A 60,948-nucleotide genomic window follows, 5' to 3' on the forward strand; every position below is an offset into this window, starting at 1 on the left:
ATCCATCCCAGCCCCTCACCACCTTCCAGGGAAGGATTCCTTCCCAATATCCCACCTAACCCTGCCCTCTGGCAGTGGGAAACCATTCCCCCTTGTCCTGCTCTCCTGTGCTTCCCGTGGATGTGAGGGTGCAATGGGAACTCCTTTGGTTACATCCCACTGGGAGTTCAGTGCTTTTGCCAAGGAGCTCAAACCTGGGCAACCCTGGCACTGGGAACACCCTGGGAATCCAGACCCTGTCCCAGAGAGCTCCCTGGGGTGGTTGAACACAGGTTAATGCCCGTGGTGTCTCTCCAGGGCCCTCGAGCCCCATCTCAGCCCTTCCCGTGGTCCCTCAGCTCCCAACTGCAGGAACAAGCCCAAAGTGCCTCCCAGGCCTTGCAGAGGCAGCCCGGGGTCAGTGCTCTGCTAGGGTGGAATGAGGAGCATTCCCTGGCCAGGACAGTGTTCCTTGGCTGTCGGGAAACGTGATTCCTGAACACAGTTGGAGGCTCAGAGCAGGGCCGGGAGGAACAGGAGCAGTGGCCGAGCTCTGATCCCAAACCCTGTCCAAACCCAGCCCTGGAACGCTGCCTCTTCCTCAGGAGGAGAGCAGTACTTGCTTGGGATGAGAGAGCTGGAAAGCCGGGAATTCCTGTGCTTCCCTGAGCAGCAGAGGAGGGGAGGTGTGGGGGGTCCCTGTGTGGGCAGTGACTCCATCGCTCCGGGTGAGGTGGGTTTGGGCTCTCCCAGCCTCATCCCGCTGCGAGATGGAGCCTGCAGCGTGGGATCAGTGCCTGGAAAGCATCTTTTTCCAGGGCTGAGGGCTTTGAAGAGCTCCAGGGCTGGGGCAGAGGGACCCAGCCCTGACCCCACACACCGGACTTTGTTCCCGAGGAACCTGCAGCTCCTTTGAAGTCCCCTGAAATAGGGAGGCTTTTCTGGGCAGGACAATGGCTCTCCAGGAGGAGGAATCAAAGGCAAACAGCCTCGGAGCATCTCTCCTGCAGGCAGGAGCAGTGTTGTGTCTGGCTCCCGTCACCTCCCGGTTCCCAAAGCATCCCCTCCTTTCCCATCGGGACAGGGAGCCACGAGAAGCAAATCAAAGCCCGAGGCTGCTCCAAACACCGATTCCTCTGGAAGGCTGAGCCAGCTGAGGCCGGGAGCCTTTGGATAACAAGAGCAGGAGAAAGTGCTTTTTAATTTCCCGAGTCGCCCGAATTTTGGCACGACTCACACGTGGCTCCCACGGCTCCCACGGGCTCCATGTCGGGGCTTTGACCCCTCCTTTGAAGGTTTTCCTGCCAGGAATGGTTTCAGCCTCCACCCCCCAGGTGCTGCTGTGATTCCCAGACCTCCCTCACCACCGGTCACATCCCAAAAACTCGAACGCCTGGATTGCATCCCCCAGGATGTGGGAGTGGCTCCCACGAGTCCAGCGGAGCAAGAACCCAAGGTGGGGCTTCCAAATCCCTCCCCAGCTCCTGGTCCTGTGTCCTGGCAGAGCTGCTGGCCCGGGAATGGCAGGGAAAGCACCACACTTTGGCTCTGAGGTGCTGGCTGGGAAGAGACACAGCTGAGGATCAGACACCCCTGGGAATCCTGCCATTCCCGGGGAATCCTGCCATTCCCGAGGAATCCTGCCATTCCTGAGGAATCCTGCCATTCCCGAGGAATCCTGCTATTCCCAAGGAATCCTGCCATTCCCGGAATCCTGCCATTCCCAAGGAATCCTGCCATTCCCAGGGAATCCTGCTATTCCCAAGGAATCCTGCCATTCCCGAGGAATCCTGCCATTCCCAAGGAATCCTACCATTCCCAGGGAATCCTGGAGAATCCTGCCATTCCTGGGGAATCCTGCCATTCCTGGGGAATCCTGCCATTCCCGAGGATCCTGCTATTCCCAAGGAATCCTGCCATTCCCAGGGAATCCTGCTATTCCAAGGAATCCTGCCATTCCTGGGGAATCCTGCCATTCCTGGGGAATCCTGCCATTCCCGGGATCCTGCCATTCCCACTCCCCCGTGCCCCTGGCAGGGCTGTCCCTGTGTCCCAGTGGCCCCTGGAATGGCACTGGGCTGAGCAGGGCTCTGCCTGGCAGGGCTGCCTGGGAGCTGCTCCAGCTCCAGAATCCAGGCAGGATTTTGGCCGGGACAATCGGGACACGGAGCCGCAGTCGGGCAGTCCGGGGTGGTGGCAGCTGTGGGTGCATCCTGATGCCAAGGTATGGGGGTGAAGCCTCATCCCGGATGGAACCTCAGCTGGGAAACAGCAGGAACAAACAAGAACCAGGGAGGAATTTCCTGTTTGTGCTGCCAGGAGCTGGCACTGGGCTCGGATCCCCCCAGGGTGTGAGGAGGAGGAGGGACATTGCAGGTGGTCCCTCCCCACCAGAGCCCCAGACCCCACTGCCAGGATGGCTTTGTGCCCCAGAGACACTCGGGATTGTCCCAAGGGATGCTCCCCCGAGCCCTGGAGCCAGGGGGGGAGGCAGGAGCCCGTGCAGCACATCTGGCTGTGGCCAAACATCTGTCCCCCCTCCCCATGGAGCTGTTCCAGGAACCACAACCCTCCCCTTTGGGAAGCGCCTCTGATCCAGCACGGGATTAACAGCCAACATTTCCACAGGATTCCCAGCGGGAGGGGAGGGGAGGAAATGGGATCCCCCCCGGCCACGGGAATGTCGGAAACGTTCCCTTTCCCCTTCCCTTTCCCAGCTATTCCGTGAGAGCCAGCGGGTGTAAAACACTCCTGTCACATTATAAACCCTCAGACTCGGGGCTGGGATTCAGGGTTTGGGATTTAGGGTTATTATTGGGGTTTAGGCAGGGCAGGAGAGCCCAAACCCCGTCTGTGTGTGAGGAAAGGCACCGTCACCCTGGGAACACGTGGGAGCCTTTTGTTCCCTCACTGGGGACGAAAAATGCATTAAAGGATATTATTATTAGGCAGGGGAATGACAAAAAAATCCACCTTGAGGAATGCCTAGTGAGAAACAGCTGTGGAGAGGGAATGTTTCCGTTGAGGAGCAGCAGCTGGCCGGGACAGACCGGCCCTGGGAGCCTCCGGGAGCAAAACAAGGGGAAAAAGTGTCTTATCAGGGAAATATTTCATCCACAGGTGATCAGTTCTGCTCTTGGGATGATGAAAGGCCCCAACAAAAAAAAATGGAAGACAAATTCAAAGAGGGAATAAATAGAGGAGGGACTTTTGGGGTCTGGCTCCTGCATAGAGGGCGGCGTCGGGTCCCGGCGGATGCTCCGAGTTTTGTGCTCCCAACAAAGCCCAAACCACGAACTCACAGGGGTGGGTTTCTGCCTCGGCCACAAAAGCTGCAAAAAAAACGACCCAGGTTTTCTCGGTGGGGGGATTCGTCCCAGGCCCCTCTGACTCATCCCAGGGGATGGGAGGGAGCGAGGTGGGTGCGGACCGCGGGACGCAGCCGGACACGTTCCCAAGTGGAATTCTGCTCCAGAGCCTGCTCTGCCATCCTGTGCCACCCCCGAGCTTTCCTTCTCCTCCAGCCCCCATTCCCAGCCCCTCTGTCCCTGCCCAGGGGCCATGGGATCTGCTGGGAAGAGCTCTGGGATCTCAGGAATCCCGGGAGCTTCCCGGAGCAACCACAAAGGTCGTTTTTCCCAGGGACAATTCCCCCCAAATGCCATCTTCTCCCACCCCTCCCACACTCAGTTAAACCAAAGGAGGCTCTGCTCCACTGCAGCCCGGGGGAGGGGCGAACTCTGGGAATGATACAGGAGAGCGGGGTCGGGATCGGGATCCTCGACCTTCAGGTGCTGCAGGGACGGTTGCCAGAGGCTCCCAGTTCCCATGGAATCCTCGGGGATCTGCAGAACACCCCCCTGGCTGGGCCGTGTGGGGTCAGACTGTGGGAATCCGGGCTCAGCACGGTGTTTTTTTGGGAAAGGAGGAGCTGAGGAGCCAGGAGGGCTCTGCTGCTGGGCTGGGATGGGATTTTCCCGGAAGGAAAGGTGATGTCTCCGAGCTTTCCTGCAGGAAAAGAACCCAAAGTGGTTGATGAAGACAAGGCTGCTCAGTTTTAGTGCTCCATAAATCCCCATGGCCCAGGGATCCACCCGGGTAAATCATCACCTCTTCCCAAACAAAGTCCAGCCCCGGCACGAGTGGGAGCGGGAGGAAACCTTATCCGCTTTCCATCCCCGCTTCCCCCCGGGAGGAGGTTTAGGTTTTCAGTGAAAGTCCCTGCAAATACTCTAATGCAGATTTAGCAGCGGACCTTCCCTGCTTCCTGCCCGCTCCAAAACCTCCATTCCCAACGAGAGGAAGAACACATAAATAAAAAACTGCTCCAAACCCAGCCCCGTTGGGAAGCAGATCGGGTGAAATGGGATCCCAGCGTCCTGTTTACCCAAAAAATAGATGAGGGAGGGGTGTGTTTGAGGGCCTTCGAGCCAGAGCACCCCAACCCATCCCTGTGCACCCTTGGCCTTGGATGGGCTTCCCAAACACGCTCTGCTGCCCAGAGAGGGAGAATGGAGCAAGGGATGGGAGGAGAAACTGGCGGGGGACGAATGGTGCTGCCAGTCTGGATTCAGAGCAGGCAATTCCATGCATCTTTTGGGTGAGCCCTGCATGGATGAGGAGGTTGTGCTCCCTGGGGATCCCTCACACAGGCTGGGAATGCAGGGATGGGACAGGGATGCCCTGACCCCTCCCCAGCTCGGCCCCCCTGGGAATGAGCTGGGGTAGGTGGAGGGGGATTTTGGGACAGAAACGGGATCACTCCTGTTCCCAGGGGAAGGGCCCAGGAGGCAGCAGCAGGAGCTGTGGCTTGCCCCATCCCTGGGAGTGTTTTGGACAGGGTTTGGAGCACCCGGGATAGTGGAGGTGTCCCTGCCCAGTGGAAGGAGATGGTTTGTAATGTCCCTTCCACCCAAACCCATTCCATGATCCCGGGATATCCCCGAGGAGGTGCCGACCCCATTTGGCCCAGCAGCTCCGTGGCTCCCAGAGAACAGCCTGGAGCTGATCTGCTCCTTCCATCTGCACCCCTGGAGCAGCACCCACGGATATCCCTTCCTCCTGGAGGATCCCAGCCCGGGGGTGACAGGGAAATCCAGGGAATGGGCTGCTGGGAATGGATGATGGGTAAAGCAAACCCTGCGTGCTGTAGGTCGAGGAGGAGGAGGAGAGGTTCTCCTGCCAGGACACGGAATTCCAGTCCCTCCTGCCGGACATGGACACCCCACCCGGCACCAGGGGTGGGGAAAAACGCTCATCCCCGCTCCTGAGCTCCATCCAGGAGCGGAGGAGCTTCCTGCCATTCCCAGGGCAGAGGTAACACGGATGTCAGGAGGCAAGAGCAGGAGCTGCAGTAAATCCTCCTGCTCCAGGGGGGAGCAGAGCAGTGGGAAGGGTCAAAGGAAGAGGCCCCAGAGCTCTGCCCCATCCATGGGCAGGAGAACAGCGCGGGAAAACGGCTCCAGGATGAGCTTGGAAGAGGGAAAAGGGCCCGAGGGGATGAGGCCACACGTGCTTTGGGATGTGCCCTTGTTGGGATACAACAACCAGCAGCATCCCTGCATCCACACAGCCCCTGGAAAAACGAGAGTCCCTTTGGGATCATCAGCTGCCTCCAGCCATCCGAAAATCCTTCGGAGATGTGAGGAATAAATCCATATTCTGCCCCCCCTTCCTCTCTGCCCGCTGGGATCTGGTTTCCTCCATTTGTTTGTTTGTTTGTTGTGTTGGATAAAGATCCCTGTGGGGAAAGGGGTGTGAAACCCGGCCCCTCCACAGATCCAGTGTCTCCTTGGAACTGCAAGGGAATGGGAATAAACCTTGGGAATAACTTGGAACGCACAAAGTTTGTTCTTAGGGGATCAAAGGGGATAAAAAGGATAAAATCTGACTGAGAAGAGTTAACGAGAGATAATTTAATAAAAACAAGGCAAACATGACCCGGATCAGGGTGGGATCTTTTCACATCCTATCCTGGATAAATCCAGGGATGTTAAAGGGGCTTTTGGCACCTGGATCCCAAAAGCTTCCAGGAGCAGAGTGGATTTCCCAGGCACTTTAGGGAGCACTGAACGAGCCGAGCTCAGCCCCAGCAGGACCAGTTGTACTGGGAGGGCAGCACTTCTCACCATCAGCAGCAGCTCCCTGCTCCAGATCCCAGGAAATGAAGGTCACCTGCAGGGAGGGAGCAGCTCCCAGCACCTGTTTTCCCACCGGTTTTAATTCCCGTGGGGAATTCCCGGAGCTGGAGAGGAGGAGAGGGCTGGAGGAGGGGCTGCTCTTCCCGACCTGTCCCAGGTGGAGCCAAAGGGATCCTGTCCCTGTGCCGTGGCTTGGCTCCCCCAGCACGGGGACAGCTGGATTTGGGACAGGGCTGGGATCCTGGCTGGGATCCAGGGCTGCTCCAGCCGGGAGCTGCTCCCACCTGCCCGCGTGGCATCGGAATTACCCGCCCCGGTCCCGCCGGGAGGGCAGAGCGGGAGGATTCCGACTTCAAAAGGAAGGATCAGCAGGAGGAACAACTGGCACCTTCTCCCAGCTCCAGGGATGCCCGACCTGTGGATAATGCTGCCAATTTGGGATGCTGGCAGCGCTCCCGGGGCCGCGGTCTGGGGGGCTGAGCTCACCCCAAAGCAGCTCTGGGCGAGGACCACCCAGTGCCACCTCCCTGGGGGTGCCCAGACGGCCTCCAGGAACGACTTCCCAGCCAGAGCCAACCACCAGCACTCCCACGGGGCGTCTGGAAGCGGAGAGCATCCAAGGAACGGGATAAAGTCCCCCTGGAGCAGCTGGTCCCGAGCCTGCTCTGACAACAACCAGAGTGTGTGTGGGGGGAACATCCCACCCCAGAGCCAGGGACAGCCAAGGAAAGCCAATGAAAGCCAAGGAAAGCCAGGCCTCCCAGACATCCTAATCCCCATCACCCGGGCTCAGCCCCAACTCCAGGAACCTTCCCGGGCGGGAAGCGCGCCAAGGCTCCGAGTGCTCCATGAACCCTCCGAGCAGCCCCTGTCCCGGGGATGCTCCCTGTTTGTTTCTGCAGCCCCTGTCCCGTGGGATGCTCCCTGTTGTTTTTGTGAGGCCGTTCCTCCTGCCCTGGCACAGCAGATTCCCCTTGGATTGGACCCTGTTTTCTCTTGGAGACCCGGAATGAACCCGGAGTGTTGACTCCTGGTCCCTGTGTGGGCTGGGAATCCTGGGAATGCCCTGGATTGTTCCCTACCCCCCTTGCGGCCTCTTCCCAACATCCCTGCTCCTGCCTGCCTCGCTGGCTGCGCTCCTTCCCATTCCTGCCCTCCCAAAGGGCCCCTGGGGCTCCATCCTCCCCCATCCTGAACCGGGGGATCCGGGGGATCTGGAGCAGCCCCGGGCACTTCCCACCTCCAGGGGTTGTTCTTGGCCCCTCTGGAAAAGGCATTAGAGGGGATCTGCCACCCATGGAGAGCGGGTCTGGGCCTGGCGATGGCAGGAGCAGGTTCTGTGGAACCATGGAGGCTGAAATTCCAGAGGATCTGGCCGGGAGCAGCCGCAGCCACCCGGGCACGGTGGCCCAGAGCCAGCCCCGAGCACCGGAGTGTTCCTGCAGCTCCTTTCCTCGCTCCAGACCCCTCCTGCCTCTCCCGTCTCCCTGGCTGTGATTCCCACCATCCCATGGATCAGCTCAGCACCAGCCCCAGGCTGCAGCCAGTTCTCCCTCTCCCATCGCTCTCCCAGCAGGCACCGCTGGGGATGAATTGGATGAGCCTCCTCTCCATCCACCCTTTTCCTGGAAACACTCAGCTCCCACCAGGAATCATTCAGCAAAGGGGCAGGGCTGTCCCTGGACACCTCCCCTGTCCCACGATGCCAGCAGGAACCTCGGAGCAGAGACTCCAATGAAAGGGTAAAGCCCTGGATTGAGGTGCACGGCTCATCCCAGCCCTCAACCCCATTCCCAGCCAGCCCTGGACTCACATCCCCAGAGCCTTCCAAGGGCTCTTTGTCTCCCACAAGGCACCAGCCAGGAGCAGGGAGAGGCACTGGAATTCTGGGAGCCCCAGGGAAGGATCCAAGGGTGCTCTGAGCACCCAGGGGTGCTCTGCTGGTCCCCTCTCCAGGGGTGGGGAAGGCCCAGGGCAGCTCAGCTGGAATCCCTCTGGAATGAGCTGCATCCAGGGCTCCATTCCCTGGGCACAGGAGGAACAGAATCTCTTCCCAGGAATTCTCCCAGGATTGAGCTGACAGCAGGGATTTTTGGGGTGCTGACTGTGCAGCCCAGACCCCCCCAGGCTGAGCCCAGCCAGGATTTGGGATCCAATCCCTGCAAAGGAACCCTCTGCTCTGCTCCCACAGCCCCAGCCTGGGATTTACAGAATCAACCCTTGGATGAATTCCTGCAGATACTTCCACTTTCCCTGGGAGGTTTGGGGTTGTTCTCCCCCTTTTCTCCACGGCTCTGGCATCAGCTGTGCTCTCCCAACAGGGACGGGAGGGGGGAGCCGGGACAGCAGCCGGCTCGGGTTGCAGCCTCCACACGTTCCAGGCTCTTGGAGCCCTGGTTCCCACCGAGAAAGCTGGAAAACTCAATCTGTCGGGCCACCTACCAGAAACACATGGATGCAGCCCCGAGGAACCCGAGAGGGGATATCAGGGGGATCAAAGGGAGGGATAAATGACCGGAATGACCCGCGGGAGAGGGTTGGGAAGAGCCAGCGCCGGGTGGGGACACGGGAGATGTCCCAGCAAGGGGAGAGGGAAGATGTTCAGAGCTGGAAAAGAGGATTTGGAACCTCGGGGCAGAGGGGATGTGGATGCAGAGGGAATTGGAACCCGAGGGCAGAGGGGATGTGGAATCCAGGACAGGGAAGGGGCTGAGTTACACCCGGGGGGGGAATCCACGGAAATTCCCATGGAACAGGAGCTCCTGCTCACGTGTGGAGTGAGCAGCTGAACACTCCGACCCAGGGCAAGGAAAAGTCCCCAGAAGCACTTAAATCCTTGCCTGGAATCCCCCCCAGCCTGGCAGGATTAGGGGCATTACAGTGAATTCCAGTCAAATTCATCCCTGTTGGGGCAGCCCAGGAAAGGCTCCCGGAGCTGCCTGAGCCTCCTGGAATCATCCCACCGGCTCTATCCAACCCCCTCTTCCCAATCCAAGAGCTCCTTTTGCCTCTGGAGCCTCCTGATACCCATGAAACCACCCTGTGGCAGCACCACGTGCTGGCCCCTCGTGTCCCCCCAGCCCGAGGGGGAAGAGTCTCCCTCTGAAAAGCCACCAGGGCTCCAAAAACAGGTTAAATGGCACATTTTGGGTTGATTTAGAGTGTTTATTTCCATCCAAACCCACCAGGGTAAAAGGGTTCGGGGAGCTCTTCCTTTTTCCTCCCCCTTCCTTTTTCCCCCTTCCTTTTTCCACCTCTCTTTCCCCCCTTCTTTTTTCCTCTTCCTTTCTTTCCCTCCCTTTTTCCCCCTTTTCCAGGACACGTTTCCCCTGCTCCCCCTGCCCAGCCCAACACACAACCACTGGCCCCATTATTCCCCCTTACACCCCCCCACTGCCCTCTGGGCCAGAAACCCTCAGGGCTTTTCCAGCCTCATCCCAAACTTCTTCCCCCCTTGCTCCGGGGGGACGGACAAACCCGCCGGGATAACGACCCCCGACCCCAAAATTCCCTATAATCCCTAAAACCGGAATGTTTTCAGCAGGAGGGGAGCGTGGCCGTGATCCAGAGGGGGCAGGGCAGGTATTCCAGGGTGTTCCCACAGTATTCCAGGCTCACACTCCATCAGCAGCCTGGGAAGGCTCCAAGCCGGGGGCGGCCGAGGGAGCGGAGCCGCTTCCGTCCCAGGGATCGGATTATCCCGGAAAAACCACCTGGTTTGGGCTTGTTTTGGGGGATCTGGGCAGGAGGGGAGGGGGGATGTGCAGGATTAAGGGGGGGGGGGCAGCCAGGTGGGGTTGGATCCGTGTGTCCCACCTGGATCCACATCCCGAGGGGTCACCCGGGGCTGGGCTTGGCTTTGGAGCAGCTCTGGAGCAACGAGGGAAAGAAAAGGGAGAGGGGGGGAAAGAAGGAGGGGAAAAAGGGAAGGGGAAACAGGAAGAGAGAAAAAAGGAAAGGGGGGAAGAAAGGAAATAAAAGGAAAGGAGATAAAAGGGGGGAAAAAGGGAAGGGGGAAGAAAAAGAAGGGGGGGGAAAGGAAGGCAAATAAAAAGGAGGGGGGAAAAAAGGAAGGGAAAAGGAGGAAGGAAAAAAAAAGAAAGGAGAAAAAGGAAGGAGAGGAAGATCCTACAGCAATTGCAGGTGCCCCAGCACCCCCTGGCTCTGCTCACCCCTGACCCCCCAGCTGCCTCAGCCCTGCCAAAAAACACCAAATCCAGACAAAAGCACCAAATGCAGCCCCAAAGCCCAAAGCCCCAAAGCCCAGGCAGCAGCTCCCGGGGTGCTCAGGGCTCAGCAGCAGCTCTGGGGTTGCTGCAGCCCAGCTTTGCTCGTTCCAGGATTTGGGGCAATTCCTGCCTTTCCCGAGGCTCTGCCTTTCCCTGGGCTGTGTTTTCCCACCCTGCTCTGCCCGAGCACCTGGAGGGTGGGCAGGAGGGGGAGCAGCTCCAGGAGCTGCCGGGCTGCTCTTTTCCTGGTGGATAATTCCCATTTTCCCTGGGAACCGAGCGGGTTCTGTCTCTCCAGCCCTGTCAGGAGGAGGCAGAGCGTGGAGAGCTGACAGGCTCAGACTCCCCAGGGATCCCCCAGATGGATTCGCTCTTGGAAAACCTCGCCTGGGATAACGATGTGGCTCCTCCTGATTGCTCCAGTGGCCTCATCCTAGGCAGTGGAGATCCTGTGGATCCCTCCCAGCCCAGGACATTCCATGATCCCGTGGAATCTGGAAGCCCCGAGGAAGAGTTGTTGGTGGTCCCAACCCTCCCCGTGCCCCCCAGCCTGGCTCAGGCCCATGGGGGGGATTTTGGGGTGTCCAAAGGGTTGAGGGTTGGGCTGGATGATCCCGTGGATCCCTCCCAGGTCCAGGGATTCCATGATTCCTCCGGGAATTGCCTCTGGGGTCAGTTTATCCTTCTCCAGGCTGGGAGGGGGGGGATCACATCCCACTCCTCCTCCGTGCTGGGGGTCCTTCCCCCTCAGTGTCTGGGGGTCAGGGTGACCCCCAGGGACCCCCCAGGGACCCCCAGTGAGCCCCAGTGATCCCCCAGTGACCCCCAGGGACCTCTCAGGGACCCCTCAGGGACCCCCCAGTGACCCCCCAGTGACCCCCAGGGACCTCTCAGGGACCCCCAGGGACCTCTCAGGGACCCCTCAGGGACCCCCCAGTGATCCCCCAGTGACCCCCAGTGACCCCCCAGTGACCCCCAGGGATCCCCAGTGACTCCCAGTGACCCCCAGTGACCCCCAGTGAGCCCCAGTGACCCTCAGTGACCCCCAGGGACCCCCCCAGTGACCCCTCATGTTGGGGGGGTTAAGCCCAGGATTCCTCCCCCTGCCAGTGCCTGTTTTTGTGTTTTATCCCGTTCCTGCCTGATGCAGAATCCATCAGGAGCCCCTGGAGCAGGGACAGAGCTTTGCTCCCCCCCCAAGACCATTCCCAGCCTCTCCTCCATGGGAAGATTTCCCTGTATTTTTATTTTTAATTATTACTTTACTATCCTTATCTTTTTATTCCACTCCAACCAGTTGCTGCCTCAGTTGTTTTATTTTGCTCTGATTTAGGGACAACCCCCCCCCGTCCGGGGGCTGGATCTGCTTCCCTGCCCATCCCACTCCCAGAGGATCCAAAGCTCTGGCACCAGGGAATGGACTGGGAGGTTCTTCCCCCGGAATTCCAGGGGGTCCCTGAAGGGCAGGAGAGCAGCAGCTCCCTCAGCCTTGGGGTGGCTTTTGAGGTTTTAGCAAGTTAAGGCAACAAATTGTCCATTTAAGTGGAAGCTGCTCTGCCCCTTCCCAGGGGACATCCCGGGCCAGAATCCGGGAGAGCAGCAGCAGAAAAATCAATTATTATTATTATTGGAGAAAGCCAAGCACACTCCAGAGCTCTCCCCTCCTCCTGGCAGCTCCCTTCAGTTTATTTTTATTTTTTTTTTTTGCCGTGTTCTTTGGCTCGGATTTTCCCATCCCGGTTTTTTGAAGTGGAGATGAGACAAGGATTCAGGGAGACAGGGATGGGGCTGTGCCTCCAGGCCCCTTCCCGGGTGGGTTTTGCCCAAAGAAAAGCTGAATCAGGGCTGAAAAATCTCCATTATTTGGCTGTAAATGTGCCCTGTGAGATGATTAACCCCAGACCTGGGCAAGAATTTCTCCAGCCTAATTGGATTTTGCTTTCCCTGTTTCTGCAGCTTTTTTTGTGCTCCCGAGTTTGTTATTTATAGAAAACATCTGTCAGAGGGTTGGCCGGGCTGGAGGTGGGAAATTTGGGTGATTTCTGGGCTTTACAAATCCGGGAAAAACCACCAGTTCCGCCAAAATAGTGGTGATCCCCCTAAATCCCTTCAGGGGGAAGGATGCCAGGAGTGAGGGGATGTCCCAGGGGCCTCCCCGTCATCAGCAGTTGCAGGAAAAAAACCCACAATTCCCTGAAAAAAATAGATTTCCTGGGAAGAAAAAATAGATTTACAATTCCCTGTAAAAAAAAAAAAAAAAAAAAACAGATTTAGGAAAAAATAGATTTACGATTCCCTGAAAAAAAAAATAGATTTTCTGGAAAAAAGATAGATTTGCAATTCCCTGAAAAAAAACAGATTCAGAAAAAAAAAATAGATTTTTTTTTTTCTCTCCTGGCTGGAAAAAAAAAAAAAAAGCCTTGCAGGAAGGCAGGAAATTTCCAGTCCTGCTGGGAGAAGCCAGGGATGGTTTTTCCAGGTAAAATTTTCCTGCTGCTGACTAAGGCAATTATTCCAGCTGTGATTAAGCCGGGTAATTAATCCCAGGGATGGAATAGGGGAGAGGTCAAGGGTTGGGAGATGCTCATTCTCCCCGTCCCTGCCCAGCCCCGGGAAGCTTTTCCTCGGCTTTTCTCCTCCCGGGGAGCCCGGGCTGGAGGGGTTCGGATCCCCGACAGATTCCAATGGGAATTCCTGCCTTTCCAAGGAGTCTGAGGTGGGTCTGGGACAACCCGGCTGCAAATCCCTGGATCCAAACCCGCTCTCCTGGGAGGGGGAGTGTCCCCCCGAGTTTTCCCGGGATAAACAGGGGTTTGCCTGCCTGGGGCTGGCGGGCGGGTTTGGGGCTCCCGGCCCGGCGGGATTTGGGGTTTTCCTCCCGCAGCCCGGGCCGGGGGTGCCCGGAGCGGCTCCCTGCCTCCCTCTGCAGTCGCTCGGCAGAAGCTCCCGGGATCGGCCTCTTCCACCTCCCCCGGCCTCTTCCCAGGGCAGGATTCGCTCCCGGTCCTTCCCCAGCCCACATCCCGCTCCCCCTCCCAAACCCCTCCGGCCCCACATCCCACAGCACATCCCAAACCCCTCCAGCCCCACATCCCAAACCCCTCCAGCCCCACATCCCAAACCCCTCCAGCCCCACATCCCAAACCCCTCCAGCCCCACATCCCAAACCCCTCCAGCCCCACATCCCAAACCCCTCCAGCCCCACATCCCAAACCCCTCCGGCCCCACATCCCAAACCCCTCCGGCCCCACATCCCAAACCCCTCCGGCCCCACATCCCAAACCCCTCCGGCCCCACATCCCAAACCCCTCCGGCCCCACATCCCAAACCCCTCCGGCCCCACATCCCAAACCCCTCCGGCCCCACATCCCAAACCCTCCGGCCCCACATCCCAAACCCCTCCGGCCCCACATCCCAAACCCCTTCGGCCCCACACCCCAAACCCCTTCAGCCCCACATCCCAAACCCCTCCGGCCCCACATCCCAAACCCCTCCGGCCCCACATCCCAAACCCCTTCAGCCCCACATCCCAAACCCCTCCGGCCCCACATCCCAAACCCCTCCGGCCCCACATCCCAAACCCCTCCGGCCCCACATCCCACAGCACATCCCAAACCACATCCAGGTTCTTCAGCTCCCCCCAGGCCCCCAAATTCACCCTATTTTCAGTCTCCCTCCCAGTTCTCCAGGAAAATCCCATCACCTGGGGGTGCCCACGAGAGGAAAAGGGAACGGGGAGTAACCTTTGGGTTTGTTTCCCCCCTTAAAAATCCGATCAAGCTTTGGCTGAGAGGCCTCAGCACTCGGGGAAGGGGCTGCAGGGAGGGGTCACCTCTGGGAAATGATTATTCCCCATTCCCGGAAAAGGGAAGGGAGAGAACCCCGGGCATGGCTGGGAGCAGGCAGGGAGTTGGGACTGTGCAAGAGGAGGATTTAGAGGCAATTCCCCCAGGAGCAACATATTTTATGTTTTAGGGTCCCACAAAATGCCCCAGTGGGTTCCAAAGGCAGAACCAGACTGGTTTTGGAGGCCCCTGGTTTGTGAATCCCAGGAAGGTGGATCTGACCTGGCTGGATCCAGCTGGATTCAGGGAAGGGCTGAGCACAGCCAGGGGTGGGTCCTTCACTCCAAACCTCCCATCTGGCAGCTCAGTATGAACGAGGATTTTAGGACAACATCCCTTTTGTGTAAATTAACACAAAATCTGGAGCTGCTTTATGTGCAGGAGCAGCAGGAGATGCACAGGCACACGCAGGGATATTTTGGGATGAAATCCCTTTGTTTTGCTGCCTGGCACTCCCAGGAACCTGCCTCTCCCCCCCAGCTTTGCTCCTGAGCCCCTGAACTCAAATCAGCCTGGAAAAAAACCCCTTTTGCTGCCCAAGGAAGGGCTCTGGGAGAGCCAGGGCTGAGTTCTCCGTGTTTTCCCGTGTTCCTGGGGGCCAACAGCTCCCACCTGCTCCCCGTGTGCCGGGAGCTCATCCCTCCAGCCCAGCCCAGCCTGGGAAGGCCGAGCACATCCAGCAGCTCCTGGAAAAGAGGCAGGAGCCGGAGCAGGGAACTGCAGCTCGGTGGAGCCGGGGACAGAATCACCTCGGGCCCTTGGGCTGCAAAATGCAAATAAGGATGGCAGCCTCCTCCTCCTCCTCCTCCTCCTCCTCCTCCTCCTCCTCCTGCGGCTCCACCGGGGCCCACAGGGCAGCTGGGGCTGGATATCCCTCTCAATCAACCCCGGAATTCCTTCCCTGCCTGCCCTTCCAGCTGGCAGAGGTGAGGGCTGGGCTTCCCCCTCTCCCTCTAAACCTCTACCCGAGCCTCTCCCTGCCCTCCCCAGCTCGGCTTCTCTCCCAGAGCATCGTCACTCTCAGGGATGGTGGGGTTTTTTTGGGGGGATTTTGGGTTTTTTGGGGGGATTTGGGCACTCAGAGCCTGCTTCCCCTGGAGCTGAGGGGGTTTGTGGGGTCTCAGATGCACCAGGTGCCTCCTCCAGGCTACTTTTCTCCTCCCCCGCAGCACCAGGGGATCATCCTTGTGGTGATGACCCTTCAAGGGACCTGCCTGACATCCCACAGAAGCCACCAGGACCCCCGGCCTTGGCTCATCTTCCCAGCGCAGGGTCCCACTAGAGGGCAACAGAAAACCAGGAAAGAAACGCAGGAAAGGGCCTGGCAGCACCACCGGGGCTCCTTTCGGTTCAGCTTCCAGAGAAATGACTCCTGAAAAACCAGCTCCGGTGCTTCCCGGTGTCCCGGGGGGGGATCTGTGTCTGCCCCGGGAGTGGGGCTGAGCCCTCACCCCAAAACCAACCTGGGCCAGGGGACGTGTCCCTGCCCATGGAATGGGATGAGCTTTAAGGTCCCTTCCAACCCAAACCACTCCAGGATTCCATGAAAACCAGCCCCTGCTCGCTGCCCTGGCAGGAACATCCCTCCCAGAGGGCCCAATTCCCTGGAGCTGGGGCAAAGAAAGAGCTTTCCCAAAGCTCCAAAAAGCAGGTGGATGAGCAAAACCGGAGCCAAAGCCAATCCCATCCTCAACAGCCACACAGAGGGAGACCAGGATGACCCTTCCAGTCCCCCTCCATCCCAGCCCGGGCACACCCAGCAGGAGAGGGAGTTTTTGGATGTGTGGGAAGCAGCACCCGGACATTCCATGGCCCCTCCCCCCCCCAACCCACCCGTACAGCACCGGGATCCAATTCCCAGGGTTTCAGAGGAAACCCGTCCCTGGACGCTGGGTTGGGTTTATTTGGAAACTCGGCCTGAGCAGAGCCCCGGGATGGGCCCGGGGGGTGGGACACGGCCCGGGGCGGGGCTGGAGGAGCCCGGGGGATTATCCCACCTCCATCCCGGGAATGGGAAGCGCCAGCCCCGCTCTCCCCGTGCACGGGCTATTCCAGGAGCTCCAGGGGGAGCCGTGGCAGCAGCAGCAGCTCCTAAATCAGCCCTTCCTTGTGCCGCTCCAGCCCCGCTCCCTCCCGGCGGAGGGAGAGCCCCGGAGTCGCGTTAAATCATTTTTATCCCTTGTTCTCCCTCCTCGTCCCGAGCCGTGCTGACCTCAGCTCAGCCCCGGAGTCACGGGGAGCCAAATGGGAGCCGCGGAGCTGCTCCCCAAAATATTTCCCCTCCCGGAGCCCGCCTGGGAATAGGCGGGATGCGCTGGGAGAGGGGGGGGATGCAGACCCGAACACGCGACTCTGGGAGGGCTTCTAAGGAGATCAGAGCCTGGGATGATTGAAAAGCAGGTGATGGCAGAGGCATTTGGAAGTTTTATGGGGATCTTTTATGGAAATCACAGGAGTTCGGGACGTGCAGCCCGTTAAAGGCTCCCGGCGCCGCCGGGGCCGGCCCGGCGTTAGTGCCTCCATATATCCTCCAGCGCCGCGTTCCCGCGGCTTTTAGGAGGCTCCAGGGCCCTTCTAGCGCCTCTCTTGGATGAATATTCTGGAGTTTAACAGCCCTGGCTATCGGGAAGCTCGTTTTTGGGGGATCCATCACTCCTTTGCTCCCCCGGGGGAGGGAACGCGGCTCCCAGGGCTCCGCGCTGGTGTCTCAGAGCTGGGGGATCATAAAGGTGGGAAAAGATCCCCAGGCTCCAGACCCGATAACACCATTCCCACTAAACCACATCGGAAGGGCCGTGTCCACTTGTCTTCCTGTGTCCCCAAATGCCACCGTTCCAGGGCAGCAAGAGCCAACCTCAGCAGGGAGGACATCCTGATTTAACCCTCAGGTGACTCCAGTGGCACCTGGCCAAGAGGTCTTTTCCAGCCTGATCCAGCTTTCCCACAAACCCGGGAGGCACTCACCTTTTTCCCCCCTGTGTCCAGCCCCAGTCCCAGGGGAATCTGGCCCAGTTTGCCCAGTGCTGGGGGGAGCTCTGAGGGCACAGGGGGAGAGGATCCTGCACCACCCAACGGGCCCTTTCCCTGGATTTTGTCCCATCTTCAGCATCACTGGGTGATGTGGCATTTCCAGAGGAGCTCAGGGAAAGGGGGGGCATGAAAAGGACACAGAGAAGAAGGAAAAGGGACGTGAAGAAGAGGAATTGTCCCTCTTATTTCCTTTTTAAGGGCAATGCTCCCTGACATCCCTTTAATTCTGGGATAGACTAGAGGGAATGGGATGGGAAGAGCTGATCTCCGGGGCAGGGGGTGGTGCCGCAGTCCCGGTGGGAGCAGCAGCAGCTCCGCAGGGCAGAGTCCCCGCGGGGTCCCCGCCTGTCCCCCTGTCCCGGTCCCTCCCTCCGCGCCTGTTCTCCTCCCCCGGCCCGGGACGCTCCTCTCCGGGAGCCGCGGGGGTTTCTCCAGCCCACCCCAGAGCCCGCTGAGCCCCCCCGGACCCTCCCCGGGGGATTTCCTGGGCCGCGGGCAGCAAAGGGTTATCCCGGAGGTGCTCCCGGCACCTGGAAGGGGAGGGAGGGAACGAGGAGGGGACGGAGCGAGGAGGGGACGGAGCGGAGTTTCACTGAGACTCCAACGGGGCTGCGAGGAGCAGGCGGAGGAGCAGAGGGGCAGGGAGGGGGCACAAAGAGGGGCACGGAGGGGGCACAAAGAGGGGCGGGGGGCAGTCAGGGGGGCAGTCAGGGGGACAGGAAGGGGAGCAGTAATCGGGGGCGGACGGAGGGGACAGAGGGGCAGGAAAGAGGGGCGGGGAGCAGGCAGGGGAACAGAGAAGCAGGCAGAGGGGCAGAAGGGTAGAGACAGGGGTCGGAAGGGGGTCAAGGAGGCGGAGGGGCAGGAAAGGAGGGCAAGAAGGCAGAGGAGCAATCGGGGAACAGACAGGGAAGCAACAGTCGGGGGGCAGGCAGAGGGGCAGGCAGGGGAACAGGAGAGCAGGCAGGGGAAGGGGGGAGCGGGTAGAGGGGCAGAGGGGCAGGCAGAGGGGTGGGAAGGGGGGCGAGGAGGCAGAAGGACGAGCAGGGGCGGCAGCGGCAGCGGGCGAAGCCGCCTCCCGCCGCCCGGACCCGGCACAACGGGGCGGGAGCTGCCGGAGCCACCATGGGCCGGGGGGGGCCGTAGGAAGCCGCTGGCACAGGGGGACATCCCCCGCCCCTCGCTCGCGTCCCTCGCTTAAAAAAGGGAGGGAAAAAAAAAATTAAAAGCCGAAAAACGCACCCGAACCCTCCGCAAATTCGGAGCCACGGAGAAGGCGGCGGCACCGGCTGGAAAATGCATCTTCCTCGGAGCTGCGTCCTCCTCCTCATCCAGGGGAGCATCTCGCTGCTGGTGAGCGCTGGGGAGGGGAAGGGAAGGGAAAAGGGGGCTGCAGGGGCCGGGGGTCGCGCTGTCAAAGGGACGGGGGTTGCTGACAGCGGGCACCAAATCCCAAATCCATTCGTCCTTCCCTCCCCACCCCCTGATAAAAACAGGGGTCCCAAAAGTTCTGCTGTTTGGCAGCGGGTGCCGGGCAGGGCTGGCGAGAAGGAACCTCCTGATCACCCTAAAAACCTGCACCCCCGGCCCGGCAGTGCTGGCACCGCTGCTGGGGGCAGCTCGACCACCCCGAGGGGTCTGGGCTGGGGCAGAGGGGGGCACAGGCCGGCTCCGACCCCTGCTTCCCGCAGCTTCTCCTGCTTCCGCAGCTTCTCCTGCTTCCCGCAGCTTCCCCTGCTTCCCGCTGCCTCCTCTGCCGGCTCAGCCCGGGGAATCACCCCGGGGGTCTGCTGGGCCCCCCAGCACCGAGCCCAGGGGGTGCAGCACCTCCCTCCTGCCCAGGCCCCCCCGCCCCGGTTGGGGTTATTTTGGGGTCCCAGCCCGTGGCGGGAGCGGAGTTTGCAGAGGAGCCCTCGGAGGCAAAGGGCACCTCCCCGGGGAGGGCTCTCTGCCGTCCCCTGCCCTGTCCCACCCTCCAGCTCCGGGTGTCCCCAGGCCGGGGCAGGTTTGGAGTGGGAAGAGGGTCCGTGGGATGTGCTGCTGTGAAGGTCACAGGGTGGGCACCCTCCCCTTGGCACCCCCCGATTCCCCTCTCCCCGGGGATCCCTGAGGAGCCACGGCCGGGCTGCACCAGCCACGAGCAAACTGGACCCGTTCCAGCTCCTTCCACCCGTTCCTGAGCATCCATGGGAGAACGAGGGCAGGGAAGAGCTGCTGCCAGAAGGGAAATATGGAACGGGGAGAGAACGGAGAGGGAAGGGAAGGCAGGAAAGCCCGGGTGAGGAAGGGGACGGCGGGGAAGGGGGTGGTGACCCGGTGACCCTCCCCTTCTCTCACGCTCCACCGTGGCTGTGTCCAGGTGCTCTGTGCTCCAGAGGATCCAGGGAAAGGTGTGGAGCAGGGGGAAGCCCAGAGCCAGGAGAGAGCCCCAGGGGAGAAGATGAGGGAGCTGCTCTCCCCAGAGCCCCTCCTGGCCCCGACCCTCCTGCAGAACACGACCCTCCTGGAGTTGGCGAGCGGCTCCCGGCAGCTGTGGGATATCCTGGAGAACCTGTCGGAGCGGGAGCAGCCCCCCCAGCCCAGGGCACGGAGGGACTTGGGGCCGGCCCCGGGCAAGCTGAAGAAGATTTTTGGCTGGGGGGATTTCTACTCCAACATCAAGACGGTGAAGCTGAACCTGCTGATCACGGGCAAGGTGGTGGATCACGGCAACGGCACCGTCAACGTCTTCTTCCAGCACAACTCCACCGGGCAGGGCAACATCTCCGTCAGCCTCGTGCCGCCCACCAAGGCCGTGGAGTTCGACCTGGAGCAGCAGATCTTCATCGAGGCCAAGGAGTCCAAGATCTTCAACTGCCGCGTGGAGCACGAGCGGGTGGATCGCGCCAGGAAGACGTCGCTGTGCACCTTCGACCCCGCCAAGACCTGCTCGCAGGAGCACACGCGCAGCCACGTGGCCTGGGCCTGCTCCAAGCCCTTCAAGGTCATCTGCATCTACATCACCTTCTACAGCACGGACTACAGGCTGGTGCAGAAGGTGTGTCCTGACTACAACTACCACAGCGACGTGCCCTACTTCCCCTCGGGGTGACTGCGGGGACAGGAGGGGCTGGGGCGGGGGGAGGGATGGGGGTGGTTTGGTGGGTTTTAAGGATGGGCCCCAGAAAGCAGGAGCGTGGAAGGAAGAGGAGGATTTTCCATCTTTCCCCATGGCAAAGCCTTTCAGGCTGAGCCCAGCCTGGATCCGTGGTCTTTGGAGACACGAAGGCGAGGGCTGGATTTAGGAGGTGGGAAGTGGGACGGGAAGCCACGAGCAGGACTCGAGTTCCTCGGTGCAGTGAGGGGTGGTTTGCCTGGATCTGGGCCAGCGTGGTCCCAAAAGGTCGGTGAGCCCAGGCCACGGGGGCTCCAGAGGGAGGGTCACACCTGGAGCAGAGGGAAGAGGGACCTCAAGGGGGGGAGGAAGGAACCATGGGCAGCCCCCTCATCTCCCCCCGGCCCAGTTCTGCAGCAGCAGGAGCTGGGGATGAGTTTTCCCAGCACCTCGGTGGTTTTCCCAGCACCTTGGGGTGCCGGGGGCTGTTGGGATGGACACGGGGAGCCGGGACCATCCCAGGGTGCCACCCTGGCCCTGCTCACCCCGGGGGGTTCCAGGGACCTGGCATTGGCTCCCTGGGCAGAGGAGCCTGGTGGGGCTGCTGGCACAGGGTGTGATTCATGGGGCTCCCCTGGTGCTCTGATTCATGTGTTTTCCCTCCACCTCACCCTGCTGCCAATCCTGATCCCGATCCCTGCCCGGCTCCCCCCGCCCGGATCCGAGCCCGCAGAGCAGGGGGGGACTGGAGCTCTGGGAGCAAGATGGAATTCACGGGGCAGGAAAAGAAACTCCCCCCCTGCTGACCTGGAGAGAGGGAATAAAATCTTCCTGGTGGCACCGGGGCAGGCCAAGTGTTTTTACTGGGAATGATCCGTGTCCTTGGGGGGCAGGAGAACAAACCTGTGGGGTTGGAAACGAGGCAGCACCGTGATCCCTGTCCAAATCCAGCTCCATCCTGGGCCTTCCAGGAGCTGGGAACTGGGTCCAGCTTTGGGGGCCGCCAGGACCTGGACCTTCACCTGGATATTTGGCTGCTGCTGCTTGTGCAGGGCTCGTTCTGCACCTCTGAGGGCTGTTCCCAACCTCCTCCCCCTCCCAGACATCCAAACTCCAGGCTCCCACCCAGGTGGGTATCTCCAACTGACGGCTGTTCCCAACCTCTTCTCCTTCCCCAGACATCCAAACCTCAGTCTCCCACTTTTTTTGGCACATCCCCTCCTACAGAAAAGACCAAAAAAAAGCTGCTTCCCTTCCCCTTTCCCCCCAGACTCCCCACAGCTGGGAGCAGGGGGCCAACTCCAAAATCCCCCTGGACACCCTCACAGAATTCCAGGACAGGTGTTACCCCAAGAACAGGTTTTATGCTCCAGCCTTCCCAAATTAAATTCCTTCTCCACACCTCGGAGAGGTTTCCTGGCTGCTGGCAGAGCTTCAGGATGTGCAGCTCCTCCAGCAAGACAGGAGCTGCTTCCAGAATCCACAGAGCCTCTTAGTGCCAGAGTCAATGAGAGGATTTTCCTGCAGAAGTTTAAAAGAGCTTTGGGAAGGTGTTTGCAGGAATAACAGGAGCAATGTTTGGATTGGGGAGTTGAGGGGGGGACCCCTCCCGGGAGGCACCTCAGTAAATATGATCCCAATTCCCAAAGGTTCAGACTTGGCTTTAAGGAAGGGAACACAAAAAAAACCCCTTTCTGGCAGCACAAACAAAACCACCACCATCCCCCCCCCCCCACACACACAAAAGTTGCTCGTTTGGAGAAATTCCAGACAATTGCCAGTGGAAGGAACGGGAGCCGGCGGGAACCAGGATACAAAGGATGCTCTGCTGTCAAAAGTGATGTGGCAGCTGCAGTTACTAAGGAGACCAGGACGGGCCATTATTCGGGCTTGGGAGAAGAGGATTCCTGCTAAAAGAGTCATAACCCATGCTCAGAAAAGCAGGATTTCACCGAGCTGGAGGACAGATGAGAAGAGGGAAAAATCCTCACCCTGGAATCTGCTGAACCTTCGTCCTCCCCCTCGCCCTGACCTGCGAGGGAGAGGGGTTGCATCAACTCTTTGGGGACATTGCCTTGGTTGGAGGGGAGGTTGGGGTGTGTTGGAGTGGTTTGGGTTGTACCTGGGGCCTGTTTTTTCCCTGGGCTGTTCCCAGGCTGTGCTGGGAGGTGTCCAAGGAGCTGGTTCTGCTTCCCAAGTGGAATTCAACCCCTTCCCTGCCTCTGCTGCAGGAGCACACCAGGCTCTGAGCCTTCACTGCTTTCCCCATTAGCAGATGGACAGAGGATGGATTTGGGGTGGGAGGGGCTCAGAGTCACCCAAGTGAAGCTCCAGGAGCTGAAATGTCCCCCCAGATGAGGAGGTGTCTGATGAGTGTGGGAGGCAGATCCCACCCCCCCGTGACTCCGGGTTCAGCCACGGGAGGATTCCCAGGCATTTGGGCAATTAGAGCCTCTCTCCATGTCCAAAACACAGCCCCTTCTCCCTCTGACAGCTCGCTGGATGCTGCTCCCTTTGTCTCCACGGCCCTGGTGGGACCTGCTCACCCTGCCATCCACATGGGCTCCTCTGCACTAATTAGCTCTCTCTAGTTCGTTAATACTCCTCCCTCTTCCCCACAAAGCCCTTCCTGATTTAAATTTCATGAGACTCCAGCCCAGCCGACCTGGGCTGCTGCACGTTAGGCCTGGCTTCCCAGCACAGCCCACCCCACCCTCCCATCAGAGCCCATCAGCAGCCCTGGACATTAATTGTGCTCATTAGAGCCGGGGACCAGCCTGGCCAGGATTCCCAGCTCTGGGATGAGTCAGGGAAAAGTCGGGATGGGTTTGCTGCAGGGATACAACCACCCCAACATCTCCCCAGGGCGGTGGATCCCTCCTCTCCTGCCCCTTCCAGATTTGAGGATCACAGGGGTGTCACATCTGCTTGACTCTGCTGACCTTAAAGGTCTTTTCCAACCTAAATGATTCATGATTCCATAAAATGCTGTCTAATGCCTGTGCCATCCTCCTGCAAAGCTTCATTTTCCCAGTCCACGTGCTCCTTTATTAATTTGCCCTATATCCTAAAAAATAATTAGGACTGAGCAGCCCCAGCTCAACCCAAACCCGACTCTCTGTGGTTTCTGGGGCCTCACCTCCCTCTGCAACACTCCAGGCAGGCAGACTCTGGGTTTTCACTTTTCCTGTCTCCTATATCCAAATATCTCCCAAATCCCCAGCCTTTCCCTCGCCCCATGAGCCCCGTGCACAGCTCCAGGTTTGGAGAGCGCAGGACTTCCCAGGAAGGTCCAATTCCCTGCAGGGATGGCCCAGCTGGATCCTCCCCACCTGCTCCAAAACCTTCAAGGCATCCATTTCCCCCAAGTTGTTTTCCCCCCCCCCGCCAAACACAAATATTTTCAGCAGGTTCCAGCCAGGCATCAGATCTTGGACAGGTCTGGCCATGGAAAAAACCCCTGGAGAAACCAAGGAGCACGGACAGGGGATTGTCAGGAGAGGCCTCATCAGGGAGAGGGGCTCAGAGGCATCACCGGCTGCAGGTGCCAATCCCGGAGGTTTCCAGCAGAATTTGGCAGGTTTGGAGGAGCTCCTGGAGCTGGATTGATCCCAGTTGCTTGGACTCCTCAGCTTCCAGAAAAACAACTGGCTCAGTCCCAGGAAAGCCCAAGGAAATGGGATTTTTGGAGGTTTAGATGTCGGTGCACAACTAAAAACCTCAGTTTGTGCTGGATTTCATTTTTTCCTCCTCGCTGCCTCCCTGCTCCCTCCCAGCTTTGCTCTGATGGGGTTTCCAGGCTGGTGGTGCTGAAGTTCCCATGGCTGGGTGGTTGTGGAAGCTCTGGAAGCTCAAATAATTTAAGTTTTTTGTCCCTCCTGGCTCTTGAATCCCCCCAAATCTCCAGTGACGTCACAGCTCCCGGAATATTCCTCGCCAGGACAATCCTGCCCTTTTCAGCTGCTGAGGCTGAGCCTGGATCTGACCTTTCCCAGCACAAACAAACCCGTTTTATGGCTTCGTGCCCAAATTACCAAATGGCCAACGGGGCCTTTGTGGAGCAGAGCTGCTGAGATGCTGCAGCTCCACGGACACATTGGGCTTGGATGAGCTGTGGTGAGTCATCCAAGCCTTTGTCCCTCTAATCCCCCATTCCAGGAGCCACAGGTGGCTCCTGGATGCACCAGCACTGCTGCTTCTGGGGGCACAAAAGCCCCTTTGGATCCGACTGTGCTGTTGTGGCTCCTGCCGAGATCCTGGGATGGATCCAGTGAGGATGTGGGGGGTCCCTCTCCAGCCCACAGCCCCCTGAATTCCAGGGAACCCTTCAAGTCCTCTTAGAGCCTGTGTCATCTTTCTTCTGTGTCATGTTTCTTCTGTGTCATCTTTCTTCTGTGTCATCTTTCTCCTGTGTCATCTCTTCCTCTGCTGAGGGAAGAGTTCCTCCTCCTCCTCGCAGATCATTGGACTCACATCTCCTTCTCCAGGCGCTCCCAGAATCCTAATTCCTGGGGATAAATCCTGATCATGTTACTGGCTTTTCTGATAAACTTAACCAAGTTTCTCCAGGCCTCTGTCTGGGCTGCCTGATCTCTCCTCATGGAGCTCCCGTTCCTTTGCCTCCCGGGGATGGAAGCCCTGGGCTGAGGGGAGGGACGCAGGAATGATTATCCACAAAATTCCCAGTGTTATGGCCTGTTATTACAGCCCCTGGGCTGGAAATGCAAGCGGGCTGGATGCACCACGTATTTGAGGGAAGAATTATTACAGCTTTGCCAATTAGACCCAGAACCCAAACACAAACCCTTCCCTCCTCCTCCTCCTCCTCCTCCTCCTCCTCCTGCCGGAGCCGAGCGGCAGCTGCTGCTCCACAAACACCAACATTCCCCCTCTTCTGCGCTCTCCACCAACTCCAGCAGCAGCTCTGGGACTGTTTTCCCCCCAGTTAATGACAGAGTGTGAGGCTCTCCCAGGGAGGGAGCCGCAGCCTGGAACTGTCACCCTGGAATTGTCACCCCCCGACCCCTGCCTGCCTTTCCTGCCCCGGGTGGGTGAGGAAAAGCCCCCCTTGGCACCTCTGCCAGGGCTCACCTGCCTCCAAGCCTGGGTTTTCTCTGGAGCGCTGGGCTCAGGGGTGGAGCAGCCAGGCTGGTTTTCCGTGGCTGGTTTTCCATGGCTGGTTTTCCGTGGCTGGTTTTCCGTGGCTGGTTTTCCGTGGCTGGTTTTCCATGGATAGCCCTGGATGGCAGCGGGCCCAGCACAGGGACCGGTCGCTCCAACCCGGAGCTGCAGGAGCAGGGCCCGAACCTGTGGTGGGAAGGAAGGAATTCCTTCTGCCTGAGGAGCTTCCCAGACCTCCCAGAGCACCCACCTGCTCCCACAGGGCTGCTGCTCCTCCAGGCTCCTGCCCGGGGACCAGGACCAGGAGGAGGAGGAGGAGGAGGAAGGATGCCGTGACTCCTTCCCCGCTGTTCCCACCTGGATCTGGGGAAGGGTCCCCTCGTGGATCGTGGGGAGGGGTCCCCTCACTGGATCCCAGATGGACACAACCAGGAATAGCGACTCTTGTTAAAAATAGGAATGTTCCCATCTTGGTAAAAATAGGAATATTCCCTTTTAAGCTCTGCAGGGATAACTCCCTCACAGACTCATCCAGGAGCTCCCAGCTCTGTTAATTAGTGTGAAATTAGTGTGAAATTAGTGTTCATCAGTGTTTGTCGCCCCCAGAAAGCCCCTCCCGGTGTCCCCAGCAAGGCTGGGCTGGCTGGAGCCGGGATTAACCCCCCGCGGGCAAAATCCTCAGTGCTCAGAGGGATTTGGGAAACACCCCCAGCTCCTAAAACCAGGAAAACAAATCAAATCCAAGCATGGAATCACATGGAATCACATGGAATGTCTGGGTTGGGAAGGACCTTGAAGATCATCTCCTTCCAAGCCCCTTCCACCGGATAATGTTCCATTAAAATAAAATGAGATCAAACCAAACCAAATCAAATCGTGGAATCTCATGGAATCACAGGATGGTTTGGGTTGAAAGGGACATTAAAGATCATTTAGTTCCAACCCCCCCTCTGCCACGGGCAGGGACACCTCCCACTAGATAATGTTCCATTAAAATAAAAGATAAAATAATAAAATAATAAAGGAATAAATGCTTTAAAAAAAAAAAAAACACACAAAAAAATTAATAAAATTTAACGTGAAATAAAAAATTAAAAATATATTGAAGCGAAATGAAAAAAACCCTAAAATTAAACTGATTTTAAAAAAATTTAAAAAAATAAAAAATTAAAGACATTAAAAATAAAAATAAAATTAACAATAAAATAAATAAATAAAATAAAATAAAAATAAAATTAAGTACAATGAAATAAAGTAAAATAAAATACAAATAAAATAAAGTAAAATAAAATAAAATTCAAATCAAATAAAATAAATACAATAAATAAAATAAAGTAAAATAAAATAAAGTAAAATAAAATAAAGTAAAATAAAAGAAACCAAATAAAATAAAATAAAAATAGACAGACCACAGCACAAAGCAGCCCCCCTCCCCCAGCCCACATCCAACCCCTCCAGAGCCAGCCCTCCCTCCTGCCAAGCTCTCTCTTTTTCCAGCTGAAGTGGCAGCTGGTTCCTCGGAGGGCTGAGCTCTCTGTCAGCGTGGGCGGATTTTTCCGGTCCCCCGGGAGGAGGGAGCACATCCCGCTGGTCCCTGCGCTGAGCACCCTGCCCCTGCTCCAGGGACCCCTCGGCATCCAGGGAAAGGTGGAGCAGCGGGACGAGGGCACAGGGGATCTCACAGCGGGTGGGAAGCACAGGGAACGAGGATTCCTGGACAAACCAGGCAAAGCTTCAGAAGGCAGCTGGAGAACGACGGGAGTGGAAAACTCGTCCGCTCAAATCCCAGCAGAGGCCCGGTTCCTGTGCAGAGAATTCCCAGCTCGCCCCCCACAGCTGCTCAGGCTAAAAAATCTCCTGAATTATTCAGTCCCCCTCCGTGCTCGGGAGCTGCAGAATCCTCCCGGCTCTGGAGCTGGGGGGATGGTTTAGGGGGAAGGGACAATCCCGGCGGGATTGAGTGTCCCCCGTCCCGCCCTGGGATCCGGGAGCTGCGCAGGGAGTGGAGCTGCAGAGGGTGGAGAGAGGAGGGAGGGAGGGAGGGAGGGCTGCTGTGCTCCCACCTGCCGGGATTCCTGATGTGTCCCTGCTTCCTGGATTCCCGAGCCGGAGCAGGTGTGTCCATGTGTCCCTGGATTCCTGGATTGTGTGTCCGTGTGTCCCTGGATTGTGTGTCCATGTGTCCCTGCTTCCAACCGGCACCAAGGACATCCACGCTCAGCCACGATCCTCCCTGGGAAGCTTTCCCACAAGAGGAATAAAATTCCCTTCTGCTCTCACCTCAGAGCATCCCACTGCCAGGACACACGTCCGGGGGACTTTATCCGGAACTTTTATCCCGGCCAATCCTTCTGGAGGACCAACATCCCGCCCTGGTCCCCCCCCAGGGCACCGGGAAGAGCTCAGGGTGTGATCCCAGGCAGCTCCTCCTGGGAGCTCCCCACACTCCACAATCCCTGATCTGCCTCCCAAAACCCTCCAGCAAGGAAAATCCCAGGATTCTGTGACTGTGATTCCGTGATCCTATGATTCCATGATCACTATGATCCCATGGTCCTTGCCCCCAGTATCACCCTCCATCCCCGGGATCCCCGCCCAGGATTCCCAGTTCTCTGTCAGCCTCCAAGTGTTCCCAATGTTTTCCCCCTGGGATCCCTCCCCTCTGAGCTGTTCCTGGGTTTCTCCCATCCCAGGGATCCCTCCCCTCTGAGCTGTTCCTGGTTTCTCCCATCCCAGGATCCCTCCCCTCTGAGCTGTTCCTGGGTTTCTCCCATCCTGGGATCCCATCCTGGCCGGGCAGGTCCATTGGGATCCCAGGCCCTGGAATTCTCCTCTCCCAGGCCGTTTCAGCCCCTGCTGTGGAAACAGGAGCTCTGAGCTCAGGACTCGTTGGCTCCTGGGCTCTCGTCAGTCAGGGCACTTTAATTACCTGGTGGAGCAGACACTTCCCAAACATGGACACAAGCGAAAGGTTTTGGGAGCAGCACCCCAATCCTCTCGAGGACCTGCCAGGGGGAAGCAGGAAAAGTTGGGCAGTGGTTTTTCCCAATCCCAAAAATGGCTGAATTTTATCTATATTTCATTTCATTTTTTATATATTTTATATTTGTAGTGGTTTGACAATATTATATTTATTTTTGCATTATATTCACTTTTACATTATATGCATTTTTACATTATATTTTTACATTATATTTAGTTTATATTTCTTTTAATATAAACTAAATATAATGTAAAATAAATATAATATTCTTTTAATATTATATTTGTTTTTATATTATTTATTTTTACAATTTATTTATTTTGACATTATATTTATTTTTACGTTATACCTATTTTGATATTCTATTTGCTTTTATACTTTTATCTGTCTTTAAATTTTCCACGATCTCCTCAAATAGGTCTTGAAAGACAGCAGCAAGCTCCCAAACAGATCAGCTGGAAAGCTGTGAACTCACATCCCCCCCACACCCCAACCCACAGCGAGTGTTCAGTGCTGATCTTGGAGGGAGATCTTGGAAAAGCAGCCACGTTTTTTCAGCTTTAGAGATCAAACCTGCCAGTTGAGGCCAGCAAAGAGCTCTGACCCCGCTGTAAAAATAAGCCTGTCTTGGGACACGGGGATTTGCCAGGTTGTTTCTTCTGCTCCCTCTCGAATTTCTGCTCTAAGACAGGACTTAGTTAAATAAACCAGGATTGGGGGCTGAGACAAGCCCTACACAAATAAACCAGAGCTGGGGTCTAAGACCAGCCCACTCAAGTAAATCAGAATTGAGGGCTAAGACAAGCCCTATTTAAACCAGAATTGAGGTCCAAGACAAGCCCTATTTAAAGCAGAGCTGGGGTCCAAGACAAGCCCTATTTAAAGCAGAGCTGGGGTCTAAGACAAGCCCTATTTAAAGCAGAGCTGGGGTCCAAGACAAGCCCTATTTAAACCAGAGTTGGGGTCCAAGACAAGCCCTATTTAAACCAGAATTGAGGTCTAAGACAAGCCCTATTTAAACCAGAGTTGGGGTCCAAGACAAGCCCTATTTAAACCAGAGCTGGGGTCCAAGACAAGCCCTATTTAAACCAGAGCTGGGGTCCAAGACAAGCCCTATTTAAACCAGAGCTGGGGTCCAAGACAAGCCCTATTTAAAGCAGAGCTGGGGTCCAAGACAAGCCCTATTTAAAGCAGAGCTGGGGTCCAAGACAAGCCCTATTTAAACCAGAGCTGGGGTCCAAGACAAGCCCTATTTAAAGCAGAGCTGGGGTCCAAGACAAGCCCTACCCAAATAACCCCGAGTCTGGGCCCATCCTAAGGAGTTTCTCTCTGAGACCACAAGGACACACTCACGGGGAAGGTGCCGATGGCACAAATGTCCCCATGGCCACCCCTGGGTGCCAACTCCTCCTTTCTGAGCTCTGCTCATGCCCCACGGGGTTGTTTGTGTCCAGGGAAGGGAATTTCGGACAAACATCCCTCTCCATCCCATTGGGAGAGGGCTCTTCCAGCCCCAGGGCACCACAGGAGGGCTCGGGAGGTGCAGCTCCCCGTTTTTATGAGCAAAAGGGCAGGTTTGGCACTCCTGGGATTATTTTTTCTTTTAGATTTTATTCCTATTTTGGGAATGAAGCTTGGAAAAGAAGTGGAAGCAGCTCTTGGAGTGGCTCAGAACTCTCTGACCACAAGATGTGACTCTGCAGTGTCCAACAAGCCTCTGCAAACAAGGTACTGGCCCAATTTTCTCTGGCAGTTCCCCTACCTGATCCGTGCCAAGCACAGCAGGAGCAGGGGAAGTGCAGAGCAAATGTCCCCAAATATCCCATCATAACAAACTGGGAATGAAAATGAAGCCCCAGCCTGGGAATGGCTTCCCATGGGCCTGTGAGCAGCCAAACTGCTCCAACCCCCCTGTCCCCAGCAAACCTCTGAGCAGGATTCCTGGCGAGGACACGAGAGCTGGGAGAGGGTTGGGATTTTGGGCTGATTTGTGGGTTTTGAAAATAAACACAGAGCTCTGAAAAACTCAAGTGTTACGACTGTATTATCTGTCCTTGGAATCCCAGAATCCATCCAGTTTCACCCTTAGAAATACCTTCCATTGTTTATCCATCTTAGTTCTGTTCTATTCCATCTTAGTTCTGTTCTATTCCATCTTAATTCTATTCTATCCATCTTAATTCTATTCCATTCTAATTCTATTCGGTTTTATTCTTTCTATCCTATTCTATCTTATTCCGCCTGTTCTCTTCCACCTTCATTCTCTTAATCTGCTTTGGTTCTATCTGTCATAATTCTATTCCATTCTTTCTCATTCCTCCCATTCTCCTGCCCCGCCTGTTGCGCCTCTGGCCCCTTCCAGGCTCAGCTGGGGACAAACCCCGGAGGTTCCTGGCCTCAGCTCTGCTCCCAGGGCAGATCCAACGGTTTCCCTCCAATCCCTGCCCGGTTTCCCGGTGGCAGAGCCCCGAGTCCCATCCCTGCCCCAGGACTGGGCACTCCAGGGAAGCAGGCCGTTGTTCCTGCTCCAGAGGGAGCATTCCAGCTCCCACCCAGCTCATCCTGCACCGGCTCCGTCAAACCTCCACTTTCCCTCTCTGCCCTCCGTGGTGTTCCATTATTCCAAAGAGGGGCCCTACATTTATCCTCTCCTGCCTGTGATTTTTCATAATTTGATGGAATAATTGCAATCCTCTCTCCCATCCCTTCCCAATTTACCCCGTCAATTAACACGTTTCCTCAAGTGATTTTAATAATTCAGTCCACAGACAAAGTCTAATGTATCGAGCAGGAACGAGATGCAAATCCGAATTCAAACCAACCCAAAACTCAGCTGAATTTTCCTGCCCACGCTTCGCCCAACAACTTCAAAAGGCTAAATCCTACTGAACCACTCCTGCCTTATTTATCATATTTATCTTCCAAAAGCTTTCCAGGCCACTGCAATTTATTTCCCCAATTTAATGTGCTTTTTTCTTATTTTTCCCTGCCCTCTCCCACTTTCTTTTGCCTGTTGTCTTCCTGTCCCTTTTCTGCGCATCCAGCGCGGTTTTAAATCAAATTTAAACATAACACACACGAGAAGGTGGAATTGCCACGGCCAAATTTCCTGCAGCATGTGTTTGGAATGGCAGCCAAAGAGCCAAGTGGGCAGCAGGTCAGGAAATAAAAAAAAAAAAAAAAAAAAACCCCAACAAAAAACCACCCTCTATAATTAAATGTCTTCAGATTAGATTAACTAAAAAAAAAATAAATCATTAGAAATTAATGAGTTAAGTGATTCTGTGACACAAGTGAGAGGCAGGAGAGGAGGAAAAACTGCCTGGGTGAGCAGGAGAATTATTTCAGCAAAAAAAGAATAAATTGCAGGAAGTCGAGAAACCTCCTGAAGTGAAGTGGGGAAAAAAAAATAAAATAACAAAAAATCTTCAGCTCCTTCAAGGAAGTGTGTGTGTGGGGGGGGGGGGGGGGGGGGAGGAGAGCAATAACAAAGCAAAAAGGAGAGCTGGCCTGGTGTCCTGAGCACAGCTCGAGAGCAGAACAAAGGCAGGAGCGGCTCAAAGCCCGGCAGCTGCTCCCCACGCGCTGTTTGCCCGCTCAGGAGCAGACAAGCCGCCTCCTTTCATCTGCAAACACTCCCACAGCAAGAAAAATCCCCGAGAAAAGAACCTGAGCCTCTGATAACAAAGCCAAGGGACAGGCAGGAGGCAAACTTTGGCCAGAAAGGAAATGTTTGGATGGCGGGAGCGAGCTGGGTCACCCTGGGAGCGGGGCAGGGGATCTGTGGGGTCAGGGATCCAGTGAGAACGGGGTCAGGATCCAGGAGAATGTGCTACCTTGTTCCCAGAGCCCAGGGAAGGCCGAGGCCGTCCAGGTCAGCAGCCAACGTAGGCAGAGCAAGCAGGAGCCCGGAGCTAATGGGCAGGAGGAGGCACATCAAACACGGCCCAGGGGATGGAACAGCCCGGAACATCCGTCAGGGATGGAAGGGAGGAAGGAAAAAGCAGGAGCACAAAGTCCAAGCTCAGTGTGAATTGGTCTGGAGTGGCCAGGCTGTGGTTCAGACCTGGGAGAACGCGTCCCCAAAATGCTGCTTGGATAAACATCCCAGCTCCCTGTGGAATTCGGGTCTCCAACTGCTCCTCTGCCCTGGCAGCTCTGCAGCACCAGCACGTGGCACGGACTGGGAGCACTGGGACTGCACCCCAGGGCTGTGGGGAGAACACTGGGCTCCTGAGCAGGGGGCTCCTGAGCAGGGGGCTCCTGAGCACTGGGCTCCTGAGCAGGGGGCTCCTGAGCAGGGGGCTCCTGCTCTGATGTCTGGGAGCCAGAGGGGCCTCGCTGACAGGGAGAACCAAACACACAGACAAGGGAAGCTGGCAAAGGAATCATCAATTCACCTGCAGTGGGGATCCTGGAATGGGTTGGGTGGGAACCTCAAAGGCCACCCAGTGCCACCCCCTGCCAGGGGCAGGGACACCTCCCACCAGCCCAGGGTGCTCCAGAACCCTCTCCTGAGCCACCATTTGACATCAGGAAGAGCAACCTGATTAAACACAAATGGAATTCTCCTTCCCACAGGGGCTGGGACAGAAAGTGTGTTCCCAGCATGAAAATCAGGGACAGCAGCTCCCTGCTCCAGTTCCTAGACAACACACCCAGCCATTCCCTGGAATCCACGCCGTGCCCAACCTGCCCGCTTCCAGGTCAGCTGGAGCTCCTGGCACTGCTCCCATCTCCCCTCCCAGGAGATCTGGGGGCTGATGGCTGTCCCACAAATCCTGCCCTGCACTCCAGTGCCACCAGACAGACGGTGCTGGTGCTGCTGCCCCTCCTCACCTGCAGGCAGGAGCAGGGGAAGGAAGGGCCACGCTCGGGGTCGCACTGAGAGCAAAGCTGTGCCGTGGTTTGGGATCACCTGCAATGAGAAACGACACGTTTGTGTTGCAGCACTCCCAGTAAATCTGCTCTGGGCTCCAGGAACAGCTTGTCACCGTCAGCACATGGCAGCAGGACTGCAAAGGAACCTTTGGAGAGACGGTTTGGAACCGGGAAGGCTGAAAAAGGAGACAGGAGGGATGGGGGGGTTGGGAAAAAAAAAAGGCAACAGATACCACACGGTACAAAATAGTAATTATTTATATTTTCAAAAAGAAAAAAAAAAAGTTACCAGCTATTTTGAAACATCTTTTCCTGTAAGAAGTGACTAATAGAAAGGAACAGGACTGGCTCCTATACAGTCGGCAAGTCAGGTACAAACAGTTGTTAAGAATCATTTTAGCAACTCAGGGACTTCAGACGCAGCATTCATCAACAATAAAATTTATCTTTTTTTTTTTTTGTTGCTGTTGTTGTTTTTTTTTTCTTAAAAAAAGGGGGAGGAGGGGGGAGAAAAAAAAAAAGCAGGGAAAAATGCCAAAAAACATCTCCCACGATATTTAAAACAGAAACCGTTGCTCTCCTCAGGCAAAGGGCTTCCCAGTCCTTTCAAAGCACAGCCTCTCACTGCCCCCTGCACTCCAACCTGACATTTATAGAAAAGGGAGGGGGGTTATCCTTTGTTGTTGTTTTTTTTTTTTTTTCAATAACATACAAGTGCTACTAACAGAGAAAACTGATCTTCTTGTTGCTGGATGGCAATAGGGAGTTGCACAAACGTCCAGTTTTTAGCTCAGCTGGAAGGACTCGTTTAACTTTGATATAAATACTACTGGAGCTCCCATCAGGTAATTAATTCCTTTGCCAAAACCTCAGGGAAATCCTTTTTTTCCTCGTTGTTGTTGGTTTTTTTTCACTCTCCAATGTTCTCCAAGGCCCAAATGTCCTCCTGCTCCAGGCATCCCCCGTTTGTTCTGTGCTGCCAGACGCAGAGACGTTGGTTTGCCCGGTGCCAACGCCGGGGTCAGCCCCGTTCAGGCCGGGGCCTGATCCCGACCCGGGGCTCAACTGACTTCAGCCAGGTGAAGGGAACACACAGACGACGCAGCGACAGGGATTCAGAAGGTTGAACAGCCCCAGAGCCCCCCCCCGCCCCCCTCTCCCAAAGTTACTTGGTGCTGTTTGAAAAAGTCTGGATGTCACGGAGCAGCCTCTTCCCCCCAACAACAGAGTAAAAGCTCCACAGATTTCGCTGTCTACCTGGTGGTCAAGGTTTCAAGGCGGCCCCAGCTGGAGCCGCTTCCAGGAAAAAAAAAACACATGGGGTGAGGTGTGGGGCAGGGCTTTAGGATTGCTTCAGTCGCTTCCGGGGCGGCCCCAGGAAGGGACACTGTGCCGAGGCCAAGGAGCGATAGGCCTCGGCCACCAGGTGGGGGTGGGACACCACCATGGACTTCCAGCCCGACGTCTCCATGACATCCGAGGCGTGGCTGCAACGGAGAAGAGAGAACAGGCCCGAGTTACCCACGGGGGTCAAACATCAGCTGAAGATCCCTTCCACTGAACATCCTTTGCCACCCGAGGTTTTCAGCTCCTGCTTCAGGAGATCGGGGTCGACCTTTGGAGATTCCAAGGTCTGGCCCTGCTGGAGCAATTTTAGGCTGGGCAGTCCTTCAGCTGAAGGAGGAACAGCCCAGCTGGGATGGCAGGTGGGGACAGAGGAACAGAGTGCTCACCCACCCTGACTCCTCAGCACTGGAGTGTTTTAGATCAACACAGAGAGTGCTGAGAAAAACCCTGTTAACTGATCGACAGGACTGCAAATGCCTCCAGCTATCAAAGCAGTCAGCAGTCACTTCACATCTGCTGTGGATGAGGAGCTGTAACCAGACCCACAGTGCAGAATTATGGAATGGTTTGGGCTGGAAGGGTCTTTAAAGCCCATCCAGTGCCACCCCTGCCATGGGCAGGGACACCTTCCACTAGCCCAGGTTGCTCCAAGCCCCGTCCAGCCTGGCCTTGGACATTTCCAGGGATCCAGGGGCAGCCACAGCTTCTCTGGGCAACCTGTGCCAGGGCCTCCCCACCCTCCCAGGGAAGGATTTCTCCCCAGTATCCCATCTAACCCTGCCCTTGCAGTGGGAAGCCACTTCCCCTGGTTCTATCACTCCAGGATGATTCCAATACCAGGAACTACCTGATATTCAACTACCTAAATGTTCCTGTGATTTCAGGAAGACCCACAACAGCTCACAGTTCTGGACAGACCCAGAGGACAAGACCAACCTGTCCTCAAGGCAATGCCATGTCTGGGATGGCAGAAGAATGAAGGATCACACTGGGAAAACTTAAAATAGCAAAGGAACAGAGGAGACCCTTCCCTGCGTGGGACAACAACCAACATTTGCCTCTGGCCTTCCCAGCCAAGGAGCTGAGGGAGGAAGGAGCTCTGAGGCCAGGCAGGGCCAGCAGGGCCAGCAGTCATGGAACTGAGGGAGGAAGGAGCTCTGAGGCCAGCAGGGCCAGCAGTCACTCACTAGTTGATGAAGTCCACGGCCTGGGTCTTGAGCTGGTCAGCACTGTGCAGGTCAGCCAGGATGAGGATCTCGGCCGCGTTCTCCACGGACAGGTTACTGCACAGGGCGTCCTCACACATCACCTTGAGCCGCTCCAGGGCGTACTGCAACACAGGGGACATGGTCACACCAGGGACATGGTCACACTGGGTGTACTGCAACACAGGGGACATGGTCACACCGGGGACATGGTCACACTGGGTGTACTGCAACACAGGGGGCATGGTCACACCAGGGACATGGTCACACTGGGTGTACTGCAACACAGGGGGCATGGTCACACCAGGGACATGGTCACACTGGGTGTACTGCAACACAGGGGACATGGTCACACCAGGGACATGGTCACACTGGGTGTACTGCAACACAGGGGACATGGTCACATTGGGGACATGGTCACACTGGGTGTACTGCAACACAGGGGGCATGGTCACACCAGGGACATGGTCACACTGGGTGTACTGCAACACAGGGGACATGGTCACACCAGGGACATGGTCACACTGGGTGTACTGCAACACAGGGGACATGGTCACACCAGGGACATGGTCACACTGGGTGTACTGCAACACAGGGGACATGGTCACATTGGGGACATGGTCACACTGGGTGTACTGCAACACAGGGGACATGGTCACATTGGGGACATGGTCACACTGGGGTGTACTGCAACACAGGGGACACGGTCACACCGGGGACATGGTCACACCAGGACACCCAGCAGGGCAGGTGCAGCCTCAGCTCCTGCCCCTCAGCCCCAAAGCCCCCCAGCAGCCGCAGCCCCTGTGCAAGGTGCAGCAGGGCTGGACACGGGCTTTGAGCCCAGGAGGGCTGTGCCTGAGCACAGGATGAGCTCCCTGGGGATGTTTCCACCCCAGCAGCACTCTGACATAACTGCCTTGATGCTCTGAGAGTTCCACCCCATCATGGTGACATTCAAATGAGGAATTTTCAATGATGGCAACGTTTTGTCACGTAGGACTCTGACCCCAGCGATCCCAGCCGAGGCCCAGCTCAGAGCCAGGACAGTTTGCTCCCACCACGACAGCAAATCAAATTTACTTTCTAATCTGGACCGAGAAATAAACCAGTTTATTGGGCCAAGCCATTAGTTTAGAGGATTGTCTGTCAGTGGTTTAAAATGCAGCAAACTCTCCTTCTGTAAATGGAATATTCTCCTCCGTGCACATATTTTTTAGCTCTATTTTTGGCTGCAAATAGCTCAGTTTCTAATTACATTGGTAGGCAAAATTGGCTGTTCTGGTCTCTCAGGTACCAACATTTCCCCTTCCCCCCTTTCTTAATCACACCTAAACCCCCCACCCTTCCACCAGCACTGCCCCAGTGCTGCCACAGCATCTCCTGGGCTGAGAAAACGAGCTTTGGGTTGGTTTTGGTATAATTACATATTTCCCCCCAGAGACAGGAGGAGCTCAGAAGAAGCTGTTTCAGTCTCCTGGGTAAATATTGGATGTTTTATGTGCTTTCACCAAAGATTTTTTTTTTTTTATTTCTGCTTTTAAAAGACACAGAATGAGTTGAAAAGGGAAAAAACCCCACAACTATGGTATAAGCCAGGAAAGTCAAAATTAAAGCCACTCTGTCCTTAATGTACTGCTGCTTCTTTCTTATTTACTCAAGAGTAAGTAAGAAAGGTGGTTGTGAGCTCTCAATCAATACCCTTTAAATATTGAATAAACTATGTGGCAATGATTACAATCAGCCCAAGGATCTTGCATTAATTCCCTTCTTAGTTGCTGCAAAGGGAAGGAGGCCCAGCTGGCAAATCCACAGGGACTTCCAGCAGCTTCCAGTCACCCCATTTCCCTGGAGACCACACCAGGGCCTCCTCCAGTGCTCCCTTCCCTCTGGGATTGCCCCTGGCAAAGGCAAATGCACAGCACCACCTTCCCAGTCCTGGCCATGCATCCCTTTGGAGCCTCTCCTGGAGCTGGCAGGAGGCAGAGCAGCCTTTGGAGAGCTGGGAACAACCACACAGAAAAATATCCCTGTGGGTCCACCTGGAAACCTTCTTCTCACCCCCAGCTCAGGTGAGAGAACAGAGCTTAAAAAAAGCTTCAAAGTGAGCAGTGGACCCAGAAACTGCTGCCTGTGCTATTGTAAGAGCTGGATTTATCCAGCTGTGGGATGTTTGATGTGGATCTTCTGTGAGAGGGACCTCAGACAACACTAGGGTTACCTGTCAGCCACAACCAGCTCCAGGAACCTGCCCAGCCCCATGGAGGCTCCTGCAGGGAGCTCCAAGCCCACTCTGGAAAGGAAAAACATAATTCCCAGTCCTGTCACCTCCCCAAAATCCCAACTCTACCTTGTCAGCAGCTGCCAGCAAGTCATCAGCCATTTTGTCAAGATTTGGAGCCTTCCCAGTATAAATAAAACACATCATTTCCTTAAAAACTTCCGGCTCCACATCATTGATTTCAACCCGATTCTGCAACAGGAAAACGAAGCTTATTAAGATCCTGCCAGGGCTTCCTCCTCCCCCAGACTCCTTCAGGATTCAGAGGCAAACTATTCAGAATGAGCAGTGCAAAAAAGAAACAGAAAAAGATGTGGATGGAGTAAGAAAAATTCTGAGTTGTATTTCACCTTCTCTACTTCTCCCTGTCCCACCCCAGACTCTTTCCCAAGAGGAACAAAGGTACAAGTGCCTCCTTGATCCCTGTCTTCCTCCCTTCAGGGCAGCTGAAGCAGAGAGGTGCATCTAATGTGAGAAAGACAGTTAAGAGGTGACCAAAATCACAAACACAAGGGAAGTGCTCCGAGCAGGAGCTGACTGGAGAGCCATTCTGCAGCTGGAGAGGTTCTCCTCCCCTCAGGGTCTCTTACCTTTTTACTCTCCTCCATCTCGTGCTCAAACATGGCGCTGAACACTGGGGAACGTGCTGTGAGGGAAAACAAAACACAGTTGGAAAGGCTCCTCTGTCCTCAGGGGGGGCTGAGCCTGGCTCAGCAACACCTCAGCAACTGAGAAACCCTCCCCATGGACTGGGGCTGCCAGAGCTTCCAGCTGGGGAGGGGAGGATTCACATCCTTCCAGCAAGGCTGGAGAGTCCCGGGGTGGGAAGGTGTTTCTTGGCTTGGCAGGAAGGTATTCCTTGGAAATGTGCTAAGTTCTCCTTACAAATGCTTTAGGAATGTTTTAGAGTACCCTACAGCCACAAAAAACGCTCCCACTGTCCTTGTCAAAGGAGCAGACAGGCAATTACAAACCAAGTGGGGATTTCCTCTCCACCTGGAACAGCTCACAAACCACTCTGGTACCACAGCTCTTTGATAAAGGAGCTGCAGGAGCCTCCTTTAAAGATGAAAGAAGTCCAAAAACCCCACTGCCCATCAGGTTGTTGGCTCCTGTTCTGCTAAGAACTCCGGCTCCCACAGAGTTAAAATCCATCTTGTTGCCTGTTTCCTGATTTCTGTGTTTTATGGAACAGAACATGAATAGTGACGGGACAGGACAAGGGACAGAGGGTTCCCACTGCCAGAGGGCAGGGTTGGATGGGATATTGGGCAGGAATTCTTCCCTGTGTGGGCCCTGGCACAGGGTGCCCAGAGGAGCTGTGGCTGCCCCAGCCCTGGCAGTGTCCAAGGCCAGGCTGGAGCACCCTGGGCCAGTGGAAGGTGTCCCTGCCTGTGGCAGAGGCTGGTTGAGCTTTAAGTTCCCTTCCATCCCAACCCATCCCACGATTCCAGGGCCAAACACCCACCTGCCAGGATGGCTTTGTGCCCCTTGAACTCCTGGCCTGCCACGCAGAGGCAGCAGTCTGTGAACCGCGAGTTCTCCCAGAGCCCGCCCAGCTCGTCGGCCAGGCGGCACTCGGGCACCTTCACCATGTTCATGGTGTTCTGGCCAGAGATGTTCACTGAGTCCTGCACCACACTCACCTGCAGGGGAGGCAAAGGCAAAAACACCCTCAAAGACACGCATGGAAAGAGGGCTCTCCCTCCAGGAGGGGTTTATGGCCAGGGGGACGCAGAGCAAACCCCAGCACAGTCACTGCAGGGTTAAAAACGTGCCCGTTTTAAAGCACCTTTGCTCCTCTGTTCAGAGATCCCTGCACCAGTGCCCATCCCAAACCCTAAATGCCACCAGCAGGTTTCCTTCTCAACCCCAAACCAGCAACTGAGCCGTAACTTTGTCAGACGGTCTCCTAACGAAGCAGAACCTTATTTTCCTGCTTTTCCAGACACCACACCTGACCTAGTTTTCCCCTTCTATCAACACTGTGAAACCCTCCCCAATCAATAATGCAACAGACAACAGGCCACATGAAAATGAAGTACACACAGAGTTTTTATAACCCAGCACAGGAGCCACAAGGGCAGTGGCTGACTCCTGAAATGTCCTCCTGCTTCTCCTTCTGCACCTCAGCAGTTCAGTGCTCCTGTCACGCCACAAAATACAATTAAAACCCACCTAAACAGCAAGTTTAAAAAAAAAAGAAAAAAAGAAAATCCAGCTTTATGTCAAATAATTAGGAGGATCTGGGGAAGGCAGAGAGATTCCTAATCAGCTGCTCTGAGGCAGGACCAGCGTGGCTGCTGAACCTCCTTCACCGAGGGCCCACTGAGCACCCAACCATTGTCAGGGCTGCAGGAAATCAGGCAGAGCCCAATTAGAAAAGATCAGAGTGACTAATCCAGCCCTGCTGTAGAAGGAATAAAGCAGGGAGATTGACAGGGAAGAGACGTGAGACTATTCCCTGGATTTGCTGGCGAGTCCAAGTTAAATTCCACCTCTGTTAATAACCAGTGGCCAAAGAATAATGGACAGCAGAGGAAGCTCCACAGTGCGGAGAAGAAGGAAATCATGAAGTGAGAGGGAGGAAAAGGAAAGGGGAAAACTGTCAGAACACACCCCAGCTCCTGAGAAAGCTGCAGGGGGGCTCTGGGGGCACATTTTGTGTAAAGCACACAAGATTCACAACCAAACAAGTATCAGATGCCAGAGGACACCACGGACCAGCCACAGCACATGAGGAGAAGCCAAAGTTCCTCATCATTCACCTGAGAGCTGCATCATCCCCCTGTCCTGTGACATCCACAGCAGCAAAGTGGACTCCAGGATGGGTGAAAACTCATCAGGTGCATTAAAAGGGAATTCTAAGATGCAGATCCCCTGTTGGAAGTCCAACACGGATCACAGAGCAGCCAAAAAACTGTGTCTCAAATCCACAAATAAATCCTCTTCATACATGAAATAAAGCCAGTTATTCCATGGCTTTCTACTGGATTCCAGCCTCAGATGTTAAAAGAGAGAAGGATTTGCTTAAGCTGTTTTCAACATCTCAGCAAGGGAACCAACACCACCCAGAGCTCAGAGAAGAGCTGCTGCCAGAACCTCGGGAACACCTCCCTCCTGGGAGCCTGACTGCAAGGATATTTACCTCTGCTGCTGGAATGTAATTTGAGCAGCAAAAAGCAATGCAGTTGGGATATGAACAACCAAGCCCACCTGCAAAACAAGGGCCTGAAAAATCCCCAAACTGATAAGGAAATGAAGTCAGGTCTGAAATGTTTGACAAGGACCATCATTCTCTGGCCCAACAGCATTTCCAGGGAGAATTATCCACGCTCAGCACCGGCCATGAGCAGAGAGCAAAGGGCTTCTTCCTTCCAGCTTCAATAAAGAACCTTGTGGTGTGCAGGAATCACAGATATCTGCACTTGAAAGGCACCTCCACATCCAGTGTTCCCAACTCCTTTGGGAGCTCCTCCATCCAGAGCTGGAAGCACAGATGGAGCAGCATCATTTGGCACCTGTGGCCAGCAGGGAAGGATCAGGAGAGCGCACGGCTGGAATGCTAAGAGAGTTATAAACTCAGGGAGAAAAGGGAAAAAGAGGAGAAAAAGGAGGCAGGGGGAAAAAAACCAAACCAAACCAAGGTGCTGGAAGTTCTCAGCAAACTGTTTCCAGACAGCAAAACCTTCTGGTATCAGTGACCTTCAGATCCCTCACAGAGCAGATCCCAAGGGCAGGTGCAGCCAAGAGCGAGGTTCCTCCTCCTCCAGAACAACCCAAACCACTGAAGCTTCTGAAGGGAACAATTCAGCAAAGGGTGCAGTGCCTTGATCAGGACTAGTTGCCAAGACTACTGTGGATCTGGGGTTTATGTAGATTGTGTCTCACAGATTCCCTCCTCAGACGTTCGTTTTTGGGCTCCACCCAACAAGTGTGAGGGTTTTTGGCTCTTTTACCACGAAGGAAAGAGGAACTGCCAGACCTACAGAGGTGTCACACAGGGCTCTGTCCTCCTCTCCCCCCTTACTGCTCCAAGTGTTCAGGAAGGGCTCCCTCCTTCACTAATAATTCATGTCACTGCTTAAAATACACATCCCTGAGGTGTTTGTTCATTTAAACACGTGCAGCCTTGGAAGGGCCAAGCAAAACTGAAAAAAACAAAAAAACCCAAACCAAATCCTTGTTGAACAACTTAGATTGAAGCTTCCCTTTCATTCCTGAACAAAAGAAAAGATTCCCATTAAAAAAAAAAACAGTGCAGGAGATCCAAAGGGAGAACAACTTGTTCCACCTGTCTTCTGGCAAAAATCACAGCTCCAGGAGGGATTTTGCAGCTAAAAAGACAACGGAAGTAAAACAGAAGGAGCCCTGAAGACATTAAATCAGAGTTTAAATTTGCTCTTTAAGGTTCCTAAACTTAAATATCTGGTTTTAGAAATAACTGGCCTGAAATAAGTACCAGTGAAATAATAATGCTGTAAGCAATTGTAGGAAAGTACAAACACAATGAAGGGAAAATTGTGATTACTGTAAAATTCCTTTCTCTTGTATTTTTCCTTTTGTTGGCTGCATGGACACATTTCAGAAAATAAAGAAAACTCTTTTTTATTCAGCAGGCAAGTGACAAACAGGCCAGTCCCCACTACAGAGCTAGTGGTGCTTATTATCCCAAGTGAGCTTCGACTTAGGGAGCACAAACAGATGGATGATAACACCAAACCAGGAGCAAAATGATAATCAAACTTAGCCTGATTCCTATCATCAGCCCAGGTAAAAACCAAACACAAAGTAGCCAGAAAAGAAATGGAAGTGAAGTGGGATGAATCACAGAGAGGACAAAGCCACCAGCCACACACACACAGATAAAACCCGAGTGTCACACAAACACCCAGCATCGCTCTGACACCTCTGACTCCTTAAAAGCAAGGATGAGAAAGGAGGTCAGGTCTGCCCTCAGCTAATGGAAGTGCTTTCACTGCACAGGCTGCCTTACCTCACAGAACAGAGTGAGTTTGTCATCTGGAAGGAGTCCGTTGGCCTCATCCAGCAGGAAATCTCTCCTGATGAATTTCTTGAAGCCCCAGTCCTTGCCTTGCACGAATCGATAGGCACGCTGGCTCTCTGAGGACAGGGGGTCAGGGCCAGGCTGGGGCAGGCACAGCTGCAGCACCCACCCCACAGCACTGATCCCATAGCACTGACCCCACAGCACCCACCCACAGCACCCACCCCACAGCACCGACCCACAGCACCCACCCCACAGCACTGATCCCATAGCACTGACCCCACAGCACCCACCCCACAGCACCCACCCCACAGCACCCACCCCACAGCACCCACCCACAGCACCCACCCCACAGCACCCACCCCACAGCACCCACCCCACAGCACCCACCCCACAGCACTGATCCCATAGCACTGACCCCACAGCACTGACCCCACAGCACTGACCCCACAGCACTGACCCCACAGTACCCACCCACAGCACCCACCCACAGCACCCACCCACAGCACCCACCCACAGCACCCACCCACAGCACCCACCCCACAGCACCCACCCCACAGCACCCATCCCACAGCACCCATCCCACAGCACCCACCCCACAGCACCCACCCACAGCACTGATCCCATAGCACTGATCCCATAGCACTGACCCCACAGCACTGACCCCACAGCACTGACCCCACAGCACCCACCCACAGCACTGACCCCACAGCACTGACCCCACAGCACCCACCCACAGCACTGACCCCACAGCACTGACCCCACAGCACCCACCCACAGCACCCACCCACAGCACCCACCGCACAGCACCCATCCCACAGCACCCACCCCACAGCACCCACCCCACAGCACCCACCCCACAGCACCCACCCACAGCACTGACCCCATAGCACCAACCCCAGAGCACACTCAGGGTTGTTTTACACACCCAGAGCACACTCAGGGTTGTTTTTACACACCCACAGCACACTCAGGGTTGTTTTTACACACCCACAGCACACTCAGGGTTGTTTTTACACACCCCAGAGCACACTCAGGGTTGTTTTACACACACAGAGCACACTCAGGGTTGTTTTACACACCCAGAGCACACTCAGGGTTGTTTTACACACCCAGAGCACACTCAGGGTTGTTTTTACACACCCAGAGCACATTCAGGGTTGTTTTTACACACCCAGAGCACACTCAGGGTTGTTTTTACACACCCAGAGCACATTCAGGGTTGTTTTTACACACCCAGAGCACACTCAGGGTTGTTTTTACACACCCAGAGCACACTCAGGGTTGTTTTACACACCCAGAGCACACTCAGGGTTGTTTTTACACACCCAGAGCACATTCAGGGTTGTTTTTACACACCCCAGAGCACACTCAGGGTTGTTTTACACACCCAGAGCACACTCAGGGTTGTTTTACACACCCAGAGCACACTCAGGGTTGTTTTACACACCCCAGAGCACACTCAGGGTTGTTTTTACACACCCAGAGCACACTCAGGGTTGTTTTACACACCCAGAGCACACTCAGGGTTGTTTTACACACCCATGGCTTTTGTCTCCTCTCCTTTGGCGTTGAGGATGGAGAACTTGAACTTGGCTCGGACCTCGCTCTTGGGGCAGCTCACCAGCAGCAGGTACAGGGACAGGTAATCCTTGCTCTCCTCATCCAGGCCCTTGGGGTTCACACGCAAACACCTGCAACGACACGGCAGCAGCATTGGCAGCAACTCTGGAGCTCCAAGGAAAGGGCAGGGCAGGACTGCCACTGCAAACTGGGCAGGGCTGTCACTGCAAACTGGGCAGGACTGCCACTGCAAACTGGGCAGGGCTGTCACTGCAAACTGGGCAGGGCTGTCACTGCAAACTGGGCAGGACTGCCACTGCAAACTGGGCAGGACTGCCACTGCAAACTGGGCAGGACTGCCACTGCAAACTGGGCAGGGCTGCCACTGCAAACTGGGCAGGGCTGCCACTGCAAACTGGGCAGGGCTGCCACTGCAAACTGGGCAGGGCTGTCACTGCAAACTGGGCAGGACTGCCACTGCAAACTGGGCAGGACTGCCACTGCAAACTGGGCAGGACTGCCACTGCAAACTGGGCAGGGCTGTCACTGCAAACTGGGCAGGGCTGTCACTGCAAACTGGGCAGGGCTGCCACTGCAAACTGGGCAGGACTGCCACTGCAAACTGGGCAGGACTGCCACTGCAAACTGGGCAGGGCTGTCACTGCAAACTGGGCAGGGCTGCCACTGCAAACTGGGCAGGTCAGAACTGTCACTGCAAACTGGGCAGGACTGCCACTGCAAACTGGGCAGCAAACACATTGTGTTAACACCAACACCAGGAAATGATGGATGGGGAAATAAACTGGAGCTGTGTTAAATCTGTATGTCCACATGGATAATAAACAGGTAGGAATGTGGGTAACCCAAAAAAACACATGGAAAAGAGCAGGGGGAATGGTTGGAAAAGCACCCGGGATGGCAACTTTCACAAAAGGGCAACCCAAAAAAAACCCACAGGGAAAAGAGGAAGGAGAATGGTCGGAATTACTGAAAAGCAACCCCCCCAAAAAAAAAAAAACCCAAGGAATAGAGGGAGTCTGGTTGGAATTACTGAAAAGCACCCTGGATGTCAACTCTCCTAAAAGGAAAGCGAAAGAAATATTGGACTGGAGGCCACGGATTCGAGGAAGTGCAACAAATGTGGAGAAGTGGCAGAGAAAATCCCACAGGAAGCAACTGAAAGGGAAAAGGGGTTTCTGGAAGGCTGGTTTTTACAGAAAACACAACACCAGGGCAAAAGGGAAACTACTCCTGTGTGAAGAAAAGTGGTAAGTGCAGGAAGGGGCCACTCCTGAGCACTTCCATGACCTGGAACTTGGCAGAGCATCCACCAAAGCACAAACCAGGCCAGCTGAGGGAACAGCTCCCACACACAGGCACCCGGAGCCGGCACATCCAGATGTTCCAGGAGAGCTGAGCAGCAAAGGTTACAAAGGTAATGGTTTAACAAGGAGCAGGCCAAGGAAAGCACAGCTCTGCCACCCAAAGGCAGGAACACACACTGTACACCACAGACACACTGTACCCCACAGACACACTGTACCCCACAGACACACTGTACCCCACAGACACACTGTACACAGACACACTGTACCCCACAGACACACTGTACACCACAGACACACTGTACACCACAGACACACTGTACACCACAGACACACTGTACACAGACACACTGTACCCCACAGACACACTGTACACAGACACACTGTACACCACAGACACACTGTACACCACAGACACACCGTACACCACAGACACACTGTACCCCACAGACACACTGTACCCCACAGACACACTGTACCCCACAGACACACTGTACACAGACACACTGTACCCCACAGACACACTGTACACAGACACACTGTACCCCACAGACACACTGTACACCACAGACACACTGTACACCACAGACACACTGTACCCCACAGACACACCGTACACCACAGACACACTGTACCCCACAGACACACTGTACCCCACAGACACACTGTACCCCACAGACACACTGTACCCCACAGACACACTGTACACAGACACACTGTACCCCACAGACACACCGTACACCACAGACACACCGTACACAGACACACTGTACACCACAGACACACTGTACACCACAGACACACTGTACACAGACACACAGCAAAGTCTGTGGGGGCTGGCTGGCCCCAATCTGCACTCAGGAGGGTTAAAGAAAAAATGTAAGACCCTTCCTAACAGCCACAAGGGATGAACTCAGGAACTGGGTGTCCGTGGATGTGCTGGGGCCAACAGACTCACAGCACACACACACTCACAGCACACACACAGACTCACAGCACACACACAGACTCACAGCACACACACAGACTCACAGCACACACACACACTCACAGCACACACACAGACTCACAGCACACACACACACTCACAGCACACACACAGACTCACAGCACACACACACACTCACAGCACACACACACTCACAGCACACACACACTCACAGCACACACACACTCACAGCACACACACACACTCACAGCACACACACACACTCACAGCACACACACACACTCACAGCACACACACACACTCACAGCACACACACACACTCACAGCACACACACACACTCACAGCACACACACACACTCACAGCACACACACACACACACACACAGACTCACAGCACACACACACACACACACACACACACAGACTCACAGCACACACACAGACTCACAGCACACACACAGACTCACAGCACACACACAGACTCACAGCACACACACAGACTCACAGCACACACACAGACTCACAGCACACACACAGACTCACAGCACACACACAGACTCACAGCACACACACAGACTCACAGCACACACACACACTCACAGCACACACACAGACTCACAGCACACACACACACACACACACACACAGCACACACACACACACACAGCACACACACAGACTCACAGCACACACACAGACTCACAGCACACACACACACTCACAGCACACACACACACTCACAGCACACACACACACTCACAGCACACACACACACTCACAGCACACACACACACTCACAGCACACACACACACACACACAGACACACACACACACACACACAGACACACACACACACACACACACACACACACTCTCACAGCACACACACCTTCTGAGCAAAGCCCACCCCGAGTTATGGAAATGACTCGAGAGCTCAGGGAAAAAAAGAGAGGTTTTAAAGGAAAGGAAAAGGCCCCAAATCCTGTCATCTTAAAGAAGAGGCAACTCCTGGGCAGGAGGAGTTACAGGACATTGGTCCTTCTCTTATCTCCACGTTCTCCCCACATTCACAAGAAGCTGCCATAAGGAGAAAGGTAATTACAGCAATAATGTTGAACTGCAGGATTCAGAGTGCAAGGAAAATTAACCTTTTTTTTTTGGAGTGCAGGGAAAAGTAACTTTTTAACAACATGGAGTGTTAGGGGCTGGAACTGGGAGGAGGAAGCAGAGCTGGAATACACTGGCTGGGCACCCTCGCTGCCTCGTATGGGCTTGTCAAGATAAATGTGTTTTTAAGGTAAATGTTGTTTTGTGTGGAGCACCAGGGCTTTCTCTCTGTGCACACGTGGTACAGCCAAGGAACAAGAACCCACGTGCAGTACAAGGATGGTTTTAAGTATTTCCTCTGTTCCAGAAGCCCAAATTCCATGCAGGAGCTGCACAACCAGGGGCTCTGTGTCTCACCATTTGAGCTTATCGTTGGCTCCAGATGAGAAGGTCGAGCTCTTGATGACCTCCCCCATCTCCTCCCGGCAGAAGCTGAAGTTGTTGATGGTCCACATGTAGGAGAACTTCACCACCTTGATCTGAGGAGACAGGGCAAGGGCAGGTTTAGGGTCACTCCCATCCAGCTCCCCCATCCTAAGGGCAAAAGCTGCACGGCTGACTGAGTGACCTGGATGAGGAACAACCCCAGGCACAGGGCACTGGGAATGGCTGGCACTGGCAATGGGAATGGCTGGCACTGGCACGGGGCACTGGGAATGGCTGGCACAGGGCACAGGGCACTGGGAATGGCTGGCACTGGCACTGGGAATGGCTGGCACTGGCACTGGGAATGGCTGGCACTGGCACGGGGCACTGGGAATGGCTGGCACAGGGCACAGGGCACTGGGAATGGCTGGCACTGGCACTGGGAATGGCTGGCACTGGCACGGGGCACTGGGAATGGCTGGCGTGGGGCACTGGGCTGCTCCAACTGCCTCCTCCAGGGCTCTGCCACCAGGCACAGGGAACATTTGGCTGTTGCCGTGGTAGCAACTGCTGTGTGTAACTGCCCTGTGTGTGTAACTGAGTGTGTAACTGCTGTGTGTGTGTAACTGAGTGTGTAACTGCCCTGTGTGTGTGTAACTGCCCTGTGTGGGTAACTGCCCTGTGTGTGGGTAACTGAGTGTGTAACTGCCCTGTGTGTGTGTAACTGCCCTGTGTGTGTGTGTAACTGCCCTGTGTGTGTGTGTAACTGCCCTGTGTGTGTAACAGAGTGTGTAACTGCCCTGTGTGTGTAACAGAGTGTGTAACTGCCCTGTGTGTAACTGCCCTGTGTGTGGGTAACTGAGTGTGTAACTGCCCTGTGTGTGTGTAACTGAGTGTGTAACTGCCCTGTGTGTGTGTGTAACTGCCCTGTGTGTGTAACAGAGTGTGTAACTGCCCTGTGTGTGTGTAACTGCCCTGTGTGTGTGTAACTGCCCTGTGTACCTGCTGTGTGTGTAACTGCCCCTCCACAGCAGGACACTCAGCCCGGGTGACACCTCTGAACTCCACATCCCTTCCCACAGGCTCCAATCCCGCTAAGGTGGAACACCTGGGCACAGGTGTGTAAGGTGTGCACTCACCTGTGTGTAGCACCAGCTCTCTGTACAGGTGTGCACAGGTGTGTAAGGTGTGCACTCACCTGTGTGTAGCACCAGCTCTCTGTACAGGTGTGCACAGGTGTGTACAGGTGTGCACAGGTGTGCACAGGTGTGCACTCACCTGTGTGTAGCACCAGCTCTCTGTACAGGTGTGTACAGGTGTGCACAGGTGTGTAAGGTGTGCACTCACCTGTGTGTAGCACCAGCTCTCTGTACAGGTGTGCACAGGTGTGCACAGGTGTGCACAGGTGTGCACTCACCTGTGTGTAGCACCAGCTCTCTGTACAGGTGTGCACAGGTGTGCACAGGTGTGCACAGGTGTGCACTCACCTGTGTGTAGCACCAGCTCTCTGTACAGGTGTGCACAGGTGTGTACAGGTGTGTACAGGTGTGCACTCACCTGTGTGTAGCACCAGCTCTCTGTACAGGTGTGCACAGGTGTGCACAGGTGTGCACAGGTGTGCACTCACCTGTGTGTAGCACCAGCTCTCTGTACAGGTGTGCACAGGTGTGCACAGGTGTGCACAGGTGTGCACTCACCTGTGTGTAGCACCAGCTCTCTGTACAGGTGTGCACAGGTGTGCACAGGTGTGCACAGGTGTGCACTCACCTGTGTGTAGCACCAGCTCTCTGTACAGGTGTGCACAGGTGTGTACAGGTGTGTACAGGTGTGCACTCACCTGTGTGTAGCACCAGCTCTCTGTACAGGTGTGCACAGGTGTGTAAGGTGTGTAAGGTGTGCACTCACCTGTGTGTAGCACCAGCTCTCTGTACAGGTGTGTACAGGTGTGTACTGGTGTGTACTGGTGTGTACTGGTGTGTACAGGTGTGTACAGGTGTGTACAGGTGTGCACTCACCTGTGTGTAGCACCAGCTCTCTGTACAGGTGTGTACAGGTGTGTAAGGTGTGTAAGGTGTGCACTCACCTGGGTGTAGCACCAGCTCTCTGTACAGGTGTGCACAGGTGTGCACAGGTGTGCACAGGTGTGTAAGGTGTGTAAGGTGTGTAAGGTGTGTAAGGTGTGTAAGGTGTGCACAGGTGTGTAAGGTGTGCACTCACCTGTGTGTAGCACCAGCTCTCTGTACAGGTGTGTACAGGTGTGTACAGGTGTGCACTCACCTGTGTGTAGCACCAGCTCTCTGTACAGGTGTGCACAGGTGTGCACAGGTGTGCACAGGTGTGTACAGGTGTGTACAGGTGTGTACAGGTGTGCACTCACCTGTGTGTAGCACCAGCTCTCTGTACAGGTGTGCACAGGTGTGTACAGGTGTGTACAGGTGTGTACAGGTGTGTACAGGTGTGTACAGGTGTGTACAGGTGTGCACTCACCTGTGTGTAGCACCAGCTCTCTGCCACGGGCCCACTGGACATCTCTGCCGGAGGAGGGGGACTCGGTACCCTTGACATCGCCAGTTTGAAGCCTGAACAGTATCCACAACTCAGCAGAAGAAATTGAGACTTGATCCTCACCCTGGGGGTCCACAAAAAGGGGAAAAACCATGCAAACCAAGAACAAACGGATTTGAAAAATGCAGATTTTAAAGAGGTGGATTTTAAAAACGTTGAGTTAATTTTAAAGCCAACATTTTTAAAGGTAAGGGACATCAATGTGCACTCCAGGTTATTTGCTGCAGCTTTATTACATTCATCTTAAAATAACCACGACTCCTCCAAAGAAATTGAAATGTGCAGCTCTGTGCCATTGAAATCCAGCCCCATTTAGCTCTGGAGCTGCTGTGGAGCAGGAGACAACAACTTCTGATGTTATTCAGCTTATCCATCAGACCTGGAGCGACCCCCTGTGAGGGGAAGGTTTTCCCAGCAGGCAGGAGTGAATCCCGGATCCCCACAGCCAACTCCACAATCCTGGATCCCCACAGCCAACTCCACAATCCTGGATCCCCACAGCCAACTCCACAATCCTGGATCCCCACAGCCAACTCCACAATCCTGGATGGATCCCCACAGCCAACTCCACAATCCTGGATCCCCACAGCCAACTCCACAATCCTGGATCCCCACAGCCAACTCCACAATCCTGGATGGATCCCCACAGCCAACCCCACAATCCCAGATCCCCACAGCCAACCCCACAATCCCAGATCCCCACAGCCAACTCCACAATCCCAGATTCCCACAGCCAACTCCACAATCCTGGATGGATCCCCACAGCCAACTCCACAATCCTGGATGGATTCCCACAGCCAACTCCACAATCCTGGATGGATTCCCACAGCCAACTCCACAATCCTGGATGGATCCCCACAGCCAACTCCACAATCCCAGATTCCCACAGCCAACCCCACAGGGCTCTGCCATGGATCACATGATAGGGAAATGGGCAATGATGCCCAGACTGGAGTTTGAACAGCTGATTCCTGCAGTTGGTGGCATTTTAAGCTGCACCTCAATCACCTCACAGGTGGCAAAGGAGTTTGGGGTTTCTAAAGGCAAAATAAAAGTCTGAGCCTCAGAGACACGGGATTATTGAATATCCACTTTCATATCCCACATCCTTCCCTCCCAGACGGCCTGGACAGGCAGGTGGGAACAGAAACCCTGACGAGGTGCTGCTGGGATTGTGGGATGTCAGCACATCACCCCATTCTGGCTCCAAAACGGCCCAAAGGTTCCCCATTTTAAAGACTGTTCTATGATTTGGAAAACACTTCCAGCCTGGATTGTCAGAGCCTTCCACAGGTGCTTTCTGAGGCAGTTAAACACAGTTAAAAAGTGAGGCGATCAAACACCTGTCAGGGAGTGACATCACAGGGAATAAACGGGAATATCCATCACTGCCTCGTGCCAGAATTCCCTGAGAGGAAAACCGAGCTGCTGGCCTTGTTTGGGAGCAGGGGAAACACAGCAAAAAAATCACAACTGTCTCCTGAAAAGCTGCCTGTGCTGCTCCACCTTCAGATGCTGAATCACTGCTCCGGCCCAACAGTCAGGGTGTGGGAGAGGGAAGCACAGCTCAGCTGGAGGGTTGGTTTGCTCAGGAACACTCCATATTCCCCCGGTGAGACCTCCTCCCAAACAGCTGGGAAATAATCCGCAGATCACAATTATTTCTGGCCAGGAGAAGGGGCAGAAATATCAACAAAACACCAAATATTATCCTGGGCCCCCCTGCGAGCCCACATAGAGCCCTGGATATAAACAACAAACACTTCTCCTGGACACAGTTGGCATTACAGCTAAAACAGAGTCATTCTCACCCCAGCCACAGCCACTTCCAGAGGAAGACATTTCATCCAAGGACCAGAGCAGCCCCTTGGGAAGCACAGGAAATGTCCCCTTGTCACCTTGTCCTCCCAATTATCTCCTGACTTTACAGCTCAGAACTTCACCCGCTGCTGGAATCCACAGTAAAACCACCCTGGGAGAGCAGAGACTTGACCTCAGGGAGGTGGGGAACATCAGCTCCACAAATAATCCTGAAGGAGACCTCAAAACTACCTCACAACGACCTAAGAATTACTTTTGCTAAACAGCCTCATTTTCTACTCTCGAGGCAAACCAACTCCCCTGTAAGAAGCCAGCAGTTCCCTGCAGAAATTTCCAGGTGTATCCACTTTTCAGGGAGTTTTATTCAGCAAACACAACTTGGAGAAGTCTGTAAAGGAAGCAGATTTTTAATTAAGTGTTTCAAAAACGGAGTGGTTGCTCCTTGGACCAGCAACGCATCAAAGCCGACCCAAGAAGAGCAGGAGAGAGGAGCAGGACAGAGATAATTGGGGCAGTAAAACAAGAAGCACAGGAAAAGAGCATTATCTTCCTGAATTCTTCAAAGCCTTGGAAAGGGCAGTGGAAGGTGGGAATTCATGAAGAACAAGGGGGGGAAAGGGCAAGTGAACTGAGAGAGGGCAAAGTGGTGCTGTTAAAGCAGGGGATGCATCACTAAGTTTTCAGATTTACTGTGCACACTGAACAGCAACCACTCTCCTGCCCGGAATTCCAGGGACATGCAGCATTCCCAGGCCCTGCACCTGCTCTGGGTGAAAGGCAGGAGCCAGTCACTCCCAGGGGGCTCAGAGGGTGCCCAAAGCTGCCCAATTATTAACAGGGAGGAGCAGAACGGGCTGCAGGGAGGGAGCAAACAACCTGTTCCCACAAAACCGGGCTCCAGGTTGGACACCAACACTGGGGAGAGGGGGAAGCGACCCAGGGAAAAGCCAGGTCTTGAAGGGAATCCTGGATTACAAAAGGGAAAGGCTGGAAACAAAGAAATGGGAACAAGAAGTCAATCACCTCCTGGAAAAAAACCCAATAAAGGAGTGGCATGAATGGGGTTGAACAGATTTGATGGGCCTGAATTAGATAATTCACACCAAAACAGGGGCTGTGAACGAAGGGTGCACAATTCCCAAACCCAGGAGGGGGCACAATTCCCAAACCCAGGAGGGGGCACAATTCCCAAACCCAGGAGGGGGCACAATTCCCAAACCCACGAGGGGGCACAATTCCCAAACCCAGGAGGGGGCACAATTCCCAAACCCACGAGGGGGCACAATTCCCAAACCCAGGAGGGGGCACAATTCCCAAACCCAGGAGGGGGCACAATTCCCAAATCCACGAGGGTGCACAATTCCCAAACCCACGAGGGGGCACAATTCCCAAACCCACGAGGGGGCACAATTCCCAAACCCACGAGGGGGCACAATTCCCAAACCCACGAGGGGGCACAATTCCCAAACCCACGAGGGGGCACAATTCCCAAACCCACGAGGGGGCACATCCCACCTCCCTTGCTCTGAAATCCCCCAAAAAGCTCCTCCTTAACCTGTGGAACAGCACAGACAGTGCTGAGCTGCAAGTGCCATCCCGAGCTCCATTCCCAGCCTTCAGGCCCAGGAGGAGGGACTGGAAACCCTCCCAACCCCAGCCCAGGGATAACAGGAATGACCTGGCAGCCAAGGAATTCTGGGGCACAATAATGGGATCCTTCAGAGCAAACCAAACCTGGGGGTCATTTGGGAGCTGCTCTGAGCCACCACTCCTGGTTTCACCATATGTTTCCCTCTTCCTTAACTCTTCCTACTTCCACCTAATCCTCTTGAGATGCTTAAGGCTTAAACCTTCCAAACTGTTCCTCTAATCTTCCTCATAATTTTTTAATGCAGATCATCAGCATGTTAAAAAGAAATAAATCTCTTACTCCTTTTTTTTTTTCCCCTTCCCCAGTTCTGCACCCCTTTTCCCTCCTGGCAATGCACTGCTGTTCCTTTGCCTCCTCTCCCAAGGTAAAATGTTATTTAAACTCGCCAGCTCAGGCCTCAGAGAAACCCTCAGCCTGGCAGGAGATCTCGTTTGGGGAAAGAAAGGTTTGTTATTGCCCAGGAAACTCTTTTTATTTGAGATTCTCCCCCCCAGGCAGAATCATAACAAGGATTTTATGGCCTGGCTTTGTTGGAGGGTAAATGTTACCTGTCACCTGCCACTTGAGCAATTCTTTAAACCCTAAACCACTTGTACTTCTACAGTCAGCTTTCAAACGGGATTTCTCGTGGGTTTGAGGGTGGTAGACCCCCCCAAATGACCTTTAGCCTGGCTTTGGTGCTGGCAGACCCCCAAACCCGAGGTCCCTTGTGCTCTGGGGTGTCAGACCCCCAAAAACTGAGGTTCCTCATGGCCTTGGTCCTGGCAGACACCCCAAAATGACCTTTATTGTGGATTTGATGGGGGTAGATCCCCCAAAAATGAGGTTCCTCACGGAATTGAGAGTGGTAGACCCCCCAAAATGACATTTTATCCCAGTTTGGGGTGTTGGAGGAGCCCCAAAAACGAGGTTCCTCATGGTCAGGAGTCTTGGTAACCTCCCAAAACCATGAAAACCCAGCAAACTCCATCCTGGGGAAAGTTCCCTGCCAGCAGCATTTCCCTCCCTCTGGAGGTTGTTCAGCTCCTGTCAGACAAACCCCTCACACCCCTCCAACCCCAGCAGATCCAGGGAGTGGGAACAACAGGGAGAAAATGCCCGAGAGGTTGATGTGCAATCAGTGCCAGCCCTGGGATCCCCCTGAGCCTGGATTTCCAGGACCTTCCAGCCACCCCAACCCTGGGAGCCCTCCTGGAACATTTCCCTGGACATCCTTCTCCGAGTTCCTCAAAACCAGCTCCAGCTGAAACGCAGTGCTTTTCATTATTATTATGATGATGATGATGATGATGGAAATTCAGCTCGGAAATGATCAATTTAGAGATTAAAAAGCGTGGTCAAAACTAGACATCAAACTGCTACTGGATTCTTTCCCTCCTTGCAGCTGCAGCAGCTCCAAAATGGTTGGAAAAACTGTTATAATTTAAATTTACAGACCATGTGATTGTCAAATAAACCCTCTCTCAGAACCAGCACAGGATGCTTCTTCCCAACAGAAAACTCACCAAATAAGCTCCTATTTCTGAATAAACAGGAATTACAGGCACCCTGAGCCTCCTGTTTGCAGCCCATCCCACCAGGAATTCGTTGTGGGCAGGGAGAATCCTTTATTTTCTATTGGGTTTAGTCTTTTCTCTGACCTTATCAAACATCAGCAAGGGGAGGAAGGAGAGGAAGGAGATGGGAGTCAAATTCCAACCAACCTCCCCCTCCAACCCACCCCCATTTTCCTCCCAAACCAGCAGCTGTGTTTTCTCTGAAGGGCATCACACCAATTTCAGTGACCACAAGTTAATATTCTTACACCAACATAAAACAAAAATCACACCTGACAAAAATCACTCTGAAAATAATAATGATTATTATTGTAATAATTCACCTACACCCACGTTTGGATATCCCAACTGTTCAAAACTAAGATTGTTGGATTAATAAGACAAAGAGTAAAAAAAAAAACCTAAACCACCAATTTTAAATCATACAAGTTATAAATCTTTACTACTGAGTAAAACTGGGACTTTTATCCCACTGGCAGCTCACTGGGATCTTATTTTCCAGGAAAAAGAGCCCTGGAGGGTGATTTCCAAACCTTCTGGCCCCAAACACCCCCAGTGACAGAGTGGGAACAGTCACAAGCTGACAAGAAAACCTGAGTAATTTGTCTCTCTCTTAAATGCAGGAAAAACACCATCCCCTGAATTTCATTTACTGCCCAAAAGTGCTTCTAAGAAATGCAGCAAATGTGGTTTTCAAGCACAGCCTGGTGAGGCTGAACAATTCCAGGAGAAAAAGTGGTGGGGAATGAAGGCCCCAACAGAGTCTCCCCCCTTGCAAACCACTGTTACAGTTGTATAGACAATTATGACCTGATTTATGATTTATTGAACAGATTTCTGTAGCAATGTGGGGAAGGACAGTAATTAAAGCTACACTTAAAAAACCACACATATTCTTAAACGATTTCTTCATCTGATGGAGTCCCACAAGCAAATGTTCACCTGTTCAGCTCTAAATCCAGTGTTTTTCTAGACCATTTCCTATGCCATTTTTCTGAGATATCAGTTCTCTTCACAGCCCTGATGGATATATTCACGTTTCTGCTCATTTTTGAGGTAGTTTATTGGTAAATACAACAACCTGGGCTTTGTGGGAAGGAGGAAAACACCTCCCCAGCTACACATCCCTGCTTAACCCCCCAGTCAGTTTGTGACCCTCTCCAAGCCCCAAGTGTTTCTGGCTAAAGCCATTCTTAAGGTCCACAGTCATAAAAATGAACCTATGCAGTAAATCTGTGACACAGAAAAGCTGAGATCTCAACATAAAAATGTCAGTACTATTCTAACTCAGCAGGTAAAAGTCACCAGGAACCCACTGGCTCCTACATCCGAGGCCAAAGCAGCACCTTCCAGGCAGGGACTGGGGTTGGGATGTTCAATCCCTCCCCTGACCCCCACTTTATAACCCCACAGACGCAGTGCACAGCTCACAGGGCACAAATTCTATAACCCCACAGATGCAGTGGGCAGCTCACAGGGCACAAATTCTATAACCCCACAGAGGCAGTGCACAGCTCACAGGGCACAATCCTGCAGCCAGGATTCCCTCACAGCACAAGCAGGAATTCCCAAGGATTTCCCAGGCATTTGCTACAGTTCAGTGTCTTTTCAGCCCTAAGAATGGGGAGGGAAAGAACCCCAAACCAAACCCAACCCCCCAAATTCCATTTCACCTGTGTTATGTATTTCCTTGACTCCTCAGCTGTGAGACTTCCAGAGTCACTCACTGAATATCCCAATCCACCAGGATCAGCTCCTGGTCCTGCCCAGGGTACCCCAAAATCCCTCAGAGCGTTGCCCAAACCCTCCTGGAGCTCTGGCAGCCTTGGTGCTGTGCCCACTGCCCTGGGGAGCCTGGGCAGTGCCCAAACACCCTCCGGGGGAAGAGCCTTTCCCAAAATCCAGCCTAACCCTCCCCTGGCACAGCTCCAGCCGTTCCCTGCGTCCTGTCCCTGCTCACAGGGCTTCCTGAGCAACTCCTTCCTCCACAACCACCACAGGGACACTTAACAACAGGAAAACAAGAGAAGACCTTCTAATTCATTGACAGATCCAGTTTCTGAGCACCAACAGCCTCTCTGCCTCCTCAAGGCACAAACACTGATCCCACCCCAGTCTCCTGCACCATCAGGTGTTCCCAGACTTGGACACACGTTTTATTTCAGGCCTCTCGAGCACAAAGCACGAGGCAGTTCCCAGCAGCAGCTTATTGACAGAGGCTCAAGAAGCAACACAATAAAAGGGCTTTTGGCTGGTTTAGTTCTGGGTTTGTTTTGGGTTTTGCTGTATTTCCTCAAAACCCCAGCACAGTTGGAGGCTGGGGGAGAATCAGCAAGATCTTACATAATATCCAAGCGTGCAGAGAACTGAGCTGGGAGGGGAGAGGAGGGTGGGACAGAACCACAGGGGCTGTTTCCAGGTGGGGGGCTCCAAAGCCCATCAGTGGCACAGCAGGAGCTGCTGGTTGTGCAGGAAATCGGGATATTGCCCAGCCTTGGGCCCAACCCTGCAGAAAGAACCTCTGGGAAGGGGATGGAGCCCATGACTCCAAGTTTCCAGGTCCCCAGGGGGAAATGCTGAGCACCAGGGGTGCCAAGAGTAGAGCTGGTAAATCCCTCTCGTTGGAGGCTGGATTGGGATCCCAGAGAAACCACCCTGGGAAACCAACCCTGGGTCTGTTCCTGAGGCTGGGTCTGTGCAGAGGCTGCACTGGAGATTAACCCTGAACCTGCCCCCACTCAGAGAGGAATTAATTGTTTTCAAGATTTATCAGCCCTAATCTAATCTAATCTACTGGCAGAACTGGTGCCTCCTCCATGTCAAAATACCAGTAAATTAATATCATTTGCACAAGAAACAAAGTGGTTTTTTAAGCACTTCACCCTGCTCTGTGCACTCAGTGATCCACTTCAACCCCCTCCCTGCCCTGGATTTACACCCAAATCCTGGGGGTTTTGGGGAGAAAACGGTTTTATAACATCAGTAACTCCATCCAGTAAATCAGGCTGTCAGATCTGAGAGCAGTTTGCATCTGCCAGGCAGTTTTGTATTACTGTCCTCTGCTGATGCAGTGACAGGATGACACCCTCAATGTACTTCTGTGCTGCCTTGATCTCAATCCCACCCAAAAAGTACCAAAAAGAAGGGAGGGGGGAAAAAAAAAATTCTATTTTTTCCCCTCAGGTCACAACAAAACAAGTGACATAACGAAACCAAATAATCCTGGGCAGCTGCTTAAAAAATGTCACTGAAAAAAAAGTCAAGTTGTATGTTTTACTTAACTAATTTTCGGGGACCTTTTAATAAGCAAAGAGTTCTATTTTATAAAGCATAAATAAGTTTAATTCCACAGACTTTTATAGGGTTTCACAATGAGCCACCCCAGACACAACCACTCAGAACTCCAAAGGCAAAGGAAAAAAAACCAAGAGGAAATCCCAGAAAAGTGTTTCTTTGCCTTATTGTCAGGACGAACACAAACACAAACACGTTTAGCAGCGCCGAGTTCCGGAAAATTGACAACAAGTACCACCACGTTCGATTATTTTTCTCCCCCCAAAAAAACTCCTGTCAGAACAAGCCAATGCCATTTCCCAGGCAGTGGGAAAACACTCCTGGAGCGCTGTTTTACCCTTCTAACACCATCGCTCCACACGATGCCCGCAGGAAGCAGGGGCTCCGTGCCCCCCGACCCCCCCGGTGCCACATTCCGCCAAGAAAGCGAATTCTGTGCCTTTCCACACCGCAGCATGATGCACCATTTCCTTCCAAACACCACCACAGGCCCGAGACCCGGCTGGGAAGCACCAGCCCCCCCCCAGCTCCCGCAGGATTTGGGAATGTGCCCCTCAGCCCCCAGCGAGGCCACAGCCTGTCACCCCTCACCCGGCGATGCTGCCCGATCCTCCCCCCCACTCGCGTCCCCTCATCACCCAGTCCCAACCACCCCCTGCCCCTCTCTCTCCCAGCGCGGGGGTCTCCAGGAATCCTCGCTCCGTGTTTTCCCCCAACTTTTCCCCGCCGCCCCCCCCTTCCCTCAGGCCCTGCGCCCCCCCCAACTCCTTCCCCTCCGCTCTCACCTCCGGGCCCTGGGAGAGGCCCCGCCGCCGCTGCGGCGCTGCTGGGAGGCCGGAGGGGCTCCGGGAGCGCTGTGGGGGCAGGAGCGGAGCGAGGGGACGGCCCGCGGACCCCGCAGCCCCCTCAGGAGACCACCAGCGGCAGGGGATCACTATTTGGCAGCATGTCCTCCCCGGCCGGTCCCCGCCGAGCGCGACCCGCGGATCACTATTGCGCAGGTGCCCGCAGCAGCTCAGCGCGCATGCGCGGGGAGGGCTGAGGCGGCGGGGGGGCGGCCCGGCGCTCCCCTCGCGGTCGCGCACGCGCAGAGGGCGACTGACGCCAAAGGCCACGCCCACTGCCTTTTATGGACGAGCGGCCCCGTCGCGCGAGACATTTCCTTCCCCTCGCGCATGCGCCACCCTCCTGCGGCGCCGCTGAGGGCTCACTTTGTGGCAGGCCCCGCTCCTGCCGTGCCTCCGGATGGATCACTTTGTGGCAGGCCCTGCTCCTGCCGTGCCTCCTGAAGGAATCACTTTGTGGCAGGTCCGGCCCCTCCTCTGCTTCCTTTGATGGCTCACTTTGTGGCAGGTGCCTCGCGGCCCCGCAGTGCGAAGGGAATGGCGTGAGCCGTCTGCCCTGCCCTCCCGGCTCTGTGAGGGGGCACCCGACTGAGGGAATGGCCTGTGCCATATCCCCATTCCTCACGGCTCTGTGAGGGGGTGTCTGACTGAGGGAGTGGCCTGTGCCATCGTCCCTTCCCTCATGGCTCCATGAGGGGTTATCTGACTGAAGGAATGGCCTGTGCCATCATCCCTTCCCTCACGACTCTATGAGGGGTTAT

The 60,948-nt window shown here is 54.8% G+C and overlaps 2 protein-coding genes across 2 annotated transcripts; one reads left to right on the plus strand and one right to left on the minus strand.

Annotated features, from left to right (window-relative positions):
* Positions 1-18,243: 18,243 nt before the first annotated feature.
* Positions 18,244-21,157, plus strand: LOC116798669 (neurexophilin-3-like). Its single transcript, XM_032711246.1, has 2 exons — positions 18,244-18,576; positions 19,583-21,157. The coding sequence occupies exons 1-2, from the start codon at positions 18,520-18,522 to the stop codon at positions 20,312-20,314; spliced, it is 789 nt and encodes a 262-aa protein (XP_032567137.1). The 5' UTR covers positions 18,244-18,519; the 3' UTR covers positions 20,315-21,157.
* Positions 21,158-33,542: 12,385 nt separating this feature from the next.
* On the minus strand, positions 33,543-60,343 carry LOC116798666 (speckle-type POZ protein). The gene is made up of 10 exons (XM_032711240.1): positions 60,128-60,343; positions 50,943-51,084; positions 48,447-48,568; positions 44,686-44,837; positions 43,132-43,259; positions 39,604-39,781; positions 38,726-38,781; positions 38,205-38,327; positions 35,837-35,979; positions 33,543-34,789 (listed from the first exon to the last, which is right to left on the minus strand). The coding sequence occupies exons 2-10, from the start codon at positions 51,018-51,020 to the stop codon at positions 34,645-34,647; spliced, it is 1,125 nt and encodes a 374-aa protein (XP_032567131.1). The 5' UTR covers positions 51,021-51,084; positions 60,128-60,343; the 3' UTR covers positions 33,543-34,644.
* Positions 60,344-60,948: the final 605 nt, after the last annotated feature.

This window comes from Chiroxiphia lanceolata, chromosome 26 (assembly GCF_009829145.1).
Source record: "Chiroxiphia lanceolata isolate bChiLan1 chromosome 26, bChiLan1.pri, whole genome shotgun sequence".
NCBI lineage: Eukaryota > Metazoa > Chordata > Aves > Passeriformes > Pipridae > Chiroxiphia > Chiroxiphia lanceolata.

Coding starts and splice junctions, on each gene's coding strand:
- LOC116798669 (XM_032711246.1), top strand. CDS start 18,520: ATGCATCTTCCTCGGAGCTGCGTCCTCCTCCTCATCCAGGGGAGCATC. Junction 18,577..19,582: donor AGGGGAGCATCTCGCTGCTG/GTGAGCGCTGGG, acceptor GGCTGTGTCCAG/GTGCTCTGTGCTCCAGAGGA.
- LOC116798666 (XM_032711240.1), bottom strand. CDS start 51,020: ATGTCAAGGGTACCGAGTCCCCCTCCTCCGGCAGAGATGTCCAGTGGG. Junction 39,782..43,131: donor AACTCACTCTGTTCTGTGAG/GTAAGGCAGCCT, acceptor CCTCCCCTGCAG/GTGAGTGTGGTGCAGGACTC. Junction 34,790..35,836: donor GCCGTGGACTTCATCAACTA/GTGAGTGACTGC, acceptor TCTCCGTTGCAG/CCACGCCTCGGATGTCATGG.